The sequence below is a fragment of the Peromyscus californicus genome, unplaced genomic scaffold (genome assembly GCF_007827085.1).
Source record: "Peromyscus californicus insignis strain IS unplaced genomic scaffold, ASM782708v3 Scaffold_5__1_contigs__length_169319896, whole genome shotgun sequence".
In the NCBI taxonomy this organism is placed as follows: domain Eukaryota; kingdom Metazoa; phylum Chordata; class Mammalia; order Rodentia; family Cricetidae; genus Peromyscus; species Peromyscus californicus.
In genome coordinates this window covers 38,348,679-38,409,626 of record NW_026294573.1, presented here as the reverse complement: position 1 = coordinate 38,409,626, position 60,948 = coordinate 38,348,679, and the positions used below count along the sequence as shown (strand labels likewise).

General features: G+C 49.0%; 2 protein-coding genes and 1 pseudogene across 8 annotated transcripts; 2 read left to right on the top strand and 1 right to left on the bottom strand.

The window, feature by feature from the left end:
• Positions 1-1,690: 1,690 nt before the first annotated feature.
• Positions 1,691-17,293, top strand: Tal1 (TAL bHLH transcription factor 1, erythroid differentiation factor). 5 transcript variants are annotated; one of them, XM_052717796.1, is made up of 5 exons: positions 1,691-2,296; positions 4,938-5,087; positions 8,615-9,061; positions 10,085-10,179; positions 13,791-17,293. In XM_052717796.1, the coding sequence occupies exons 3-5, from the start codon at positions 8,616-8,618 to the stop codon at positions 14,237-14,239; spliced, it is 990 nt and encodes a 329-aa protein (XP_052573756.1). In that variant the 5' UTR covers positions 1,691-2,296; positions 4,938-5,087; position 8,615; the 3' UTR covers positions 14,240-17,293. The 5 variants fall into 5 exon arrangements, with proteins under 5 accessions (XP_052573756.1, XP_052573752.1, XP_052573753.1 ...); XM_052717792.1 differs by lacking the exon at positions 1,691-2,296 and adding an exon at positions 2,314-3,040; XM_052717793.1 differs by lacking the exon at positions 1,691-2,296 and adding an exon at positions 3,128-3,347.
• Positions 17,294-22,798: 5,505 nt separating this feature from the next.
• Pdzk1ip1 (PDZK1 interacting protein 1) lies at positions 22,799-43,703 on the top strand. Of its 3 annotated transcripts, XM_052718297.1 has the most exons (6): positions 23,553-23,658; positions 37,983-38,131; positions 38,390-38,561; positions 40,824-40,932; positions 42,495-42,590; positions 43,066-43,700. In XM_052718297.1, the coding sequence occupies exons 3-6, from the start codon at positions 38,495-38,497 to the stop codon at positions 43,136-43,138; spliced, it is 345 nt and encodes a 114-aa protein (XP_052574257.1). In that variant the 5' UTR covers positions 23,553-23,658; positions 37,983-38,131; positions 38,390-38,494; the 3' UTR covers positions 43,139-43,700. The 3 variants fall into 3 exon arrangements, with proteins under 3 accessions (XP_052574258.1, XP_052574257.1, XP_052574256.1); XM_052718298.1 differs by lacking the exons at positions 23,553-23,658; positions 37,983-38,131 and adding an exon at positions 22,799-23,054; XM_052718296.1 differs by lacking the exons at positions 23,553-23,658; positions 37,983-38,131 and having other exon boundaries at positions 38,431-38,561; positions 43,066-43,703.
• Positions 27,789-28,253, bottom strand: LOC128097646 (40S ribosomal protein S25-like; annotated as a pseudogene).
• Positions 43,704-60,948: the final 17,245 nt, after the last annotated feature.

The following is a 60,948-nucleotide window of genomic DNA, read 5'->3' as shown; positions in this document are numbered from 1 at the left end:
TTAAAGGCATGTGTCCTTTATTCTTTGAGAATCTCATAAAATATAATTTGGTCATATTCACACACACCCCAACTCCCCTACCTCCTCCCATCCTGGTGTCTTTTGTTGTTGTTGTTGTTGTTAACCTGTTAACCGAACTGAGAGTCTAGAGAGCTGGCTCAGGGGTTAAGAGCACCGGCTGCTCTTCCAGAGGACCGGGATTTAATTTCCAGTGTCTACATGTTGACTCACAAATACTTTTAACTCCTGTTCTCGGGAAGCCAAGCCCCTTTTCTGGTCTCTGGACACAGTACACGTCAGACATTCATACAGGCAAAACACTCATACACATACATTTTTTTTGTTAATCCAGAGACCCATTATCTCATGGGTGTGGGGCCATCTACTAGAGGATGGTCTATGCACCAGGGAACACACCCTTAAAAATGACTCCCCTCCTCCAGAAGTCATCAATTGCCAATAGCTCTTCAGTTAGGGGTGGGGCCTCATGCTCTGGTTCCGTCTTCATGCTAGAATCTGACTTGAACTTGTGCAGGTAACCACAGCTGTGAGTTCATCTGCAGGGGTCCTATCACAACCAGAAGATACTGTTTCACTTTGGCCCTCCCTTACTGGCTCTTACACTTTTCCTTTGTTTCTCGCCTCCTCATCAAGGCAAGTTCTCACCATGTACCTATGGCTGAGCTGGAACTCTATATGTAGACCAAGCTGTCCTTGAACTCATGGACACCCACCTGCCTCTGCATCCCAATTGCTAGGGTTAAAAGCATGCACTACCACAGCCAGCGTTCTTATTTTTTTGAGACAGGGTCTCATGTAGCCCAAGCTGGCCTAGGGTCCCATAAGTTGTTGAATGGACTTAAACTTCTGATTCATTGTCTTTACCTCCTGTGTACTAGGATTACAGCCTCCAGTTTCCACTACTATGAAAAGATAAGCCCAGATACTCTACAGCCCATCTGGGTTTCTACAACGAGCTGAGCCTATGCGCTTCAGTGCCAAACTTCCTTCAAATCAGGCTTCTGTCACTCACTGAAAATTTAACATTGAGTTACTTTGGTACTGCCCTGCCACCCGCTTCCCCCACTCAATTTTCTCACTTGTAAATTGGGAATAAAAAAAGTATCAGTTTAGGGGGTGAGCTAGACGAAGGGGAAGAAGTATTGCTAAAGCACGCTTTGTTCAAAGGTGCCATAATGATATCTAATTGCATGCTAATTTAAAAAATAAAAGCCTGGCGGTGGTGGCGCACGCCTTTAACCCCAGCACTGTGGAGGTAGAGCCAGGCGGATCTCTGAATCCGAGGCCAGCCTGGTCTACAGAGTGAGGTCTAGGACAGCCAGGGCTCCACAGAGAAACCCTGTCTTGAAAAACCAAAAGAAAAAGAAAAGAACCAACTTAGAGTTCACTAATTTGTGTACTTGGTTATTTTATTTTTTGCAGTGCTCAGAATCGAATCCTTGGTCTTGCAAAGTCCTCAGCCTCCAATGTATGTTAGGGGTGTTCAATGAAAACTAAATAATATCTGGAGAATGTTCGAAACAATGCTTCAGTACTAAGATTAAAGTGTGTGTTAAGCAACAGGGCGTCGGGGGGCGGGGGAGAGGGCCTTCGTGGGTTCTGCTTTCTTCCTGAAACCAAGCCGAAGGGACATTTTCATATCTCTATTGATATCTTTTCTGTTTCCCATAGAGCCCTCTTGGATTTGAGCAACCCCAGTTTAGAGTGGTCAGGGGCCAACGCTGACCATCATCGAGGAGCTGGGAGTGGGGTATGGGAATAAGAGAAACAGACCGTGCCTATTTGCTTTCGAAGACACAGGAGAAAGAATGAACGAAGAAGCGAAGGTTGGAGGTGATGGTTCGGGAGTCACGGTGGTCTTAAGAAGCTAAAGCAGCGGCCCAAGCCGCTGAAGGAGCATCTGGAAGGCGGAGAACCGAGTGCGGTTGTTTGTGGGGAGTGGGAATCCCGAGAGGCTGGGGATGGGAAATGGGGCTGGACCGGCCAGGTCCCAGCCTGCACGCTCAGCCCTCTCGGTTGCGCGTTCCTGGGCCATCCCAGCGCCGCAACCCGTCCCCGCCGCCTCTGGAGAAATTGCCAAATTAAAATGAATCATTTGGCCCATAATGGCCGAGGCGCTTATCTGGGGCGGGCGGGCCCGCGGCGGCGCCTTATCTCGGCTGCGCACACGGCCGGTGCTAACGAGGCCGCGGGCGGGAGCGGGATTAGAGCGCGCGGCTGGGCGCGGGCGGGGGAGGCCCAACATGGCCACGCGCGCACCCCAGGGCGCAAAAACGTGAGCATCCCGGCCTTCTTCCCGGGGACAAGCGACAGCCTCCTCCCGCGGAATTGCCCGTCCGTTTCTACGGTCCTTCCCCGTGCGCGCCGAAGCCTGGGCTCCCTCTCCCGGAGTTCTGCCCCCCCCCAAGTGGGGGGGACACTTTCCACGCCGCCCTCTGCCGCCCCTCCCGCTGGGGAGACTCTCTTCCTTCCTTCCCCCTTTCCCCTTGCGCAATAGACAGAAAAGCGCAAGGCGCTGGCGACTTCCATTGCTTCTGGGCTGTGTGTGCGGGGCGGCCGGGTTGAGAGTGTGTGCGTGAGCGGCGGGCGGCGGTGGCTGCTCTCCGCGTGGGCTTTTGGCGATAGGTCGTGTGCGGGAGTGTGAAGCCCGCACTGTTTGGGTGTGGGAATTCCGACCCTCCTCGGCCCTTCTGTGTTTTATTCGTTGTGTGTAAATTACCCCGTTTCTTTTCTCAACAAGGTCGGTCCTCGTGTCGTGGTGTGTGGCCTTGGACAAAGTGTTCGACTGGCTTCGTTATGCCGGGCGGGTGTGATCCTCACCCTGTGAGGTTGTGTGTCTGTGAGCGATTGCGTGTGACTGATGTCGCTGTGTCATGTTGGACAGTGTGCGGGTCTGCCTGTGCCGGCTTGTGGGATAGAGCAGGAGGCTTGTGCTCATCTGCTTCCCTCCTCTGGGGCTGGACCATGTGTGGTCCTGTCCACCGAGAGTCCTGTGCCTGTGTGCCTGTGTCCTTTAGAGGTGCGTTTGCAAATCGCTGGGGGCGGGAGTGGGGGGAGGGCGAGCGAGAGATCGTGGCGCTGGTGGGGGCGTCCGCATGGGGGCGGGGAGCGGCATTTCACATTTTATTCCAAATTATGATGTATTCGGGAGCCAGTGTTGGCTCTGGTGGGAGGACAGAGCCCAGTGAGCGACAGCTTTGTCCGGAGGCCCTCTGTGCCTCGGTGTTGGGGGGGTCCGCTGTTTTGAGGGGGGTATTTCACGCTGGAAGCTGAACAGCGCTCACCGAGGCCAGCGTCTTCCAGCGGCCAGGTTTCGCCTATTTCTGGTCAGTTTCGTGGGTGCATCTGCGGCGGTTGGGGGAGAGGCCGGGAAGGACAATGGGCGCACTGTCCAGGTCTGGTGCCACGGGTGGGGGTCCTCGGCATCACCCCGGGGACATTTTCTCAGTCCCTGCCCCATCTTGGCAGGGTCAGACCCCCAGCGTGCGGGTGGCTGCCCTCGGAGTCTGCTTTCCTTGGAAGGACCGCGTCAGTGCCGCCCTAACTGAACAAGAAAGGATTGCGTTTTCTTCTTTACTGTGATAATAACTTCGTTACCACCACCATCACTATTAACACCCCCATTTTAATTAAAACAAAAAAATCGAACAAAAAGCTCGCCAGCTCGTCCCTTCAGCTGCTTTGGAGGGCGAACAAAGCAAGCCCGTCGTCGCCCCTCCCTAGCTCTGTTTTCCAAGTTGCCAGGTTTGGGGTAGGGAAAGAAAATGGAGAGGTGCTCGGAACGGAGATTCAGCCATAAAGCAAACATTAACCTCAAGTAACACCGGGAACGGGTGGACTCCCCCTTCTTCCCTCCCCTCCTTCCTTTGGATTAGAAAGGAGAAAGAAAACCTCCCGCACCGAATTGATACCCAGGGAGGAGGTAGTCCTGCGCTTCCGCCAAAGCCACAGCAGAGAGAAGGAGCCTTTGCAATTAACCCAAGACTTCGACGTGCCATTGGAAGGTGGACGACTCAAGCAAAACGAATTTAAAAACCTGAGGGGGGCGGGGGGGGGGGACAAAAGCAAACCAAATCCAGCTACCTCACTTGGAAGCAGCGTCAGGTTTCTTTTGATCCGATTCCCTTTTGCCCTGTTTTTCTCTACAAAACATTATAAGCGTTTCTTCCACCTTCTGCCAATCAAAACCCTGAAAAATACAGAAAATCGTTTTGTGAAGGTGGTGGAGGCAACAGTGTAGAAATCCCCTCCTTTATACGCGCCCCCTCGCCAGTAGAAAGAAAACAAGGGACCCAACAGAATCAGCTACAACCCTCTCCCCTTCAACCCTACAGGGAAATAGGGCATTTGGAAGCGGGTTCTGCCTTCGTTTCTGGACAGGAGGTTGGTAGATGGGGGTCATGAAGGGAATGGCTGGGAGCTCCCAGGTTCTGACCCGGCGACCACAGCCTGAAGAGTCTTGTCTTTTCCACCAAGTCTCCCCCTCCCCTCGCGTCATATGGGGAATTACACCTTCGCGCTGTGGCGGCAGCAGGAGCCTGGGCTCAGTTTGCCGAGAAAACCGCATAGAGGAATCCATGCTTAGAAAACAAATTCGGCCATACTGAATCAGACAGATCCGTTAGAGGGTTCGAAAATGTTCTGGGCAGCCTGCCTGGAGAGGCTGTTGTTGTTGGACTAAGTAGTTATTCCTGATTGGTCAGGTGTAGGGTTCAATTTTTTTTTTTTTAATCGGGACTGTTTGGGGGAGGGGGGCTCCAAACACCTGCAAGTTGGAGGCGGAAAGACGTTTGCTATTCTTTGGGCTGGCGGGGCACACGAGGTAATTCCCAACCATTGACCCCCCATTTTCTCTCTCGCCCTCCCTCTTTCTCTCCACCCCCATCTTTCCTGGAAACTCGCTTTGGGCGCGGCAGACCGCGCAGGACCTCACCGCTAGCTAAGTAACTGCTGGCCTCTCAACAAGAGTGGGGGGAAAACACAGATCCGGGTTCCTACCTCGACCCTCTCCATCGGAGGAGTGGAGGTCCTAACCAGAAGGGCCGGTCTCTCTAAATATGCCCCAGGTGAGTTGCGGGCCGGGCCGGAGTCTTTGAGTTGGCGCGGGGCGGGGGGGGGGGGGGGCGCCAATGTCTGTGGAAACAGTGTTCAGGGTTGCGGACTGGGGTGGGGGAGGCTCAGAACTGAGAACATTGGCGGGCGGGAGTGGGGGACCAACCTAGGCTAAGAGCCCGGGATCTGACTGCCACTAGCTGCCTCAGGTCTCCAGTAGGGCCCTTTCCTTTTTCCGGCCTCGGATAAAACCAGCTGGTTGGATTATGTCCTCCAGGCCGCTCCCATGGTCCCGGTTCCGTGCACATTTCACTAGGACCGTAACTTTGTTGTGGCTACATCCGGGTGGCGCGGGCTGTGCTTGGAGCTCAAGCCGGAAAAAGGCCAAGGCCATCCCGGCTAAGGCCTGAGGCCTAGGAAGCTGTGGGGAACACATCTCCACTCCCGTGGTGGCAGAGAGAGTGCGTTGTTCACTGGCACGTTTGGTTGTGGTGCAGGCTTTGTGTTTCTCCACTGTGTCTTGCACCTATGAGTGCCGAAGGAGGGATGGGAGGCCAAGTCTAAGGCGGCGGCTTTCTTAAAAAAAAAAAAAAAAAAAAGTAAATAAAAAAATCCCGAGCTAGGATTCGGGATATTAGAAGTTGCTGGAGAGGATGCGGTGCGTGTCCCAGGAAGGAGCTGTCCCTTTTCCTTATTCAGGAACACCTTGTCACATGCTAGCTGGCGTTGGGGCAACTAGGAGGTGAAGATCGGGGTTGAGGCTGGAGCCTGGGTCTCTGAAACACAAAGAGTTGCAATGGTGGAATGCTCCATCAGTCTAGTACTGGTCTAGTCCCGAGCTTTCTCCCTTTCCATTCTCCCTTAATTAAAAACAAATGCATAAAACCTATTCAGTGTTATCTCTGGGCTGCTGGGGGTGATCCTCGTCTTAGAGTGGGCTAGGTTTACCCAAGGTCCAAGAGCTGAGCATGGAGAGTTCTACAGGAAACCTTGAAGATAGGGATACTTATATTATCTGGTGAGGCACTGGGGGCCAGGGTCACCTCATCTGGAATACGTGTTCCCTTTAGCTGTTAGGAACCAGCTTCTGTCGCCATTGCAGCAGAATTAATCAGGGAGTATAAATGTGCCATCGGGAAGCTGGAGCTCAGTTAGTGCAGTGCATAATGCTTGTCATTAGAAGCTGGAACTAAAGCACTGGTCATTGAAAGCACACAGATGATGGTGGCAGTGAGGCAGGGGGCTAGCACTTCTGGCTTGTATATTTCACCAGGGGCTGGTTTATTTCGGGTGCTCTTCACCAGAAGGGAGGGAAGCCAGGGTGGCTACTATCCTTCTGGTATTCTCTGTGTATAGACCTCTTGACTACACTGTAATTATGAGCTCAATTTCAGCGAAGCATCACAGGGCCATACTGGCTTTGCAACTTGTGTGTAGCAAGTCTTGGGGAATTTTGTTATTTCCAGACTGAACTAACCCCAAACAGCTTGTGTATCCAGAGTTGCAGTCCCTACGTTTTGGAGGAGGCTGAAGGAGGTTCAATTTCCTTTCCTTAATAAGAGGAATCAGTTCCCAAGATAACCCTGGTCCAGAGCATTGCAGTGGCCAAATGAGAGCTCCATGTATGCCACCACTGATTAGCTGGATTCTTGTTTGGAACTGGCTTGGACATTTTTGTATTTATTTTCTGTTTTAAAATGCCCCAGTTTGAGCCAGTGCGATAACTCAGTGGGTTAGGGCTTTGCTCTCAAGCCTAGGAGAGAACAGGCTCTTGAAAACTGTACTCTGAGTTCCACATTAGTGGCTGTGGCATGTGCACCCTCATACACAAATAAGTAAATGTAACAAAAATGAAAACGAAATAAACTTAGCCCAATTAGCTAATCCTGGGAGCAGAAATCTTAGTTTGAACAATTTATAAAGTCTGCCAAGGTGGTAATATACATGTTTTTGTCTGTATATGTGCATATGCACATATATCCATAAATGTACACATTGAGGAGATAGGCTCATGTGTAGCCTAGGCTAACCTCAAATTCAGGATTTTTTTGTTTTTGTTTTTTTGAGACAGGGTTTCTCCGTGTAGCTTTGGAACCTTTCCTGGAACTTGCTTTGTAGACCAGGCTGGCCTCGAACTCACAGAGATCCGCCTGCCTCTGCCTTCTGAGTGCTGGCATTAAAGGTGTGTGCCACCACTGCCCGGCGAAATTCAGGATTCTTTAGCACACTTCTTGATTCTGGGGCTTTAAGCATGTGCCACCACATCTGGTGAGTTCGTTGCATTTTTATTTGTAAAATTAAAGCAACCCACAAGTACCTCCAACTTTGGATCCTGAGTCTTAGAGATTTTGTGTCTGGTCTGTTGCTGGGCCAGGTGCCATCTGAATGAAGCTAGGTGATGCAAGAATCCTCACACTGTTGGGAAATGAGTGGCTGGGCTCATCTCAGAGGTGTGGTTGGAGACTAGGAAGTTTCTGGGCTCCAGAGTTTATATGCGAAGATCATGTACGGTGAGATCTGAGTTCCGTGTTATGGAAAACACCACGATGTGTGCACGTGGGGCTTCATTAGAAGAATTCAAGGGCCTTCTTGATCTGTTTCTCCATCAGGAGAGGAGCCCAGGTCCTACTGGCTTCAGGAGTATTTCCCCGTGTCTGGGCTCCTGGTGTCTCCGTCAGGTTTCCCTTCCAGACCTACCTTCATTTTTGAGTCCAGCTGAACAGAATGGGGTGGAGTGTGCAGGATGGTAGGGCTGGAATCAGGATCAGCTGGGGGTGATCCTGGTCTTAGAGTGGGCTAGGTTTACCTAAGGTCCAAGAGCTGAGCGTGGAGAGTTCTACTGGAATCCAGGATCAGCTCCGTTCCTTGACTTCTTTTCCCGTGGTAGGGTAGCTGCTTGCAGAGTACAGCGTGGATTTACTTAGTGTAGGCAACCTCTCTCTTGGCAGGGACTATTGGTGAAGGTGGCTGGCTTTTCTGGGGGTACTTCTGACATCTGTCGCTGAACAGAGCCCAGTTCTTGCAGCCTCCACACCCCCAGTCCATCACCATATTGTTTCTGGGTGTGTTTATGTGTGGTGCATGTGTGTAGCAGCAGATCGGGAGAGGTTGCTAAAGCACCTTGCTCGGGCCGGATAGATTCCCCGCCAAAACTAAAAGGGGGGCGGGAAGGATACGCTCGCGCAGGGGATTTGTCCCCTCCCCTTCCCCTGTGGCCTAAGAAGGAGGGACTGGGTGATCTTTCTTTCTCCGTGCATTTCCTTCCTCCTTTTCCCTTCGATTTTGTTTCGCTGGCTGTATTCCTTTTCTTCCAATGTTTCAGTCATCTTTCTCCAGCTCTGTTCCTACCCTTGGACCCTGGGCATCTCCCGCTTGCCCAACCGTCTTCTCCCAATTTAGAGACACCACCACCTTGCTCCAGCCCCAGGCCCGCAGGCCCTTCACGCCACCAGGGTGGGGGTGTGTGTCCACGTGGCGCTGAGTTTGCCCGCTTTTCACATCTCAGTACGTGATCTCCTCTCTGCCCCTTACCCTGTTACAGGATGACGGAGCGGCCGCCGAGCGAGGCGGCACGCAGTGACCCGCAGCTAGAGGGACAGGACGCGGCGGAGGCCCGCATGGCCCCCCCGCACCTAGTCCTGCTCAACGGCGTCGCCAAGGAGACAAGCCGCGCAGCCCCCGCGGAGCCCCCAGTCATCGAACTAGGCGCGCGCAGCAGCGCGGGGGGCGGCCCCGCCAGTGGGGGCGGTGCCGTGAGGGACTTAAAGAGCCGCGACGCCGTTGCAGCCGAAGCTCGTCATCGAGTGCCCACCACCGAGCTGTGCAGACCTCCGGGACCCGCCCCAGCGCCCGCGCCCGCCCCGGCCCCGGCAGAGCTGCCTGGAGACGGCCGCATGGTGCAGCTGAGCCCGCCCGCGTTGGCAGCCCCCGCCGGCCCTGGCCGAGCGCTGCTGTACAGCCTCAGCCAGCCGCTGGCCTCGCTCGGCAGGTGAGCGGCCTGGTCCTCTGCTGCGTTCCGGGTCCAGCCGGGGCTCAGGGAGAACGGAGGTGGCTAAAGACTCCGGGACGAAAGGGCGCAGTGGCTAGAGTTCCCCCAACCCCGGCACTAGTGGAAAAGGGGCCCCCAGTGAGACAGACTGGCCGGCAAGGACCGATGAGACATCAGGGAGCACACAGTTGTGTCTAAACCCGGGGTGCTTGCCTGCTCCTTTGAGGATTCAGGCGTGTGGGTGGGTGTGAGAAGCAGCAGAGGTTGCTGAGAACTGTGTTAGGCAGGAGGGATTCTTTGAGTATGAGTTCCAGGCCAGTGTGTGAATGCCCCTCTGCAGCAGAGGTGAGGTTTGCTGCAAAGGGTGACTTCTGGAAGCTGCAGCGAAGAATCTACGGGGGCGGTTGCTGAGGGCAGCTCTTCTCAACCTCTGCTAGGATGCGGTGAGCAGCACTGCCATCCGAGCCTAGCCCTTTTGCCCGTTAACTGCGTTGTTGGGGCCACCCGGGTATAATTGGTGTGAGAACACTGGCTTCCTTGCTGGGCCCCAGTGGTGAGGGCGGATGAGAGGCAGGCAGAACGTAAGACAGGCGAAGGGAAGGAATTCTAGGAGAAGGCGCAGAGGCAGAGCAGCAGGAGAGCGCTGTGGCACGTTAGTGAGCCAGTGTTTTCAATCTGTGCTCCATCCAGGAGGGATGGGGGGGTGATGGTGGAGTGAGATTGGTTGCAGGAGACACTATGAGAGCTGTGTGGTGTTGGAGCTGCCTATCTTCACTCCACCTGTGTGTGTGTGTGTGTGTGTGTGTGTGTGTGTGTGTGTGTGTGTGTGTGTGTGTCGCTCGCGGACACACACACTTCCAACATTCATGTTTTGTTCCATGTGTTCACCCGCTTTGCTTCTGTGTATGTTTGTAAGTGTGCAGGGAACACTTAGGAGGAGGGGGACTCAAGACATTCAGGGAGAATACATTAAGGAGCCTTTTTATCTTCAACCCCGTTGTTGTCCACCTGCTCTTTCCACAGTGGGTTCTTCGGGGAGCCCGATGCCTTCCCCATGTTTACCAACAACAACCGGGTGAAGAGGAGGCCCTCCCCATATGAGATGGAGATTACGGATGGTGAGTCTACACTCATCCCTCACCCTGGTTAGAGCCATCTGAGTAGGAGCATGGGGACAATGCAGATATCTCACAGAGGTGAGAAGGCCACCCTAGAACCCCAAACTGCCAGAACTCTGCACCCTGGAGCTGAGTTAGGACTAGCACTTAAACCAAATCTGTAGAGTCCAGTCACATGTAGTTCCCACTCTAGGCTTGATCCCTACACTTTGTCAAGGATCCAGGGAGGCTAGAAACACATCATGTCCCCAGCTCCAATTCCTAATCCGCAGGAAGTCCCTGAACTGCATGTCAAATCCACCTTGGAATCTCTGGCTGGAGTTGTGCCTTTTAAGAGTTTCTTCCCAGGTCTGTCTATTGTGGGACCCCTCTGTCTCTCTTCCACGTTCTGGGCTGAGACCAAGGATGGCTTACTGTGCTGTGGAATATAATATAACCAGAGGGACTCAGCACTGCTGGGGACTCTCTGAATACTCTTTGACCTGGAGTGGAGTGGAGATTTGGAGACCCACCCACTCCTCCCCAGGTTGACCTGATGGTACCAGGGCAGGAAAGTAGACTGAAGGACTCAGGCCAATGGTGGGATTCTCAGTGCTGCTGTCTGTCTGGAGCCCCTGTAGGAAGTGTGCTGAGGCTGGAGGAGAGCTGGGATGGAGGCTGGGAGCCTGTAGAGGATGTATGTGGTAGAACTTGAGCTTCTAGAGAAGGTTCTAGAAAGTGAAGGGCTAAAGTCTGACAATACAAAAGAGATACTAGAACCCAACAGCCCAGGATACTGACTTACAGAATAAAGAGGAAGCTTGTCTGATGGGTGCTTCTGTATGAGACAGAACCTGATGTAGGTGCTCCTGACTCCTCTTTCTCTGCTTGTCCAAAAGCTGTCAGGGGACTGTGAAGTTGTGTCCACCCAACACTGGGATCTCCTCAACACAGGAGTTCCGTGTGTCTCATCCCCAGCTTGACTCCCAGCACCAACATATTGCTAACAGCTATCAGTCACCCTAGGGATATGAAGTGAGGTGGTCACAACTATCATTCATTGCTTCCATTTGTTGGACACCTACTGCATGTCTCAGACTTTTTTGTATACTTGGTCTTCGTGTAATTCTCAACACAAATCCATGCAGTTAATTTTGCTTCTATTTCACAGATGAAGAAATTGAGTCTCAGAGAGGTTAAGCAGCTTGCTCAAAGCCATAGAGCCTAGACCTTAATTATAGCACTGACCTTCAACTTTGGAATAAGTTCTGGATTCATCCTCACCCTCTCGAGTCTGTCTGGCTCTCACTGTGATGACGCTTATAATGCCTCCTGTCTACCTAGGAGCTTCCACCATGATGCAAAAGACTGGTCCTCCTATGTCACAGCGGGGAGACCCCCTCTTTGGTCTCCAAATTGCTTTTCTGAGGCAGTTCAGTGTAGGTCTGCCCTGTAGGTTTGTGATGTTTTTTTCCAGTCTATATTTGACCCTTAAAAAGCTTCAGGGAACTGCAGGCCAGGCAAGGGCTGAGGAAACTTCTGGGGGAAAACAGAGTGGGGGTATAGGTACATGCAAATGAGATAAAGGGACCACCAAAAATCAGGCATCTACTTGGTCAAGCATGTCCCAGACTGAGCACTGCCTCCATCCTTAGCCCTAACGTGACCAGTGGATTCAGATGCTCTTATCCCTCCCTTTTTCCCTCTCCCCAAGTTTCTAATCTGAGCTCTGGACCGAGTGGTTACTGGAAGAGGATAAGTAGGATCCTCAGGCTGGGCTATCCCTTCTGTACACTGAACTTCCTGAAGATCGTCAGGGCCTATGGCTTGTGGTAGCAGGGAAGACTGCTACCACGCTGGTGGCACCGCATGTTTTCCCTGCTCTGAGAATCCCAGATCATGCTGGAATACTTGGCACACCTTAGGTATTGCACATACATATGTACATTGGTGTCAGCTGCTGTCTGGAAGTCTTCTTTTAAAATGTGTATTGGTGTTTTGCCTCATGTATGCTTGGGGAGGGTGTCGGGTCCCCTGGAACTGGAGTTACAGACAGCTGTGAGCCTCCATGTGGGTGCTGGGAATTGAACCCAGGTCCTCTGGAAGAGCAGTCAGTGCTCTTAGCCAGTGAGCCATCTCTTCAGCCCCCTACTGTCTGGCAGTCTTAGAATCAGCATGATAATGATGACTGGGGCCAGAGGCAGTCCTTCAGGCATGGCTGGCATGGTTGTCTTCTATTCCTTTCCTGGGGTTGAGGGCCTAGAGGTTTTTCCTTTTCCTTCTGCTCTCCCACCTCTCCCGAAATCTCCTACCTGCCACTGTGATATGCCACTTAGGAAACATATACTAAGCCTTCACTTGGTGCTCCTGTTCCCCCATAACTGAATTTACACCCTTCTTACTGTAGGGACTTAGGAAACAGGGACCTGCCTCCTCTTCTCTTATGCCTATTACTCCAGCCAGGCTGGCACCCGCCATGTTTCTACCTCAGTGCCTTTGCGCGTCTCATTCCATCTGCTCAGAGATTCTTCGTCCTTTCCTTTTTTTTTTTTTTTTTTTTGGTTTTTTCGAGACAGGGTTTCTCTGTGTAGCTTTGCGCCTTTCCTGGAACTCACTTTGTAGTCCAGGCTGGCCTCGAACTCACAGAGATCCGCCTGGCTCTGCCTCCCGAGTGCTGGGATTAAAGGCGTGCGCCACCACCGCCCGGCTCTTCGTCCTTTCCTATGTCTGGATGGCTTTGCTGCAACCTGGAGTTTTGTTTGCTTTTTAGAATAAATGCTTTGCTAGGCACCTTAGCTGAGTATAGTAGCTTCTTTGCATCTTTTACTGGCCCGGCTGCCCTTTTTTGTTGTGTTTTTAGTTTGTTTGTTCCTTGTTCTTCACCCTCCATCTTCATTAAATCGTAAACTCCTCAAGGGTAGAGCCCTGCCTGTCTCAATCCGCGCTACTTAAGGCCTACCGTGGTGCTGGTTGTTAGTGAAAACCTGGCGAACAGACAGTAAGAGCTATCTCTCACTAGAGCAGAAGCGGTTATTGTAGGGGCTTTACCTGTGTGATGATGTATCAGCCATGGAAACCATCTGTGATCTGAATTACCAGCAAGGTTCCCAATGGGCAGATGAGGAGGTTGTGGCAGTAAGTTCTGGTCAGGAATTGAACCCAGATAGTCTGGCTTCAATCATCTTCTTTTAGTGTCTAAGGTCTCTTGGCCTAAGTGACTGAATGAAATATGGCCCTCATCTAGCTGGGCATAGTGGTGCACACCTTTAATCCCAGCACATGGGAGGCAGAGGCAGGTGGATCTCTGTGAGTTTGAGGTCAGCCTGGTCTACAGAGTGAGTTTCAGGACAGCCAGGGATACATAGTGAGACCCTGTCCCAAAAACCAAAATGAAGAAAAAAAGAAAAGAAATATTAAATGCTACACAGCCCATAGGAGGGGCCCAGTACAGACAGATGTTCATGGAAGGTGATGGGGAGGAAGGGGATAGGATTGTGAGGTTAGTTAGATAGGGCTGGAGGGATGTAGATCTCAGAGATGATGTATCAACAGGGCTTCTAGGATGAGCTTCTCAGTAGAGGAGCCCTTTGAAGGTCTCTTCCTGCTTTTAACAAATGTCCTTCCATCTTCAGGTCCTCACACCAAAGTAGTGCGGCGCATCTTCACCAACAGCCGGGAGCGATGGCGGCAGCAGAATGTGAATGGGGCATTTGCCGAGCTCCGAAAGCTGATCCCCACCCACCCACCGGACAAGAAGCTAAGCAAGAATGAGATCCTTCGCCTCGCCATGAAGTACATAAATTTCCTGGCCAAGTTGCTCAATGACCAGGAGGAGGAAGGCACCCAGCGTGCCAAGCCTGGCAAGGACCCTGTGGTGGGAGCTGGTGGGGGTGGGGCAGGGGGTGGCATGCCCCCCGAAGACCTTCTACAGGATGTGCTTTCCCCCAACTCCAGCTGTGGCAGCTCTCTGGATGGAGCAGCCAGCCCAGACAGTTATACAGAAGAGCCAACACCCAAGCACACTGCCCGCAGCCTCCACCCTGCCCTGCTGCCTGCCACCGATGGGGCTGGCCCCCGGTGATGTGTCTGGGGCTGCCCAGGACCAGCAGACAGGGGCCCTTAGGCCCCTGGGTTGCTGGGCCTCAGGGCAGTTGGGATGAGAAGCAGGGCAATGTACTTGATGAACTTCCCTTATAGTCTGAACTTTGGGAAGTCCCAACTGATCCTGGGCTTATGTTTCTGTTTCCTGCCTGGAAACAGACGAGGAAAACGGAGTGAAGTAGTAGGTACTTTATCTGAAGATGGCACAGTCTTCTCCCTTTTCCAGTCCCCAAGACTTCCCACTTAGAGGCTCAAGTGTCACTGTTTTTGGTCTAGAGTTTGTGAGCCTTGTTTTGGACAAGATCCAGGGTTGTCACCCATTACCTGAGGCATCCAGCAGCCTCTGCCTTGCCTTTAGCCCATCCCGAGCTGGCTGGGGTGGCTTTTGTGGCAGCTTCTGTTCAAATATATAGGTACCCAAGAGCTGCCCATTTCCTGAGCCCCGTCTTCACCCAGGTCCGTGTTGATCCATCCAGCTTGCCAGCTGCTCCTGAGAGTCAAGCCTCGAGGTGCCTTCTTCAGGGCCTGGTTGGAAAAGATGGCCAGTGAACAGACAGCCTGCTCTCAACTAGCTGGGCCAGAAAACCCAACAGCCCTTCTTGCTCCGGGAAATCGGAGCTCTGCTTTCTCCCCACTGAGACTTGCCTTCCTATTCCGCAGCTGTGAGGACTGAGTCAGCAGCCTGGAGCATGCTCTGTTGGGCTGTGTGCAGGCACAGAAAGGGAAAGTGACATTAGAGTGAAGCAAAGCAAGAGTGTTTGGGGCATTGGGTTTCACCTCCTACACATCACTGTTCGTGCAGGGGAGTAAATGATAGTGTGCTGATGCATTGCATGTTGGTGCTGGGGTTATGCAGCCCATGGGCTGTTCCCTGGAAGCTTCCTGTTGCAAGATGTCTGTTGGCTGACGGTCTGGACTTCCAAATGGAGTACAAACTGTCCCATAAATACTCCATTTGGGATTCTGCCTAACAAGTTGTTGGTGGAAACTCTGGGCCACGATACAACCCAAGATGCAAGCTGCTGCTAGGGCAAGGAATCCAGTCAGAAGTGAGGCCCTGGCTTGAGACCTGAGCATGCCAATTTGCTCAGCCCAACTTTAGGGACGCTCCCATCACGCAACTGCAGGCCCCACGTGTGTGCATGGTAGGTTGGTTTAATGCAACGTGAGTGCCCCCTCTAAAAGCTGTACATGAAATTTCTGTAAAGCAAATCCTTCTCCTTCATCTTTTAAAGAAATAGCCCCTGCAAGTCATTTTGTAAAGTGGAGGATCCTTTTGTAGTATGGACAACTGCCCCATTGTTTCTTTCCTGTGTCAACCCTGGTGGTGGGACCGAGTTTTCTTAAAGCTAGGCCTGCCTATAATGAAGTTCAAGCCCATGAACAAACTGCACTGAAGTCCTGGGTATCTGCCATTGTACCAGCGTCACCTAGAGCGCTCTCTCTCTCTCTCTCTCTCTCTCTCTCTCTCTCTCTCTCTCTCTGTCTCTCCCTTTCTCCCCAGGTTTTGCCTTTGAGTCAGAGAAAATATCTGAAGGCCCCATCATGTAATGTAAGAGCCCATCACTTCTCTGTTTGAGTTTCAGTACCATGATGGGGCCTGAGTACAGACTTAGGCAGACAAAGATGGACCCTGCTTCCCTCCTTTTCCTATTAAGTACTGGAGTCCCCTTGGCCCTGGGACAATATGGTCAGCTACTAAGGCACTGGGATTCTTTGTCTCATATCACACTCTGCTGTCACATGTATTACCATGAACATTAAGGTTGGTTTCTTCCCCTGGCTTGGGAGTTAGTACAAGGAGTCTTACCCACGTGAAAAGGGAACAGCTGTCCTGAGCTCAAAGGCTGTGTTTGCTTCTCAGTGGGATGATGATTTGGGAATGAAAAATGTTGATCTGTAGGTGGATTTTTCTGAGAGAGATCACACATTTGTTGGGAGCTTAAGCTCCGGTTCCCTTTCTCAGCTGTGTAGCGTCACTGGAATGGATCCACTAGGTAGTGGGGTCTGTAAAGAGCTCTGCTGTGCACTAAGGGTGCAGTGCAGTGGGAGAGCAGCACACATGATGTTCGGGGTTTAATACCCAGTGCAGCCACACAAGCCTCATTACCCTTACAGCTGACCCCGCAGTGAGCTTCCAGCCGGAGTTCAGGCCCTGGCAGTTGACATTTGTGTAATTTAGGTTATAAAGTACTTTCCCTTGAACTCTCCAGATCCTCATTTCCCTAGATTAAACTTAATTACTCCCTGATTCCAAGGCAAGAGACAGGAGTGAGAAAGGGAGAGAGATTGGGGATATGGACAGCGCCTCCAGATTGCCGTACTCCCTAAGGAGCTGGAAAGGAAGGGCTAGGCTTTTGGTCTTTGTATGATCTAAGGAAGACCCCGAATTCTGTTTTTCATCTTCAATACCCCATGTCTTTCTTCCTTTGCCTCCTCCTCACCCTTGAAGAAATGGCAAGGTCCCAAGAATAATATCTGTACAAAAGGGGAAAACGTAAGCACAAGAAAACATTTGAGGAAAACAATGAACGTGAGGACTAGAGAGAATCCCATCTTCCAAGAATAATTCCTGTTTATTTGTGGTGGCAAGTGACAAGATGGTACAACCTTTTTCCTTTTCCAGAAACAAGAACAAAGGGCACAGCAACTGTAGTGAGCTGACAGCTATTTTGGCCTTTTGGGTGGGTCTAGCCATACTTGGGATCCCAGTGGTACATGACCCTCTGCAGAAGGCTTGCCCCAGCCTGTGTACATAGCACGCCATGTCTGTGGGCAGGCCCAGCACTTTCCGTCAGTGTCGTACTGTATGTGATGAACTGTGTTGGTCTCTGCATCTTTCTGCAGAAGAGGAGTAACTGCTCCGGTACCTTGATGTTTGTACAGCCTGGAGGCCAACACTGTGGGCGTGTGACTCTTTATTGGGGGGAAAAAAACAAAACAAAACAAAACTACCAGTGTGGTGATGATGGTGTGTGTAGATATATATAAGGTTATATGGGGAAAATTTCTAAATAAAAGTTTTACAAAGGGGCCTGGACTCTGCTTGCGCTTTGCACCCTAGAGCCTGAGAACAAGGACATTGACAGAAAAAGCCTGGCAAGGCTCAGTTCCACTGCTCTTAGGTAGTGGGATCCAGCTCTGACCCTCAGAACAAGCCTGTAGGGAGGAAGGAGGCTACCGTGGGAGGGGGTCCTTTTGTTTCTCCTGCAAGGCTTCCCAGGGCCTCAGGATCCTGTCCTTGTGTTTGTAGCCCTGAGCAGCCTGGCAAATAGACCTTCTTTCTTTCTTTCTTTCTTTCTTTCTTTCTTTCTTTCTTTCTTTCTTTCTTTCTTTCTTTCTTTCTTTCTTCCTTCCTTCCTTCCTTTTCTTTTTTTAATTTTTTTTGGTTTTTCGAGAGAGGGTTTCTCTGTGTAGCTTTGCGCCTTTCCTGGAACTCACTCTGTAGTCCAGGCTGGCCTCGAACTCACAGAGATCCACCTGTCTCTGCCTCCCGAGTGCTGGGATTAAAGGCGTGCGCCATCACCGCCCGGCCAGACCTTTCTGTTGGGATAGCTTCCTCCTTCCTGTTAGATCAGTTTCCCTGGTTGGGTCCATTGCTCACAGTGAGGGCTTAGGACAGACAAATAAGATGTTACCCACCATTGGTGTCCTCAGGTTTCCTGATGACTCAGTGGAGGCTGCAGCTTTTACACCTGGCCTTTTTTTTTCTTTTTAAGATATTTAAATTTTTTTATTTTATTTTATGTGTATGGGTGTTTTGCCTATATGCAGGTCTGCACCAAATGTGTGCAGTGCTCACAATGGCCAGGAGAGGGCGTGGATCCCCTGGAATTGGAGTTACAGACAGTTGTGAGCTGCCATGTAGGTGCTGGAGTTTCATGAATGGAATTTGAGACAAACTGTGGGTCTTGGGGAGGCCATTACATATGGACAGTTGACCCCCTTGGGAGTTTGTAGGGTGGGCACCTCCAACTAAGTATAGCTTCTGTTTTCTTACTTAATAAACATTTGCTGAGCACCTGCTCTGGGCAAATACTGTTCTGTTGGCAAGGGTTCCGCATTGAACAAAACAAACACAGGTGCTCTTCACTGCAGCTTGCATTCTAGAAGGGAAACAGGGAATGCACAAACACACACAACTGGAATTAAATAGTTAGAAAGTGCGTAGTATTAACCCGAAGTTTCAGGCCAGCCTGGGTTACATGAGACAGTCTAAAAAACCAAAACCAAAAGGTGTGGTAAGGAAAAAAAAAGGGGCAGATGAACAGGGATAGTTCAGGGAAGGCCCTAGGGTGCCATCTTTTCCATTCAGGGTCAGAGGGTTCCTGGCTTCAAGGGCAGTGTTGTCCTAGGGACAGGATTGGGTCTGTCTACCTGTTACAAGGGCTTTTTCTTTCTTTCTCTCTGGACCTCAGTACTCATCCCCAAATCTAGAGATGTGGACACTAGCTCAAATTGCCTCCAACAGGGAATTCAGTGGTCTCACAGTTGATTCCTATCATGCTTGTCTCACTTCCTTTTTGGCTTCTATTCACCTCCTAGAGGGAGAGGGTAGGATTCGGCCTGAGTGTCAAGATCTGACCCAGCCCATCGGGAAGCTCCTCAGATATGCCTCTGGCCCATAGCAAGGATAGAATGATTTGGTCTTGGGGTGGGGAGAAAAAAATAGATCTTAGGCTCATGGACTTGAGTGGCAGCATGAAGGGATTGCCATGATAGGAGAGCAGGAAAGAGGATAAGGAAGAAATAATAGTATTTGGGGTGGAGGAAGTAGCCAGTTATGTTCAGTACAACTGAGGAGTCATGCCAGGACCGGCTGAGCTAATCAGTTTGAGCAACACAGATGGCTGATGACTGGGAGAGGGGCAGAGACAGCAGTCTGAGGGTCCAGGGATACATACCCCCTCCCCATCTCAGAAGGATTTCCTCAGGAGGAGCAAGCCTTTCCATGTAATGGGGACAGAGAGAGCCCGTGAACTCTGGCCACCAAGAGAAAAAACAGGCTCCTGGAGTGTGGTGGTATTGTGTTCCCCAAAATATTGTGTACCCTAATAAACTTATCTGGGGTCAGAGAACAGAAAAGCCACTAGATACTTAGGATAGGTAGTGGTAGCCCACGCCTTTAATCCTAGCATTCCAGAGGCAGAAATCCATCTGTTCAAGGATACAGCCAAGCATGGTAACTCATGCCTTTAATCCCAGAAAGCGAGCCTTTAATCCCAGGGAGTGACGGCAGAAAGCAGAAAGGTATATAAGGCGTGAGGACCAGAAACTAGAAGCATTTGGCTGGTTAAGCATTTGGCTGGTTAAGCTTTTAGGTTTTGAGCAGCACAGTTCAGCTGAGAGCCATTCGGATATGAGGACACAGAGGCTTCCAGTCTGAGGAAACAAGATCAGCTGAGAAGTTGGCCAGGTGAGGTTAGCTGTGGCTTGTTCTGTCTCTCTAATCTTCCAGTGTTCACCCCAATAACTGGCCTCAGGTTTGATTTTATTAAGAACTTTTTAAGATTCCTGCTACATTCCTGGAGATCATCTGTGGAGAAAGAGACCCAGAGAGAAAATGTCTTTCTAGGCCTTGTATCCCATAGTGACTAGTAGGCAGGCCCAGGCCTCCTGTCCCCGAGACAGTGTTGTCCCTGATGCCCAGAATCCCTGACTCCACAAGCAAAGAAAAGTACCCTGAGACCTTGTCTGAAATAGTTTTGATCTGTTTCCTCTTATTACTTACCACTCTATTTTTGTTGTTGTTGTTGCATTTTTGTTTGTTTGTTTTTCTGAGACAGAATCTCATGTATCCCAGGCTGGCCTCAAACTCACTAAGTAGCTGAAGATAACCCTGAACTCCTGATCTTCGTGCCTTTATCTGGAGCGCTGAGATTACAGGTGCGCACTACCATACCAGGTCTATTCAGTAATAGGAGCTAAACCCAGGACTTTGTGCATACCAAGCAAACACTCTACCCACCGGACCACATCCCCACCCCAACCCTGCCTCATTCTTTCGCTCCCATTATATTATCTTCCTTTCTGTTCTAGACTATTTTATTGTTTTATGACATCCCAGTTTTTTCACTTTGGGCTGATTTTTCACAGATACTAGTATCAGCTTCTTTGCCCACTCTCCTTTCATTTGGTTGAATTGTCCTTGAAGTCCGGGAGGCTTTCCTGACTCCGTGGGGTTGGGTGTCTCCTTTGCATCCCCATGGGACTCCCTGTGTGTTGGCCCTTCCCACCCTAACATTCGCTATTAATGTGCTTCTGGACTGAAGCACAAGTTCCCCAGAGCTAGAATCAGGTCTGATTAGGTCCTCTGCCCCAGAACCTTAAGTTACAAAGATTCGGATTCCTTTCCTACGGACAATGAACAGTCTTCCTCCCCCTGAAGGCTCTCCTTTTCTCTCTGGGCCTCGTTTCTTTTTTCTTTTCTTTTTTTTTTTTTTTTTGGTTTTTCGAGACAGGGTTTCTCTGTGTAGCTTTGCGCCTTTCCTGGAACTCACTTGGTAGCCCAGGCTGGCCTCGAACTCACAGAGATCCGCCTGGCTCTGCCTCCTGAGTGCTGGGATTAAAGGCGTGCGCCACCACCGCCCGGCTCTTTTTTTTTTTTTTCTTTTCAAAGCAGGGTTTCTCTGTGTAGCTTTGCGCCTTTCCTGGATCTCGCGCTGTAGACCAGACTGGCCTCAAACTCACAGAGATCTGCCTGCCTCTGCCTCTCAAGTGCTGGGATTAAAGGCGTGCGCCACCAGTGCCCGGCTCTGGGCCTCACTTCTAACAGCAGTCAGAAAGTGAGGTCAGGGGAGTCTTTCCTACATAGACATCTGGCCCAGTGCTCCCTGGGTTGGTTAGGGGCTGGCGGGTGGCTCAGTCCTGGGATGGCCAGGGAGGAACAGGTGGTGGTAGCTCTGCTCTGGGAGGGCAATGGTGTTTGGTTCTTTCTTGTTGGAAGGAGCAGGGATGAGGACATGTGCTTCCCAGGGCTAGTCTGGGACAGGCTAGTTTTCAACATAGACTTGAAAGGTGACAGGGCATAGTAAAGATCAGGGGTGGGGGCTGTGTATCCAGTCTGTTCCCAGCTCTCTGGCCTCCTTATGTAGGTCCCCACCTACTTCTCTCTATATACAGCAAGTATGTGTTAGCCAGGATCATTCGCTGTGTCGACACCTCACTACCCACGTAAGCCAGGCACCAGGGGGGCTCAGTGATGGAAGTCAACTACCGTGAATCTGAGTAGAGGAAGATCAAACAGAGGAGGACATGAAGCCCAAGGTTGGAAGGGCCTTGAGCAGGGTGAACTAGATGTGAATTCAGGGTTACACCCAGAACTAGTGCTCCAGACCCCTGAGGAAGGTCAGAAAAACGAGGAGATGGCCGCAGCCGGAGTTCTTAGAGAAGATGGCTCCGCTTTCCCTATGGGCAAAATGGTTACAGGTTTCGGATCAGGACTTCTGGTTCACTTTATGACTGTGTGGAGGTGGTAAAGAGCTTGCTGGCTGGAGCATAGGCTCTGTGGATGACTGTGTGGACAGTGAGGAAGGACAGTTGATGTGACACAGTTCATGAAGGGAGGAACCAGGGCCTGGCTGGAAGTGAGCAGAAACAGCAGTAGGCCGCTGGAAGAGCTTGGCATGAGGTCAGAATCACTTGGGGGCCAGTGTGTGTGTGTGCGTGTGCGTGTGCGTGTGCGTGTGCGTGTGCGTGTGTGGTGTTTAAGACCTACTACTGCTACCGGGTGTGCTGGCTCGTGACTTCGGGTGAGTCACTTTATCACTCTGAGGTTTGGTTTCTTTGTCTGTTAAATGGAGATGTTAACACTCATCTTCAAGGTCTATCATGGGACTTCAAAATAATCTAGGCAAAGTGTCTGTGTTTCATTAAAAAAGATTATATAGAAAGGTTTATAGAAAGCACTGTTTTTTCCTGGAAATGGGACCAGGATGAGGCTGTCCTAACAGAAGAGATGAGGGAAAGAGTGTGTGTACAGTAATATTAATCACCCCTCAGAAGCAGGACTTTCTGTGGGCCTGCCCCTTGCTGGGTAAGGCTGGGTAGCCAGCAAGGCTCACCCACTTCAGTTCACAGGCTGAGTGGAAGTGGGTGCAGGAAGAACCCTAGAGGCAAGTGCTATGGGAGGGACTTAGGGGTATGGACAGCCTAGCTCTGACAATAGGGACCCTGAGCAAGTGTGTGCTCAACTAAAGGGTCCTGAGGGGAAGGTTGGGAGATATCTGGGAGGAGGTTCCACTTTCTGTCCCGAGCATTACCTATTTCTCTCAGTGGTAGAGTGGTCCAGGAATGCTGGCTTCCTCCTCGGTCCCATACTCTTGCCTGGGCTACCTAGAGTGAGGCATGCTCCTGGAGCTACCTACTTCACTGTGAAGTGCCTTCCAGCCTCTCCTTACTCTCTCCTCACTGGCTTGGTCTGAGCTCTGCCCCTCCCCAGCTCCTGGGCTTTTCTCTCCACACAATAACAGGATGTGATCAGTTCGAAGAGAGGAAGTGGGGGAGGATGCTATGCTGATAGCAGAGAAGGAGAGGGGGTTCTGACTCTTCCCTCTCTAGTCCTCCCCAGCTCTGTCAACCAGCCTCTGAGGCTCCTTTCCCCCTAAGTCCTACCCTAGGCTTCTGTCTGAGACCAGTAAGGATGAACTTGGGTCTTCAGGCCCATGCTTGCCTATGGAGAGACATGCCTTGACCACGCCTTCTGCAGAGCCTGCCTTCTGGAGAGGCTTGCTGGCCAAGCTTTAGATGCTGGGTTATTTCCTGCCCTGCAGCTGCTGGAGTCTAAGGAGAAGCAGGTAGGTCACTCAGCAGGCCTCCATCTGTCCAATGGCTTCCCAAGTCCATGTGAGCATGGTTCAATGCAATGGGTGTTAGAATCAATCAAAAAGTTCTTGTCAAATGCTGGTTTGGCATGGCCTTGTACAGTGTTTGGGCCAGGCTTCGAAAACAGAAAGTAAAGTTCAGAGTGATAAGTGTATTCGTCAAGGTTCTCTAGGGTCAAAGAATTTATGGAATGAATCTCTCTATCTCTCTGGAATGACTTACAGGCTGCGGTCCAACTAATCCAACAATGGTTGGCTGTGAAGGGAAACTCCAAGAATCTATAGTTTCTCAGTCCCACGAGGCTGGGGGTCTCAGCTGGTCTTCTGTATATGCTGGAATCCGGAAGAAGTAGGCTCCAATGCCAGTGAAGGACTGGATGTGCTGGCAAGGTGAGGGCAAGGAAGTAAAGAAGGAAGCTTTCCTTCTTCCATTGTCCTTTAGAGGTTTCCAACAGAAGGTGTGGCCCAGATTAAAAGTGTGTCTTCCTGCCTCAGCTCTGGATCAAAAGCCTGTGCCTTCCAGCCTCAAGATCCGGATCAAAGGCATATCTTCCTGCCTCAATGATCTGGCTCACAGGTTTGTCTCCTATTTCTGGATTGTAGTTTATTACAAATGTAGTCAAGCTGACAACCAAGAATAGCCATCACTGCAAGGGACATGGAGTAGGAGCTGATGGAGAACTTTTAGATGTGCCCTGTCCGTATGACAGCTATTAAACACATACAGCTCTTCAGTATTTGAAGGATGACTAACACACCAGTTTGTCATTGTGTTTAATTTGTATTAACTGCAAAGGGCCATGTGCAGATATTGGTTATTGACTAGTAAAGCTTTAGACCTTCATCCATTGGGTGACTGGTCCCTTACTATCTCCTATGCCGAACCAGGCCATGCTGGGGACACAGATCAGTCAGGTAGTTGAAACCATGCATAAGGACTGTCTTAGAGGCCAACCAGGAGAAGAGTGTGGCTCAGACAGGGGTCAAGGGAGGTTTCTCAGAGAATGCTGGCTCTGGAGGGATGAGTAGAAATTTATCAGGGATACAGAGAAGAACGGAAGTTGGGTGGCAGGTGTGAATAAAGGCACAGCACTGGGAGGAATGGGATGTGCTTTGGAAACTGTAGTCTTTGTTGATGGGGTCTTGGGGTCCAGTCACCAGAAATCTGAAGTTCCCTGAGAGGAACGGGAGCCACAGTGAGGCTTGTGAGCAGGTCAGAGGGTGGTCAGAGCATTTTGGGGACTTCGTAGGTAACCACAGTGGAGGGCAGCTGCAGGTAGGGGCACAAGCAAGGAGTCCGAGAGCCAGAGCATCCATAGCATCGCATGATGGTCTGCTGGACACAAGGCTGAGGTGAGCTTTCTGTTGTCACTGAGACCTGGACGTGACTGTGAGAAGGATACGATTGCAGAACCCTGGAACTTAGAACGGAACTTAGAATTCGGAACTAGAACCCAGAATCCCCTGGAACCAACCTCCAAGCAGCTTTTTTTAAAATTAATAATTTTTTTAACTCTTTTTGAGAGTATAATATAGTTACATCATTCTTCCCTTCCGTTTCCTCCCTCCAGCTCCTCCCTTGTACCCCCCTCCTTTGCTCTTTTTCAAATTCATGGCCTCTTTTTCTTTGTTATTACATATATATGTTATTACACACACACACACACACACACACACACACACACACACACACACACACACACTCTCTCTCCTAAATATATGAGTACAACCTGCTCAGTCCATATCATGTTACTTGCATGTGTGTTTCCAGGGCTGACCATTGGTATTGGAAATCGGTTGGTGTGCTAACCCCTGGGGAAAACTATCTGTCCCGCTCTCAGCGTTCTTTATTGCCCTTTAGTTCTTTGTCTAGGACTGAGGCCTTTAGAGCTTCCTCCTTCCACCTTAGCGTGTCTGTTGGTGGTGAATTTGTTTAGGTCTTGTTCAGCAAGTTCAGTGCGTTCTCCTCCAAGGTCTGTGACTTCACTAGCCCTGAGTCGCTGGCTAGGTTTCCAGTGCCAGGCATGATGTCCCTCTTGTTAAGTAGGCCTTAATTCCAACTAGGGAACTGTTGGCTCTTGCCAAGGTATGAGTGTCACTCCTACACCCTTAGGGTCATTGTGCCCTGCTGGTTGTTATTGTGGTTCATAGCTAGGTAGGACCAAGCTGCTCTTTCTTTATTCTGACATACTTCCCGGCACTGCCTATTCAAAATCCATTCTGTAGATATATCTGTCCCCCACAAGACAGCGACACCAGGGGCTAACGGGGCAGAGTGAGCTGCCTGGGAAGAACAGGTTTTGGCAGGGTCAAGATGAGACCCAAGACTCCAAGGCTGGGGAGCTCAGAAAGAGGATCGAAGTTCCTAAGGCTGCATGTCCTCTCAGGGACCGAGGACAGGGAAATGTGCCTCCATTTATAGAGGTCAGAGAGGCCAATGGTTCTGAGGGAAGCTGCTCAGAGCCAGCCTCTCATCTCACAGCAAACAAACCCCAGGTGGTGATGCGATTGCCACAGAGAGTCCTCCGAGGGGAAGTCAGAGGGTGGCCCCACATAATTGGGAAATACGCGTACAGATTATTTCATGATTTGGAGGAGACCCCATGTGTCCTCATTCAATTTCCATTATGCAGATGGTAGTCTGATAATAATATCACTTCCCCTGCCCACCCCTTTGCCACCCTGTGACAAAGTCTTCCAAGACCCTGCCCTTCTGAGAGCTACAGAGAGCTATGGGACCAGGCTAGAAAACCTTTTCCCACCCAATGCCTGTGACAACCTGGCCAGCTGAGCCCCGGCAGCTCAGGGTCCTCAGCTCTTCCCAGCTCATGGCTCACCCAGCTGCAGCCTGGGACCTTCGGTGCTCCTGGGTCCCAGGCTCCAGGGGATCTCAGGAGGCCCGAGCCTTCTGCCCTCTGGCAGTTCCCACACAGGCTAAGGGAGGCTTGTTTCTCAGAGCTCCCGCCCCTCTCTCCAGCAATCCCCAGGGCGCCACGCAATTCAATGGGCTATCAGGCTTGCCCATCACTCTTCCCCCCCCCACCACTCTGTTACCCCTGAATAGGTGGGATCCAGATAGTTACAGGCACTCCCATCCCCAAGCCCCCAGCCAATCTCTCCGAGGACCGTCTGGGACCTCGTAGTTCTGCCGAGTTACCTGCCTTACCACGCGGAGAACTGTGGGTACTTGCTTGGCTGGCGCTAAGCAGCCGGTTCTTTTGTCTGCCACTGCCCTAAAGCTGCGATCTCAGCTGGGCACCTGAACACTGAGCCTGCCTGGTCTGTGCTGCTGCGATTGTGCCCCGTGAGTCTAGACAGAGGTAACAGTTACAGTCTCCCGGTGTTTAGCTCCTGGAGACAGGTGTCTCCTTTTGGGGACTGTATGCCTCTCCCCTCTCTCTTGGCGTTGGCTGACAGTGTGACAATGCAAACAGGAATCCCGTGCAGGCAGACAGCAGGCAGGACAAGGCAGCGGCTGCTTGCCTTGCTTATTTCGGTGGTTGGGTGGGGGTGTTCGGGTTGGCTGTAGGCCCTTCAGGGTCCACATCTGCCGGGTTGGGACTGTGCCAAAGGCTCTGGCCTGTCCAGTTGCCTGGCTGCACTGCGCTGAGCTGCAGGAAGCATGGTGGCTGCTGGCAGGCTCCCATGATGCTAATGAGGGCAGTCTCAGGCCAGGGGGAGGGGAGCCTTTGTCCTGTTCTTGTCTTTGCTGGAGAGTCCTCAGAGAGAGACAAGGGGCCCTCCACAGACCCAAGTACACATGATTAGCCTGCCATCACTCACATTGATGGCACTCAGAGCTCTGGAGTGTGGACAGAAATGGGGGAAGAAGAGAAACAAACAGTCCTGGGCGGTCCCTGCACTTTCCAGGCAGTGGCCTAGAGAAACAGAGGGAAAACACTGCCTTATGCTCTCTCCTCTGTTTTTCTTCCCTTTCCAGGCTACCCCTTCACTGTACTCAAGATAACACCCTACCACCAGCAGCAATGTTAGTTAGGCTCTGGTTACAGTGTCTCTGATGATGTGTCCCCATGCTTCTTTCTGAACTCCCAGCATCTCCGTAAGCCATGCCCTGGGTGGCTGACACGAGTCCCTGTGTGTGTCCTGCCTCCTTTCCCTACTGTCAGTGATCGACTGAGGCTCAGGTCTCCAGTGGCCCCACCCTGCATAGAGTAGTGGTCCCACCTCATCTGAAAACTCTCACCAGCCTCCAGGGAGGGCGCATAACAGACCAGTGCCTTAGGGATGTGTGACAGATGTCAAGAGGTGAATGGTTTGATTACCTCCAGAGCAGCCCTCTCAAACTTGGGCCCATAGATACCCAAGATGTTGGGGAGAATTCACACAGAACACAGACTTGAAGGGGAAAAATGTTACATCTTACTTTCAGTGGCTTTGACTGAGACAGCTTTCCATCTTTGGTTGACACAGAGAGCACCATAGCAGGACTTTTGTCACCAATGGAATCATTCTCCAGTTGTGGTAGGTCACCTTGAGATGTGATTTATGATTATTTCCATCTTGAAACTATGGCAATTATTATTAATCATCATTATCACCATTATTATTATTATTGAGAGAGAGAGAGGGGAGAGAGAGAGAGAGAATCTTACTATGTAGCTTAGGCTAGGCTCAAACTTGTGACCTCCCACCTTGACTTTCTAAGTGCTGGGATTGTAGGTGTGTGCTATCTTGCCCAGCTACCATAACATAACATTTTTTTTTATTTAATCAAGTTTTATTTTTCCAAATGTACAGCTGATTGAACCTGTTCAAGCATCTTCGCCAGCAGCTGGGGCATCTCCACCCTTTGTGTTTCTGGTGTAAATTACTTGGGCTCTGTGCTTTGAAACCAGCTTGATAAGTCCTTTACTAAGTAGCTCCTGAAGGGCTGCCCTAGCCAAAGAATCTTCTGTCTCTGAGAGTCCACAGCTGGAGTGATGAGCTTGTGGTTGGGAACCTCCTTACAGAGTTTGTCAGACAGGACCAGATTGTTGAGCTTGTCCCGAACGTTGCCTTTGGACCACTTCTTCTTTTTGGCCTTGCCACCAGACTTATTTACTGGGTCTTTGTCTTTTTTGGCGGGTTTTCTGGCATCCTTCTTCTTCTTGTCATCCTTGGGCGGCATGATGAAGCTCGGAGAGTGGCGACGACCACTGCATCCTCCCTAAGATGTTGGGAAAAAAAGCTAACATGACATTTTAACATACCTTAAGAGTTGTATTTCTGTTTCATGGGTTTTTATGATAATTCTGTTTTTTTTTTATTTTATGTATTTAAGGCATTCATTTTAAAAGACTGCATAGACTACACCACACTGCCTGTGAGGCCCATGTTATACAAAGATTGAATCCCTGCGTGAAGGTATTCTCTTAGTAGGCTTTTCCTTAGCTCCATCTCTGTCAAGAAAGGGTCTGGTGTCTGTGCTCGGTACCTGTGTCCCTCTCCTTGATTTGGCTAAAGGATGGGGGAGAGATACATACATTTTGGTATGACTGGAAGGGCCACAGGTAGGGTTCACTGCTCCAATATCACCTTTGAGCTGCCACTTTTAAAATATGGTTCATATTGCCCAGTACCTCCCACATGCCAGGCCAGAAATAGAACAATGAAGAAGGCATTTTCCTGATAGAAAAATGGAGAATAGAAGATAAATTAAATAAATAGTGGATTCCAGGGGGAAAAATGCCAAGGAACAAAATAAAACCAGAAAAGGAAATGGGTGGGGTGTAGAGGGCTAAATTTGCCGAGTTTCAAAGGTCTGAACTGGAAAGTCTTAGGGATTAGATGACTTCAGAGTCAAGACCCAAGGGAGATAAGTAGAAAGCTATGGAGACCTCTGCGAGGGAGTACCACAGTGAGAGCACAGGCCGTGCAAAGGCCCTGAGGTCCAAGTGGCCTGCAGTGGCCGGGAAACAGCAGAAGGCAGGCATGGCTGGAGTAAGGGAAGAGGGAGCAGGGGACAGGTTAGAGAGACATCATGTAGAGAAGCTAGGCTGTCCAGACGGCTAGGGCTTCTGTGTTTTGACTAGGTCACAGATAGGGTTTAACTTGAATTTCTGTCTGCCATGCTGAGAACTGACTGAACGGAACATAGGCAGGAGTGAGGAGACCAGGCAGGCCATGGGAAGCCACAGGCTTACAACAGGCGACTTGGAGCAAGCCCGGAAAGGGAGGGGACAGGAGTCAGGGTGGATATGTTTAGAAAGAGCCAAGAGGATTTGCTGGCAGCTGGATGTGGACTGTGTCAGAGAGAGAAGTCAAAGGCAGCCTCAGGGAGGGTGGGATGCCATGCATCAAGAGAAATCTGTGGAGGGGACAAAGTTCAATGGTTTGAGCTCAGGAGCTCACTTTGTGAACATCTTACTTTTTCTTTCGAGATAGGTCTCACCATGTAGCTCAGTATGTAGCCCAGGCTGGCCTTGAACTCACAGAGACTCACTGGGATTAAAGGTACACACCACCAGGTGACATCTTACTTCTGAGATGCCATTTGGGAGAGTGGTCCAGGCTTGGAGGCATCACTTCTGGGTGAAATCTGACACAGTGAGACAAGCCTGCCCATCAGCAGCCCTCATACCTGTGCCCACTGGCACCAGTCAGATGCTTTTCATTAATCTCCCTCAGTATCTTTACAAGCTCCAGGGGAAGCAGCTAGTAACATCCCCACTGTACAGATGGATGAACTCACTCAAGAGGTAAGGGGCCTGCCGAAGTCACACCACCAGAGAAAAGCAAAGCTGCAGTTTCAGCTTACATTAGTTATTTCAGAACTCAAGCTTTGCAACCCATTAAAAAAAATTATATTTATATTTATTTATTTTTGGTTTTTCAAGACAGTTTTTTTTTTGCTTTTTTTTTTTTTTTTTTTTTTGTGTGTGTGTGTGTGTGTGTGTGTGTGTGTGTGTGTGTGTGTGTGTGTAACAGCCCTGGCTGTCCTGGAACTCACACTGTAGACCTGACTGGCCTCGAACTCACAGAGATCTGCCTGCCTCTGCCTCTGGAGTGCTGGGATTAAAGGGTATGCGACACCACCACCCAGCGATTTATTTTTATTTCATGTGTATGAGTGTTTAGCCTGTATGTCTGCATGTGGAACACATGGGCAGTACCTGTGGAGGTTAGAAGAAGGTGTTGGATCCCTTGGTACAGGAGTGACAGATGGTTATGAGCAGCCATGTCTGCTGGGAATTGAACCTAGATCCTTTTAACCAGTGCTCTTAGCTTTCTGAGCCATCTCTCTAGGCCTTCCTTAGCCCTTCAGCACTATTACAATGTCATCCGTAAGCTTTATAGGCCCCCTTCCCTCCTGCCTCTGGCTTCCTTCCCTCCCTCTCTCCTTTGTTTTTGTTTTCAAGATACTCATCCTCAGCTTCCCAGTATCTATAGAAGAGGCCAAACTATCCTTAAAGTTAATACTCGGAATCTTTGACAATTTTCTTAATTTACACACACACACACACACACACACACACACACACACACGTATATATATATGTGTATATATGTATATGTATATATATATATATATATATATATATATATATATATATGCTGTGGGGAGGGAGAGGGAGATAAAGAGGGAGAGGGAGGGAGGACATAGGATAAATAGAGATAAAGAAGGAGGAACCACACAGATCCAGGGAGACTACCTAGCAGGGAGGACCCTAGGATGACTGTGGCTTATAGTAAGTTTTGGTTTTGCCCAATCACTGGGCAAGCTTTAGTGAAACATTTCACTATTAAGATAAGAATTTGTACTGTATCAAGCTGATGAAAAAATATGCTGGCTGTACTTCCAGGAGGGGAGGCTAAAATCTTTTTAGACTATGGATTAGCCTATAGAAAAATGTCTGCTGTAAATCAAACAGTGAAGGGGAAGATGAATAGGAATCTTACTTACACAACTTAAGTAAAACGTAGCTCTCTGAACAGATGAAGAACTGTATCCCAGAATCTAATCAATATTTATATGTATAATTCAGCTATTATCTGGCTTAAAAGGGCTTATTGGGAGATGTTATCATTTTTATTATTTTTCTACAGAGAAAATATCTTCTAGTTTCAAATAACCCTGAACTTTTGAATTATAACCTGTTTTTATGTTTAAAAACAAGTTTGTATGAAAAAAAAAAAAGAAGGAGGGACCAGAGACAAGATGCATATTTTTCATAGGTGTGCTCCCAGAGATCTGCTTCATCCAAACAAGTCACATCTCTTCCTCCCTCCTCCAAAATGTTACCGTGAGTTCATGGAGGGACCAATCAGTCCACTGATTAGCTGAGACCTCTCCCCAAACCATCTCCCCAAAGTTCACTCGCTGTCACCAAACGAGCCCATAGGAGATGCTTCATAGTCAGACCTCAGCTCCATCGGACTTCGTATGCTTGTCTCCTGGCTGAACCTGTAAAGCATCAACTCCACAAGTGCAGAAAAATTGCTTTACTCATTATACTGAATGGTGCCATAGGAGGCTCTTGACAAATCTTCGTTGAATGAATGAACGTTACGCTTCCTGTTCTCTTTTCCTGATCTTCCAGGTTAGATGGTACACAATGCCCGCATGCCTGCTTTGAGACATTTAGTAAGACTGAAACTTTTTTTTTTCTGGAGCTGAAGACCAAACCCAGGGCCTTGCACTTGCTAGGCAAGCGCTCTATCACTGAGCTAAATCCCCAACCCTAAGACTGAAACTTTTAATAAAAGATTTTTAATTTCAGTATTGTATATGTGTGTGTCTGTGTGGATGTGCGTGCAGGTGCCTGCACAGGCTAAAAGAGGGTGTCAGATCTCATGAAGCTAGAGTGACAGGTGGTTGTGAACCACCTAATGTGGGTGCTAGGAACTAAACTCAGGTCTTTTCAAAAGTAGTATGCACTTTTAACCACTGAGCAGTCTTTCTCTTTTTTGGACATAAGGTCTCATTCTGTAGTTCAGACAGACATAGAATTCACTATGTAGCCTGAACTTGCAATGATCCTCTTGCCTCAATCTTCCATGTGCTGGACTATAGCATGTACTTACTGCCTTGTCCAGCTGGTGTGATGCAATTTCATAGCTGTACATAATAATCCTTATCTTACTTACTGTGGTATTTCCAGTCCCTTAGTAGGCAGCAAACATGTAGTGAGGGAATAAATGAAAGCATACTGTGGTGAAATTGGGCAAAGTGAGCAATAAGTCAGGGCTGGGGAGAGGGGCTGAACCCTGGGCTGTATGTAGAACTGCCTGGGATTAATCCTACCTCTCCTAATCGACTATGTGGCATTCGCTCAGAACCTTTCAGTGTCATACTTTCCCCAGCTGAAAAATGAGGAGCAAGATGGCCTCATTCAGAGAGAGCCTGTAGGCCAGGAGAGGCTAATTCTAGAAGCTTGTATTCCAGCTTGGTTCACTGCTGGCCTGGAGCCCTGATGGGCAGCAGAACTGTGCAGAAGCCACTGGGAAAGATTTGGCCCTGGGCCTTCTGCTGGCATGAGGATCCCGGTCTGGGACCTTCCTAACTTTCTTGGCTGGGTGAGGAGGCAGCAAGAGGATTTGATTGATCTTCTCTTCTGGGGGGTCCTAATCATAAATCTCCCTGGCCCACTAGGGTCTCCTAGGACCCAGGAGCAACAGCCAGTGCATTCCTTGGCTCTTACAGGCTCCGGGCTTAGTACCTTTTCCCTCTTTCAGTTCCTAGCTCTGGGACCACCTGTGAGGCTGAGTACTTGTCTGCCCTGATGGTAGCCCCTCTCTGAGTACCAGACAGCCTCTGTCCAGAGAGTCACCAGCCTTTCTCCAAGTCTGATCTTGAGATCACACAGCATGGCCTTGTGCAGACAGACCTGCCCCAGGCTCAACGAAGAGTCAGGAATCCTTAGCTCTTTTGTACCATCGACTCCTTGTTGGTTCAGTGAAGCCTACAGCTTTTTTCTTTCTTTTACAAATTATTATTTATTCTTGTTAGTGTGTGTGTGTGTGTGTGTGTGTGTGTGTGTGTGTGTGTGGTGTGCATGTGTATGATGTGTATTTGTAGGTGAGCAAACCAGAGTGCACATGTGGAGGTCAGAGGCCAACTTTGTGGAGTTGGTTCTTTCCTCCTACCTTTATGTGGGTCTCAGGCATGAAACTCAGGTCATCAGGCTTGTACAGCAAGTACAGCACCAGAGAAGCCATCTTGCTGGCCCCTGTGGACTCTTTCTCAATGAAATGTTTTCAGAAGCATAATAAAATGTACATTACTGGACAGCAAGCAAATTGTATTGAAACACAGTTATCAAATTATTAAAAGTATGTTTGTGATAAAGTAATTTAAGTGTATCTTTTTAATGTGCCAGACTGGATTTGTGGAAGCCTCAGTGACTACTATGGTTACCTACTGATAAACAAGAATAATACATCAAATATCCACAGCAGCTGTGGGGTGATAGGAAAGCATCAGAGGACCATAGTTTGCAGTCTTAATTCTGAATGGAAGAAATTTGCAAATTTCATTTACAGGTTCATGAAAAACAGATGATGGATCTCCTGCCCTGGAGGCAGCTGAGTTAGTGAAATTATGTGAGCCTAGAGCCCTCTGTAGATACCTTCATGGGTGACCATGGCTGATATGGTCTTTTGCCTTCCTTGGTACTCCTATAGGGATAGTTTGGTTCCCTCTCTGGAACAGTCTCCCCTAGGGCTGGACAGCTCCAAGGGCTCTCACTTATCTATAGAGATTCTGGGGACCCAGTCAGTGCCTGTCCCTGAGCTAGCAGTAGAGAAAGACAAAGGGCCTACCTGGAGCTAGTCACTTTATCCATCCACTCACTCTCTGACTTCCTACCCTCTGTCAGGCCAGGCAATGTATATCCTGAGATTTAACTTTATAAAATATAGCCAGGCGGTGGTGGCACACACTTTTAATCCCAGCACTCGGGAGGCAGAGGCAGGAGGATCTCTGTGAGTTTGAGGCCAGCCTGGTCTCCAGAGCGAGTTCCAGGACAGGCTCCAAAGCTACACAGAGAAACCCTGTATCTGAAAACAAAACAAAACAAAACTGTGTGTGTAGGCATTGTACTCAATAATGTGTGCTGGAGGTAAAACAAAAACAAACAAACAACAACAACAACAACAACCACAAAGGGCTGGAGAGATGGCTCAGAGGTTGGGAGCACTGGCTGCTCTTCCAGAATTCCTAAGTTCAATTCCTGCAACAACATGTTGGCTCACAACCATCTAGAATAAGATCTAGTGCCCTCTTCTGGAGTACAGGCACACATGCAGGCAGAACACTGTATACATAATAAATAAATCTTTAAATAAAAACAACAGTGTGTGTGTGTGTGTGTGTGTGTGTGTGTGTGTGTGAGAGAGAGAGAGAGAGAGAGAGAGAGAGAGAGAGAGAGAGAGAGGGAGAGAGAGAGAGAGAGAGCAAGCTGTCCTTAGAGGTTATAGCTACTAAATGAAATGCACAAACATCAATCATATGGCGTTGCAGTTTGTGAGAATAGCTGTGAACGCAGGAAAGTGAGGTGAAGGGACATCAAAGAAGTCTCCCTGGAGAAAGTGACCTTTAAGGCAAGACTTGGAAGGCCACTTTGCTAGGAGTGACTTGAAGAGAGCACTCCAGGCAGAGGGCTATGTCCTGTGTGGATCAGGTCAGGGGACAGGAGACCCTGAGCCAGGCGAGGCTGAAGAGGAGGGCTGACTGTCCTGCCCCTCAGGCACCTGGGCAAAAGTTTGAACATTATTTCATGCATCAGGAGTAGCCCAAATGAGACAGTCCCCAGGAATTTTCAGGCTTAGAGCAAAGACTAACAGGGAGGATATTACAAGAATGTGTGGAGAGGACTTTTCCTTTGTATGCTGGACATCCACCTTGAGGGCTGGGGATGTAGCTCAGTGGTAGAGTGCTTGCTTAGCATGAGCTAGGCCTTAGATTCGATTCTTAGTACTACAGGGGGGAAAACAACAAAATTGAAAGAAATTAAACACCCTTTTTGAATGTGTCGCTTGGCTTTTTCTCAGTCTGAGCTCTCTGTGTGCGTGACCTTCCCCATCATATCTTTTGTGCTATCTGACTACCACCTGAATAACCCCGCCACACACACACACACCCAGCATCACCAGCAGGAAGCCTCCCTTAATGACTCAATCATCTTCTTTTACATCAGAGCTCTGGGGACAACACAGGCCACTCTGCCATCACCACTGACTGGTTATATGCCACTGTTAATTTCCCCTTCCTGTAACCCACCCTGAAAACAGGGTGGGAGTCAGGCGGGGGGGGGGGGGGAGACAGAGAGAGACAGAGAGAGACAGAGAGACAGAGAGACAGAGAGAGGCTCTTAAATCTTCAGTTGTGAATTGTGGCCTGCATCCCAGCCTGGGATTGGAGCCACACAGTGCCACCTCCTGGCACTAGGTAGAATGGCAGGCAAGATGTTGGAGGGAGGGAAGGAGGGAGGGATGTGGGAAACTAGGCACTCTTGAGGATCAGCACACCAGTTCCAGTCTGCTGGAAGGTTTGTCTAGGGGCCAGATGATTACAGATGAGAGCTGGGCAAGAAACAGGAGGGAGGACCTGAGTGCAGGATGGAACAGCTGTCTGAGGTGAGAACCCCAGGATGAGCTGTAAGTGAGCCAGACAACCAGGGACCCCTTTGTTACCTTGGGGACAGGGATGTTGTTCATAAGGCTGGGGAGACAAGCCTTTCCCTGAGTGAGAACTTCCAGCAATCAGGGGCCTAGCTTAAAAGCCAAGTATCCACCCATACACCCCCCTCCACACGCCCCCCCTCTCCCTCCCACCCCACTTTCCGGAACAACTTGTTTTTGCTTTAAAGCCTGGAACTTTGACCTGGGAGCTGTTTCCTCCCCTTGGTCACCTGGTGTCCTTCCTACTCATCCTCCCTTACTGTGCCCAAAGTATAGTTCTTGGAGTCTCTGCTTCCTGCTGGGGTTTTAGGGAAGTTGGGGGTGCTTGGGGAAAGAGACTGGGTCTCCCTTGCTGGTGGCAAAGGTTGGGGTGTTCCCTAAGGGCATGAGCTAGTGAGTGGGTATCACCACCGGAGCTTCTCTGCACCCCTCTCTTTGGATCTCCCCACCCTTGGCTGCTGGAATATCCCACTATTCTGGGATTTCATTTTTCTGCTTCATCCTTCCTCCTCTTTCTTTGAAATACTTGTATGTTGGGCCTGTGTTTGATCCCTCAGTTCAAACTCTCTCTCTCTCTCTCTCTCTCTCTCTCTCTCTCTCTCTCTCTCTCTCTCTCTCCTGGGGAAGCCATGTGTCACACCCACGCAGTTGCCCGAGTCAGAAACTTAACCTGAGAGTCACCCACTCCTCATCCTCTCCAGCTAGTCATGTGCCCAGAAACCACAGCCTGGTTTTTCTACCTCCCAAGCACTGCTCAAAGCCTCCTCTAATGCAGCCCATCAGTGGCTGCAGGACTCGAATTCCCAAGTCGGCCTCTCCCATCTCTGATGACCATTTCATTTTCTCAAATGAGGATTTGACCTTGGTCCCCTGCCCCCTGCTTAAAACCAATGAGGGAGACAGGGTGGCTATTTGTTAAATTCCGCCCCATTCCTTTCATTCCAACCGGTGGCCATTCCCTGGCTGTTCATTAACGCCCTTTCATGCCTGCTCCTCAGTGCTCCTGAAGATTCTCTGCCCATGTTAAGAACGGGTTACACGTGTGTGGGTGGTATCACTCAGCCCCCTGAAGAGTTTCCCGACAGCTCCTTGGAGTATCACAGACCCACTGCACATGCATGAAAGCAGGCACACGCATGTGCACACACACAGGAAGCAGGCTCAGGGCTCTCACCCTGGCTCGGAACAGCAGTTTGGTCATCTCTGGACCTCTCTGGCTCTGCCAGCATTTCCTCTTCTTTCTGTCCTTTCCTTTGATTTCGACAGGAACTAGGGCATGTGGCAAATGTGACTCAGGACAAGCAGTCCTGGGGAAGCCCTCACACGGGCAGGCCCGTATCATCCACAGTGCCACCGTCAGTGTTTAATGCCACAGCCATCCACTCTTAGCCACCTTATTTCCAAACTCATCCTTTCTAAACCCGATCAAGCTGGGTTGATATTGGCTCTTCTGGAACTTAGCTTTGTGTGGGACCTGGATCACAGGCTCCATGTTTGTTCTGTACTCAGGGACAGAAGGACATGATGACCGTGCCCTGGGCTTTCCAAAGTTTCCTGACTACCTGCCTGGAGCCAAGAGAGCATGAGGTCTGCTACCTGAGTGTCCACTGGGAAGGGCTGTTTACAACGTCCTTTTAGCAACCCATACAAGCAACAAGAGACTGCCAGAGAATCCTTTCCCTTCCTTTCCTTAGGAAAGGGGTCTAGCCTGCTCTAACATCCCACCTCCTATATTCTGGAGTGACTGGGGCAAGGAGGCCCACAATGACCTTCAGCCCCAGACTTTAGTAGGCACTTGGGTCTTCTTAGTGTCTGGAAGGTCAGGTGGATATGATGTGTCCTGTGGAGTGGGATGTGGGCTTCTGTGGGGCCTGACTCTGTGGTGTCTGGGGACAGAAGAACTATTTCATAGCTACTCCTGGCTATAGATTGGGCCCTGGCCGTTGGAATCATCCTTCCTTTGCTCTGCTCAACCTCCTCTGATGAATAGAGGTAGATCTGAAGGCAGGCATTGAGGCTTCCCACCAAGTCAAATGTTGTCTGAGGCCTGCCAGCTTACCAGGGACCAGAAATGTGGAACTGGGCTATGAGAAAGGTGTAGGGGACCACTGGATTGGTCAGGGTTGGGGACTGTGAAGTGAGGCTGTGTCTCAGGGGTGGGGACCCAGGGTCTGGCTTGGTGGGGGCAGAAACGGGTGAGGGGAGAGCAGAATATAGGACAGCTCTGGGGAAAGCAGCCAGGTGAGCCTTCCCTGAGTTTTTTTTTTTTTTTGGCCACAGACCTTTTCCTCTGGCTCCTTGAGCCAGCCACCAAGTGTCTTAATCTCTTTGTCAGTCCTCCAAGAAGCCCCACCCACTGAGCCCTTTCAAGGCAGGACTGAAAATGTGTCACACCTTTCCCTGGGAGCCCAGCCCCATTGCCAGGAAAGGTGAGCTCAGAGGGAGACTTCTGAGGTAGTCTGGGTCTTGGAGGAGGCTGGGACTTCCCTCATTCACGGGCCCATCTCCTCACCTGGCTTCTGACGGGGTACCTTAAATGCCAATTTGTTGGGCTGGGCATCAGCCAGGCCTGGCAGCTCATTTCCATGGGAGGAAGGGCAGTTTCCCTCCACCAGCCTGCCAGCCAGCCCTTCCTCCCCGCCCTCCCTCCCTTTCTGCCTAACCCAATCCGGTGCCTCTCCTTCAAGGCCTGACTGCTCCCCAGCTGATCTCATAAAAACACTCCAGACCTCCAGCAGCTCCAGGAGTCCGAACACCAGCAGTGGACCAAGGCCTTACAGCTGCCTGCAGCCATGTTGGCCCTCAGCCTGCTCATACTGGGTCTGCTCTCTGCAGTGGCACCTGCCAGCTGTCAACAAGGTAGGTGGCATTGGACAGGAGTACCTGGGCTGTGGGGAGGAGAGGGCTGGTTGGAAAACAGTGACCAGGGTAGGATGGGGTGGTGATCTGAGATACCCTGTTTTGGAATGGAAGCAGGCACTGGGCCAACTACAGTCCTCTGACTTAGGCTCTGTGATTTGTTTGCCTCCAGTGAGAAGTGGGGCAGCAGGGAACACCTTGGCTCTGGGGTTTAGGGAAGAGACAGGAGTTGAGATCCAAACCTCACAGCAGAAATTGCCCCAGAAACGACTGGGTACTGAGGGCAAGGGCTAGGAACTTGAGGTTGGGAGTGGTCCCAAGGCACCCTCAAAAGCTTGCTCTGGGCAGGATGGGTGGTTGTGGTGTAGGAGCTGTTCTAAGTCCTTGGCTTTGACCTAAGTCCTTTTGTTTTGTGTTGTTTTGAGACAGCATCTTTCTATCGATCCTCAACTATTCTGGAAATCATAATATAGACTAGGCTGGCCTTGAACTGAGAGAGATAGGCTTGCCTCTGCCTCTCGTATGACCTAAATTCTCCTTTCCTCACTTTTTTCCAGGGTAGCCCTACCAAGGGTGTACTCTTCACCAAGCTCTTTCTGTTGTGCTGTGTGATCTTGAGGAAATTACTGCCCTGCTCTGAGACTTAGTGTTTTCATTCATCTTCAGTAAACCTCACCCGCCTGCCTCTCAGAGCTGCTGCCAGATTGGAGGTTTGGAAGGGCTTTGTACCCAGTAGTCTGGTGTCAGCGGGGAGAGGGGGCTGGCAAAGATGCTCATGTATATTTGCATACTTCTGAGTCCCATGTCTCAGAGGCCCTCTGAGAAACTGAAGTACCAGAGAGGTTCAGTAACTTACATGGGTCAAGAAGAAACAGGTCTCAGACCATTTTTTTTTTTCTGCCTTTGACTCTGCCACTTGCTCCCTAGAGTCACAAGATCAGGAACAGAGGTGGTCCCTGGTGTCTTGTGAGGAGTTAGCTGTAAGAGCCACAGGAGAAAGAAATGGGAGAGATGCCCTCTAGGGTTGTTCCCAATGCCTGATCATTATTGGCCAGAAAAAGTGATGGGCCTGAGCAGTGTTTCTTGGCCAGGGTAGGGAGGGATGTACCCAAAACAATGGCCCTGGCTGAGCAACGATACTGTGTATCTTCTGCTATCCAGGGTTGCTAACCTAGGGCTGCCATGGCTACAACCCAGAGAGTTCCAGGATCCTCCCTTTTCGGCCTCAGAGACAGTGCTAAGAAAAGGCAGAAGAGCATCGAGGTGGACTGAGTGGGAATGAGGCAAACAGATCTTTTGATTTCTAGCTTCTCATAATGTAGGATGACTCTAGTCATAAAGGCAGGACCCCTGCCTGTTCTCCTCTCTTTCCTCCCGAGGCTCTTAGCTGCTGGGTATCTTGTCTTTGGAGAGTGAGGGCCTCAGCCTAATGGGGAGAATGGTTTTTCTTGGGGCTGCTAGTGGCCTGAGGGCAGAGGCTTCTGAGAAGTTTTAGGGGTTGAGGCTGATGTCAAGGGTGAAAAAGTAGAAGAGGTACAAGGCTAGTCCTTAACCTAGTGTCTGACCTTTGTGTCCTGGCCATCCTGCTGGAGAGGATAAAGGGACTCCAATCTGGAACCCACCCTCCCCTGCCATCTTACCCCTCTTCCTTCCCTGCACCCCAGCTGAGCAGCCGGCCCTGAGCAGCCCCGGGCAGACCTCACCCTTCCTACTTTTCCCAGAGAAGCTTTCCGATCAAGAACTGGATCTGCTAGATGCCAGCCTTAACCTGGCAGCTCTGGGCCAGCGGGGGGGGGGGGGGGGGGGGGGAGGAGGAGGGGCCACTTCCAGCTGACAGGGCCTAGGTCAGCCACTGGGGCCACGCTTTGGTCCCTGTTTTCTTGCACTTCGAGGGGGGCCCTGCGCATGACTGTAGAGGGTGTGTGTGTGTGTGTGTATGTGTGTGTGTGTGTGTGTGTGTGTATGTGTGTGTGTGTGTGTGTGTGTGTGTGTGTGTGTGTGTGTGTGTGTGCAGGAGGGAGGCTCTGGGAGCCTGGACCTCAGAGCAAACCCTGAGGCGTCCCCTATTTGGCTGCTCAGGTTTTCTTCAGACTCTAGTAGGCTCTAAGCCCCCATCCTTCCCTCATACTTAGGAGAGTAGACAGGCCTTACTGCTTAGGTCCACTCTGGCCATTCAGATGCCTCCCAGGGCCCTGTCGAGGCTGTTGGCCTTTGACACGTACTCAGACTGCTGTGTGCCTGCAGCTCCTCTTCCTTTTGCAGGTCTGGGGAACCTTCAGCCCTGGATGCAGGGCCTTATTGCGGTGGCCGTGTTCCTGGTCCTTGTTGCGATCGTCTTTGCTGTCAACCACTTCTGGTGCCAGGAAGAGCCGTGAGTGCTGTGTGAAGACTTGGGGTTGGGCAGTCCCTGGTGGTCAGGGTGGCCCTAGAACCGTTGTTTTTACTCTAGTAGGGGATGACCTCAGGAGCTCTGGCTCAAGTCTTACCACTGTGAGGAAAGGAAATTGGTCCTCAAGTTCCCAGGAAGAGTTAGGGACAGAACCAGGCTCTGAGCCTTTCTGGCTCCCAGGCCTACAGTCTGCGGGCCTCATGGCTCTCTCATTCCCAACCATCCCCCCCGCAACCTCCCCCACCATGAACTTGGGAGAAATGTCTCTCTTCTTGGTGTCTCAGTTTTTGTTTCCACCTACGGAGTTGAGGTGGGAGCCTGGCCTTCCTCCTGAAATAGAAGACCTCAGCCTTTTGGAAGGTCAGCTTGCATGTGATGCAAAGGGCCTCACAGGCACACAGACTAGATAAACAACTTAAGTCGAATACAGTTGAAGGAAAGAAAGTTCAGAGTGCAGGACATAGCCTGAGCTGGCTTGGGGGTTGGGAGGGGGTTGGTTAGCACGCTTCACCGACTGCACATTCACTCCAAAACCTGACACACAAGGAGTCAAAGGACAGGATGGTGCGAGAAAAGTACACTTGAGTCCCAAGTTTGGAGCCTGGCACTGGTACCAGGCATGAATGTATGGAGATGAAGAGCCCCCTGGGTGAAGCTACATTTGCCTTAGGGGATCTTCCCCCAGGTCTCACCAAGGTGGCCTGGCAGCCAGGGACCCAGCAGCAGCCCTCCACAGCCTGCAGAGTATGTAAGGGGCGGAGAAGGGAGTTCCAGTATGAGGCTGATGAGGTCAGTAAGACCTGGCAGCACCAATGACCTGGACTGGGAGTTTTATGTCAACGCAGCTGGAATCAGTGGATGAGATGACCTTAACAGAGTCCTTGTGACTTTTTCATAGGGGTGCATAGTGCGTGAAGTCTGCAGGTTTAAAGACACATGAGAGGCTGAGTATGAGGCTGGATAGTCTGGACCTGGAAGGGACAGAGGCAGTTCAGAAAAGGATGAATGGATCTAAGAGCTGTTTGGGAGGGAACCTGGGAGTTGACAGTTGGAGGCAGTACGGGGCACTAGAGGAGGAAGTGCAGAGAGGACTCTAAAAGCCTCCCTGAGCAGAGGACACTGAAAACAACCTGAGTTGACCTGGTGGGACATGTCTGGTGTGACTTGCCTGTGGGATGTCCAAAGACAGCTGAGCAGGTTTAAGGGACCCTCACAAAAGCAGTCTGAGAAGTTGAAGGCGAGAGCCTTCTGTGACCACTAACCACATCTCCTAATTTGGGATGTACTCTGAGTCCTGTTGGGTCCATGATCTGAAGGCAATGGAAAGAGACCTGGGACTTAGAATAAGTGTCTTACAACTACCTGTGTTCCCCACTTTCCTCGTGGATCAGGCAGGAGGATGTGAGGCCTGAGGAGGAGGAGACTGGAAGCTGGTGTCTGCAGGGCCCAAAGGAAAGCTGGGGTGCTCTCTGTCTTGGACCTTGAGAATTGGATGGGGTGGAGTGGACAGTCATTGATGAGCTACTGATAAGCTTCATTTCCAGGGAACCTGGGAGCATGGTCATGATCGTTGGAAACAAGGCAGATGGGGTCCTGGTGGGAATGGACGGCAGATACTCCTCGATGGCGTCTGGTTTTAGGTGAGATGCTACCAGGGGAGCTGGGAAAGGTGTTACAAGCAAAGAGGAAGAGCAGGTGAGGTGAAGAGGGTTTGTGTCCCATGGGAAGACAAAGGTTCCATTTAGGGAGAAGGCTCAGACAGGGCAGGGTCTTTGTAGGATAATGGGCATCAAGGGGAGAAGGGACTCAGTGGGGGAAGGAAGTCAGTGAAAGAGGGAGTGAGTGGGGGGACTCTGTGGGAAGGGAGTTCTTGGGAGGCTCCCTGGGGAAACCTAGTAAAGGAGGAACATGGGATTTGGGTGGGGATATTTCTGAGGGGCCTCCAGTCCAGGCCCACAGGTCCAGATATGTTTAGGGGAAGGGCTCTCCTCCCCCTGCTCCTCTCTGGGAGCCAGATGCTAATTCTGGAGAGAAGTCCTGATGCAGGATGATGAAGAGGGAAAGAAATGGGGGAAGGGAAGCCAACGACCCAGTAAGCCCTACCTCCCTTTCCAGGTCCAGTGAGCACAAGAATGCCTTCGAGAATGTTCTGGAGGAAGAGGGCAGGGTCCGCAGCACACCCATGTGACAAGCTCATCGATGGCCCCAGTCCCCAGGCTATAGGGCACATAGAGTTGATGCCCACCACTTCACCCAGTCACTGTTCTTCAGGAATCGATTAACAGAAGCTGCCCCTCTCAGTTCTTCTGAATCACAGCCATCTCAGCCTAAGGCTCAGACCAAGCTGAGCTCAGGATGTGAAGTGGCCCCGGGGTCTTCCTGGGGTCTTCCACCCACTTCTGAGGAGCCTTATAAAGAAACACCCAGCTCAGCCCCTCCCCTTTCAACTCCCTCCTCCTGCAACCATGGAAGTGACTCTTATTTCTGGGAAATAAACACTTTTTATACTTTCGGGGCAAAGGCTCAGACCCAGTTTCCAGGCTCCAAGCAAGGCCTCCCCCATTTCTTTTTATAACTGCCTTCTAGGGTCCATTGCCATTGGACTTACGGATTACAGGAAGCCCTGGACCCATAGGGCAGCCAGGGACTTAGAGGCCTAATTGGAGAGGCTGAGGCTGTGTCTAGGAGGGAAAGAGAGAGAGAGAGAGAGAGAGAGAGAGAGAGAGAGAGAGAGAGAGAGAGAGAGAGAGAGAGAGACTCCTCTGGAGCCTGGGTATGTGTGGGGAACTCCCTATGAGTGTGGATATGTGTGGGAGAGTTGAACTCATCCCTGCCTGTGGGTGGCCCTTGTCTCTTCAGACTAAACCCCTTCTTTGCCTAGAGCAGGCAGGAGATCTTCTCAGGAGGAAGACCCTGCTGAGAGTTGGGTATCCTGGACATCCTCAACCCTGGTCCATTTCAAAATGTCTTTCATGTATGGATGGCAGGAAGAGACCTCTGAGCTGAGCTTTCCCACTCTGCCCTTGTTCAAGGCAGAGCCCTTCTGCAAGAACGCCCCTCCCCAACAGCTCACCCTTCCCAGATCTTCTGGATTTTTCCTATACTGCACACCACCCCCTCTGCCCAGCTCTCTCCCCTTCCCAGGGCTCCAGAGTGTTGGGCTAGCATATGGAAAAGAAAACTGTGGGGCAGAGACAGAGGAACCCAAATCTGTGTCCCCAGTCTCCGGTCACCCTACTGTGCGACCTTGGGAGAGGGACTGTCACTCCAAGCTCCCTGATCCTGTGTGGAGGATTTGGCTAGCCTCTGGCAGAGCTAGAGTAGAACCAAGTCCTCACCAGTGTCTGGGCTCTCAGCCCTGGGTGGGATGGGAGCCAGGGGAAGCCAGTCTAGAAGAGAAGAGACCAAGATCTCTGAGGCAAATGCCTGCCTGACCCAGCTCCTCTGTGTCCGTGTGTCTCACTGAACAGCATCTGTCCCCCTGTCTGTGGCAATAACCCCAAACAGACTCACTTCCAGAGCCAGTGGATTGTGTGGCGAGGCCGGCCAGATGTTTTCTGTCACCAGTCTCTCCTTTTCAGAGCGTCCCTGCTGCACACTCTACTTTGTGGTCTAAGGCTTGCCTGAACGCCTCAAGCAGTACCCACAAATCATCTCCCTGGGGTTTGGGGGCCAGCCTGCAACAGAGGTAGAGGTCGGAGCAGAGAAGGGAAGTAGTGTTTCTGCTCTAGGTCTCCCTGCCTTGCTGTGTGATCTAGGGTAAGTCTCCTTCCCTCTCTGGTCTTCAGCTTTAGGGACATTGATAGTTGCCCCTGTGATGATGCCTCTAGGCATTTGCCCTCTGTGGTTTTCTGTAACTCACACGGGTCTCACACATTGCTGCCACTTTAAAGTGTGCCTAGTCTTCTCCCTTTTCTTGATCAAAGCAGAAAGCAAAACCAGGGGGCCAGGCGGCCCAGCTTTTTCTCACTGAAGGAGAGACAGAGGATGGTAGAGGCTAGGTCTCCATTAAGGCACAAATATCCCTTCAAATATCCCTGGGATCTTTTGGCTGCAGATCGGATCCCCTTGCAGGTGACTACATTCCTTCCCACGTCTGCCCCCAAGTTGTGTGTGTGTGTGGTGTAAGTGGGTTCAATTCAGCCCCCTTTATGCCCCCAGTCTGCCAGGGCCAGGGCAGAGCCACTTGTGAGGTGTTGCCAGGAGAGACCTGCTTCCACCAAAGCAAGCCCTGCCGCCAGCTCCCCCACCTCCGAACTGCGGGGTACCCTGCCTTGACCTTAGAGCCTTGGTGATTGCCCCTGGAGGACCTAGGCTGACACTGACCTACAGCCCTCCTCCCCCACTCCATGTTCCGGTCCTGACCAGGGGGCTGGGAGTAAGGGAGCGCCCACCCCAGAACCGCCAAGACCCCCGTCCTTATCGCCAGTTCCCACCTGCCGGCCTGGTCGGATCAGGAGGGAAAGAGGCTGGGCCAGGGCCAGGCCGCTGCTTAATGACCCTCCCGGGGCCTAATCTCAGACTGTCAGCCGCTCGGTGCCTCGGGCCGGCTCCTGGAGGAGGCTGATAACACACCAGCTGGGCCTCCCACCATCTTCTGGGCCGCAGCACGGGTCCCTGGGGGCGGTCTCTGCGGGCCTGGGGCGGAGCTGGAGGCGAGAGTCCCACCCTTGCGGGGGAGGAGACGCGGAGCTCCCGAGAGAGAAGGGGCGGGGCCGCACCGACTCACTCCCCTGCCCACTCCCCATCCTTCGCTTTCCACGTAAGACCTCTCCGCCGCCGTCCAGGTTTCTCTTTGTCCCTTTCTAAGCCTCTTAGGACGTTTTTGTTATATTTTTTGTACCCGGTCCAGTCTCCCCCTGCTCCGCCTCCGCTCGAGCTCTAGGTCCCTCTCGCGTCCCTTCAGCTTCCAGCCGGTTCTCCCCAGTACTCCTTACTTCCAAGCTTCCCTAAGGTCTCTGCTTGGCTTATGCACCGGCGCCGGAACCTCTCGCTTCCATGGGTCGCCTCATCTCCAGCTGGCTGGTCGCTACCACCAACTCTGCCCATCGAGCTCTTCCGCTGTTTGGGGCAGTCTAATTCATTCTGATTCCTGGAATAGGACTTGTATCCTTCTTTCCCCTATTCCACCCCAAAGGTATGACTCTCACAGGGTGACACAGGTCCCACCAAAGTCAGGCAGGAAGGGAAACGTCCACTCAGACTGTGCGCAGGTGGAGAGTGTGAAGCAATGCCGACCAGTTAGTCTTGAAGGGGAACTTGCCTTCTGTGGCTGGTTTTGATAAAGGCTGTCTACCTACAGAGTGGTCCCTGGCGTGGGACGGAGTTTCAGGTTACCTCCCTCACACCCACTAATGTGAAATGGGTAATCTGCAAGAGATAGCTCATGCTTCAACGACGATTAAGTCTGGCAACTCTTGGGCAGAGCCTCCTCCCGCAGGCCAGGGGAAGGAGGAGTGTGGGGCCAAGTCACATGCTTCCTGGTCCTCCTAGACCACACTCAGAAGCAAGTCAAAGGACTGGAGACATCAGAACTTTCCTTGGTGCCTAGGCAGAAGGCACCTGCTTCCTGACAAACCAGGCTGGAAGTCTCGGCTCCATAGCTTGCCTAAGCTGCCGTCAGAGGACACGGGAGCCAAATCCCAGCTCTAAACTGCGGTCTGTGGAATCTCTACACGTCCCTGCCCAGTGAAACTGGTGCTGTAATAGCTTCCCTGTAGGCCTACTGGGAGGAAACAAGGGCAGCCTGTGTGTTGACATTGCTCTCAAGACTTGCCAGAAAGTAAGCCGCCTGAGAAGGTGCCTCTCCCTTCCATGCACCTCCCACACCCAGCCTCCAGGCAGCCCCAGCCCTGTGCTTCCTTGGTCTCTGCACACATCCTACCTGCTCCACTGTGCCGTGGGGTCACTTGTCTGTGTCCAGTTCTAGCTCCAGCTCTAGAAGCCCACCAGAGCAGGAAGGGAGCTACGCTCCCTACATCACTGTTGCAAGGATGGATAGGGTCAAGCAAGGGCAGCTGGGGGAAGGTGAAAACATACAAAGGAAGGGAACTAAACTCTAGCAGTCTGTTCACCTGTCTGTCTGTCTGTCTGTCTGTATCTTTCCACTCACATGGATGTGGATACATACGGGCATGCGTATCCCTCCCTCCACAGGGTTGAAGGTCAGTGACTGGCTTGCCTTAACATCCTTGGTCATCTGATAGTCAGTTTTGAAGTGGCCAGCTCTGCTGCCATCTGGTGGCTGTACATGCTGTGGGAAAGGCTGATCAGAGTTGTTGTTTTAATTTAAAAGTTTTGTGATCTTGTTCTGAAGTACAGGCTTGAACTTGATGTGGTCCTCCTCAGTCTCCTGAGTGCTAGTATTACAGGTGTGAGTCCCCCTGACTGGCTTCAGCAGAGCTTTTGAACATCCGGTAGGGATCTCCTTAAGTGCTCAGACTCAAACCTTGCCTGGCTGAGTTGTAGGAATCTCTCAGTTATGCCTATGTTTACTGCATCTCCTGCCATTTCTGAAGGGGGGCACCCTTTGTTAGCTTGGAGCAGGAGAAAGAATCACACAGACAGACAAATAGACAGACAGACAGACACACACACACACACAGAGAGAGAGAGAGAGAGAGAGAGAGAGAGAGAGAGAGAGAGAGAGAGAGAGAGAGAGTGAATATGAATCACAGCATCTGTCCTGAGCAAGTTGGAAGATGTTGGAATGTTGGAACCAGGACAGGGTGCAGAAGTCTCTGGTTCCTGCATGGACCAGCCTTGTACCCTGCAGCTTGGTGTGGGCTTGTGCCGCTTAGACAGAGAGGCATCTTTATCCAATTTTCACAGGCGTCATGGAAGTCAGTGGATGGTGCTGAGGATGGCAGAAATCAGAAACCAGTGGGGAGTGTGTGTGTGTGTGTGTGTGTGTGTGTGTGTGTGTGTGTGTGTGTGTGATGAAGTGGCATTTGCAACCATGGGGAGTTTAGTAGCCTGCAGAGGGACATGGACAGGGCCCCACACTTGAGGGGAGATTGGGAGTGTGGTTTTGGTCTGAGCCAGAGGTCTTGCTTTAGGTTGGGTGCTCCCTGCGTTGTTAGCCCAGGTTGGGGCTGGAGAGATGGCTCAGAGTTTAAGAGAGCTCATTGCTCTTCCAGGGAACCAGAATTCAGTTCCCAGCACTCACGTCAGGCAGCTCATAACTACCTGCAACTCTAGGGACCCAATGCCCTCTTGTTATCTGTTTAATAGGGATGATGTGAACAGTAGAAGAAACATTGTTGTGGGATGTCCACTGCTCGGACATGGGTTTAAGTCAATAGAAAGTATTAGCCAGCCAGCAACAAAACTGGGTTCTTGGGATCACAGTGTAGCCCGAAGCCTTTCTTAGGGTGAGCTTTTAAGCACAAAAATCATGTCCTCAGTTGACATACTTCAGTTACAAGAACAATTTTAGCCAGAAGCAAGGTTAGTACATTTAGAGACTTCCCCAAAACTATGGATTTTGGTGGATTGGGCCTTTGTTTTAGTTCTGGCAGGTGGTGCTGTCTATGTGCTGAGTTTTACAGCCTGAACGGTGCTTAAACTATGGAGTCAGTTGTGCTAAGGTCTGGGGGCCTGCTCCATTCCCCACTAATCTTAGTGGATGAGTCTAATCGTGGACTCATCCTGCTCTAAAGAGGTGCAGGTCCTAAGGACCATTAATTTTGCTGAACTGATACATATTTGGCCATATAGTTTAAGATTCAGGCCCTCACCGGTAATTCAATTGGAATGAGATTAAAGATCCAGTCAGTCGTGAGTTCGAGGCCATCCTGGTCTACAGAGTGAGTTCCAGGACAGTCTCCAAAGCTACACAGAGAAACCCTGTCTTGAAAAACAAAAAACAAAACAAAACAACAACAACAAAAATCCAGCCAGTAGAGTAGTTAGCCAGGAAGACTAAGAGAACAGAGACTGATACCAATGATCTGATTACTATCTTTCTTTCTCTCTCTATTTGAGGTTTTTTTTGTTTTACCAATGATGGTAAGATATTTTAAATTACTCCTGATCAATTAGCATAGAAACAACAGTTTTTCCCCAAAGCCAGACATGGCTTTCTTTATGTCATGAAAAGTAAGTCTAAGGCTCTTTAATTTTGTAGGATCATTTCTGCAGGGGAATCTAACTGTTGTTTCAATACCTCTAGGTCCTGGTCAACCTGTCTACCTAGTTTGGAAGGCATCAGAAGAGGTATATTTAGTCAAACCATTGGCACATGCTCACCAAGTAGTCTCGGGGCTCTGTAATATTGCTGTTACCCAGATCAGTTAACCTACAAGGCACACTAGCAGGCATCAGAATGAGGAGAAGTGCCTAGATTAAAGGTTTCGGATATTAGACAAGTTTTAGTCCCTTGTTTAAGTTCTTTAATACTAATTTGGGCTTCCCCCAGTCACAGTGAGTTTTGTCAGTCACTGGGTTGACAGTCTGGTTAGTTCCTCTTCCTATTCCTGCCAACTGCTGGTCTCTGAGCCTGGGAAGCAGTGAGGGAGATCTTTCAAACAATCTCAGAGGGGACAAATTCCTTCCTATATGGGGTCCTGAGGGCCTGAGCAAAACAAAGGAGGTCTATCCACCCTTCGCTGGACTCCAACGAGAGTTTTGTTAGTTTCTTTTAACTCCCTGTTTATCATTTTTACCTGGCCAGAACTCTGGGGTCTATATGCACAACGAAGTTTTCAATCTGTGTCTAAAGCTTTAGATATTAATTGAGAGGTTTTGGTTATGAAAACCAGGTTGTTGTTGAGCCCATTGCTATAGGGAGGCCAAACCAGTTCCTGGAGGAGGTTTTAAGCTACTATTCGAGCAGTTTCTCTTTAAATTTTCTAAATGCTAATGAGAAAGGAACGACAGCTGTGGAGAGACATTGGATTAAAAAAAAAAACTATGGAGTTAAATCAGCCTGTATACTTTAAAGATATGTTGACCTCAGAATGGAAACCAGGGTATGTGTTACATTGGGGATAAGGTTTTGCTTTTGCTTCCACAGGAGAAGAAAAGCTATGAATACCATCAAAATTGATAAAGATTAGATTTGAACAAGAGAGACCTATTGATTAGAGGAGGTGATAGTTCATCAACCAGTGTGACTATTCAATCTAAACTAACTTACAAAACTAACAAATGCTTTTCATTTGATCAGATATAACTTGCCAAAAGGGAAACTCCTCAAAGTTAGGGTTGGGGCAGGGTTTTGTTATTGTCTTTCCAGGAATCAGAAGACCACTGGACAAATGGGACATCTGAAGAAAAATGACGAATCATCCAGAGAAAATGTTCCAAGAAAAAAAGAGTAAATTGGCCGATTAGTATATCACATTTCAAACAGGATAAAATTTCACGAATCTTCCCAAATGTTTGTTTTTGCTGTTCTCCATAGACACATAATACAAACGGTCTTTTTGTAGTCCTAGTTTAATTAAAAATTAAAGCTGGCTTTAGAGTTGGAGCATGGCCCTCTCCCTCTCTAAACCCTAGCATACTTGTTAAAAGGAAAATCCAAAATCTCTGTCTCATGTTAGAAGAGCCACCTGATATGGGACAGAATAAAAACCAAATTAAGGGACTATTCTATTGCCAATAATCTCATAGTCCTTTGGTTTTGTTTTGAATCTTTAAAACTTTTCATAAGGTATAAATATTATCTCAAAATTTTTAAAATTAATATGTATATATTTTAAACTTTTTTGTCATGATATTAATGGTCATACAGAGTACTAATTCTAGAAAAAGATTTCATCTAGCTTCCTGCACATATTTTGGGTTTGAGCCCCTATGAGATAACTAGGAATTAAGTTTTTGTACTCTGGATGTACATAACAAATTATGGTCCTTTAACCTCTTCTAGATCTGTTGCATATGACATTCAAAATGTTTAAGTTTTCTGCAGTAAACAGTGATCATGCCTAACAGTGGCCTTTGACATCTCCAAAAGCAGGATGGGGTCCCACAACAGCAATTCCACCAGGACTATGGTAATGCCACTGAGCTGACAAACACCACCCAAAGATCGGCTTTGGACTACAAACTGCTCAGGACAATTTCAAGGTGGCTGGCTGAGATGATCCAGCCTCACAGACTACTCTAGTCAGGACTTGAGACAAGCCCCTGCACTTTCTCGTTATACAGAGACCAGACAACAAATGGTACAGCTAGCTCTCCCAGGACTTGAAAATTATCCCATTTTTGGGGGTCCCCTAAAGATACTGTCACCCCCAGACAGCAGGAAGTAATTTTAAGAACACAATGCCCACATTCCCAAGAGGTGGGGTGGGTGGTTTTTGGTCGTTCAGTGGTTTATGGATATTTGTCATTGTTTAGGGGGATTAGTTATAAGTTGTTATTGGTAATGGTCAGGAAAAAGGCTGAACAAAGGAGATTAGATTCAGAATCCCGTTCTAAAATGAAAAAGGGGGGATATAGAAATAGGATAAAAGGGTAGATTTTGAATCTACTTTTAAACCAAAAAAGCAACTACTAGTCTTAGATATTTTACATTGATATGGATTTTTGTATATTGATACCAATTTGAGGTTATTTTTGTTGTACTGTATATATGTTTCTACTCTTGTTTAAGATATTTTTGTATAATGATATAAATTTAAGGTTATTTTTGTTAGAACTTATTGTACATACATTTCTACTCTTATTCAAAGTATTGTGCTGCTACAGCTCATCTAACAATGTAATGTAAATTTCTGGTCCTTGAAAGTTATTACAAACTATTTTGGATAATAAAGAAATGCAGGTTAGTAGTTAGTCACCTATTACAATCAAACTTGTAGTCAGGTTTGATTTCAAGGTCAAATAGATATATTTTAGATAGACAGGTCATCTTCAAACACTTTAGAGACCTACAGAATATGGCATTTAAGATGTTTTAATAACATAAGGTTTCTCTCTCTCTCTCTCTCTCTCTCTCTCTCTCTCTCTCTCTCTCTCTCTCTGTCTCTCATGACAATGAGACATGTCTGCTCCTGGCAGCACCAACGTACTTTAGAGAAGATGATGGGCATTGAAGAAACTCCATATGGAGTTTACTTTCTTTGTGGTAAATGTTAGCCACTGGGCAAGAAACTGCCCTTGCCTTGACTGCTGACAGTATACTGTCTAAATTGGACAAGCAGGATACAAAAGAATGTGACTGCCAAACTTTGCCAAGACAAGGTGGGACAGTCCTTCAAAAATCCTGCCTTACAGAAAAATCTGTTAGATATTCTAAGTCTGTAGGCCAAAGACAGGTGCCCCAACGTTGCAGAGGAACCTTGGGTGACTGTCCAGGTAGCCAGTTGTTTCTGTCATTTCTTAGTTTTGGAAGTTGTTTGCTTTGCATTTTCTGTTTACTCAGATAATATTATATCCTCAGGTCTCTGATGGAGTTGAAGACTAGATAGTTATCATTTTCCTTGTTAACAAAATCAGAAAAGAAACTTAAAAAAGAGGTGTAAAGTGTATAAGGTTGAGAGACATAAAAAATTAGTTTTGAGTTGGTAATGCAGGTTAGGATAGAAAGTGAATTAGGTACAAGACTTTGGACTTACCAAGATAGGACAGATAATAGAGTATTTTCTCTGAATTTGTCAAAAGCTAATGGACTAGACATTGTTAATGTAATTATTGCCTGTATATATTTATATATAGTCATTATAGTTATTGTATATAATTTTTCTATGTTAGTTAAAACTTTTCCTTTTTATTTAGACAAAAAGGAGGAAATTTTGTGTGATATTTTGTTTGTGTTCTGACAAATAGAGCTTGCTTGGAGTCAGAGGGCAGAGCTAGCTACTAGTTAGCCATAGAGATCTGGAGTTCTGTACAGAAAGGAGACAGGAAATGATAAGGTGGGTCAGGATCTTGGCCCTTTTGGACTGGAGGAACAGAGGAGGAAGGAAGCGACTGTGGCTGCTTTCCTGATTCTCTGACATTTCAGGTTTCTACCCCGATTTGACTCTTGGTTTTTATTGATGAGATTAATTAGATTTACACATCACGACTGAGTTCATTTTGTGTTGACTAGTTACTGCTGGGCATGGAGCCTCCTTAAGTGTGGTTTGTACACCCAATGAGACTCCATTGGAGAAAACTGATTTTTTCTTTTTAAGTGGTTATCTATTAGAGATAGATCCTGGTTTAGGGATCGGGCTCATGTCTAGTTCTCCTCTCAATATTGGGACCCTATCTGGCTTGTATCTGTGTAGGTCCTGTGAATACCGCCACAGTCTCTGTGAGGTCATGTATTCATCATTCATACTGTTTTCTTGTGTCATCCATCCCCTCTGGCTCTTACAGTCTTTTGCTGTCTCCTCTTCTGCACAGCTCCCTGAGCTCTGGGGGCAGGGGTTGATGAAGATATCCCATTTAGGACTGAGTGTTCCAAGATCTCTCACTTTCATACACTGTTCAGTTGTGGGTCTCTGTATTAGTTCCCATCTACTTCAGGAGGAAATTTCTCTGAAGATCGCTAAGCAGCACCTGATCTGTGGGTGTAGCAGAATGCCATTAGGAGTCATTAAGTTGCTATGTTCCTGCAGCAGTACTAGTGTTTGTTTTTCCTCTAGGTTCATGGCCTATCTCAGATTCTTGGCCACTCAGGCAGTGTCAGGCATGGGGTCCACCTTATGAAGTAGGTCTTAAATCCAATCAGATCAAGTGGTTGGTTACTCCCACAACTTTAGGTGGCACACATTTTTAATCCTAGCATTCAGGAGGCAGAGGCAGGAGATCTCTTTCTGGTCCATATAGTAAGTTACATGCCAGACAGAACTACATAGTGGTTGCCCACCGCCCCCCCCCAAAAAAAAAAGAAAAGGAAAAGAAACATTGCATATGAAACCCAGAATAGGACCTAGCACATAGTGCACAGCATGTTAATTATTCAACAATTATTTCCACTGTTATATAATGAACTGGATTGGATACAAGACCTAGCTAGAGTCTTAGAATCACATGTGGCCCAGTTGATTAATATGACATCATGGAAGAGGCAGTACTTAGCCAAGGTCACATGTGGAGGTGTACGAGAGGCAGCTGGAGGATCTCACTACCCCCAACCATGGCAGGTGGGCATGTGGCATGCAGGGCCCTGATGCTTTCTGGAATCACACCTCCAGAGGCATGGACATTCTAGGCTGGTTCTGTGAATCGGTTCTACATCACCGAGGTGAGCACAGGTATGTAGTGGACTCTGTCAATAAATAAGCAGGCCTTTGGATTACTCCAGCAGTGGTCGGGGTAGTACAGGGTAAGGATGGTGGGGCTGGGGCTGGCATGAGGAAACGGGTAACAGAGCAGCAGGGAGAGGAAGGGAGAGGGTGGAGAAGGCTAGTGGAGGTATTTCAGGTCCCTAGGGCTAGTGAACTGAAGCAAGCATTTGAGAGCTCCTGTGTGTGTGTGTAGGACACTTTCTGACTGTCAGCTGGATCTCCCTGGGATGGCTCATGTTTAGAGGAGAAAATGCAGCTCAGAGAGAAGGAGGTACTTATTGAAGTTCCACAGCCAGCTAGGGACATTGAACCTTGGTGTTTCGACTTTAAATTCATTGTTACCTGTAACCTAGTCAAAGCCTCCCTGTAGGGCGTGCAGGTGAAGTGGAGAGCTGAAGAAGAAAGGCATTTACCATTGCAGGGCTTGTGGTCCCTCTGGGATGGCTTGTCTAGGAGGGTGGCTGGAACCCCTTCAAGAAGCTAAGAGGATACTGACTCTCACTTGCAGTTTCGACCTCCATCTCTCTCACTCATTCTTCTACCCATGGCATTTCTTGAGTCTGCTCTCACCGAGGATTTTCTAGTCCCTCCTTCTTGCTATAAGATAGAATGGTCTCAGAGTCTTGTGTGTTCAGGGACAGCAGTCATTTTCTTCTATGGACCTGTTCCTGATTACTTGCCTTGACTACTCAGTACCCCTACACATGAGGAGGTGCTGTTGTTTGGTCAAGATGACTAATTCGGAGCCCCAGGAGACAGCGAACACTTCTGTCTGTAACATTCAAATGTCCAACACAATCCTGTTAGACAGTTTGTTGAATGATTGACATGGGGGCCTTATCGATTCCATTCATTGACAGGAAGTGTCACCTTCAAATGAGCACCTTCATATCCCCTCACCTATGATGCTACAGGCACCTTAGGTCCCCAGAGGAATTCTTGAACTTCCTCAGCTGAGACCCTAGTTCTGTCAGTGGCATCCATTCACCCAGACCTGACACAGGGGCCACTCCAGTCCCGCCTCAGCTCCATCACTCTCTGACGTTCTCCCTCCCACCTCACAGCTTCCCTGATTCAGCCGATGATTTGCCTGGATGTTTGCAGCAACCTCCTCCCGCTTCTCCTCATCACTCTTCTGCACCCTCAGGCCTCTGCCATGCTGCAGTCAGAGAGACATTCCAAACGGCAGATTCAGCCAGGATCAGTCCTTTACCTAGAGGGTGATCAAGGCGTGTGTAGCCCAATGTCTCTTCTGTGCTTGGGTCTGGAGCCAAGCTTCCCTGGGCAAATCTCATCTCTCAATTTGACTTTAGTGTGATGTTGGTTAAATAATTGACCAAGGTACCTCAGTGCCCAAATACACAAATTAGAGCTAAATAATGCCCATCCCATGAGGCTGCGACAATCAATAAACGAGTTAGCTTATCTTCAGAAAGCCTACAGTCAACGCTTACTGAGTGTCAACAACTGCCCCTCCAACTTCTGCTTAGGGGTATTGTATGCAATGCCTATGGTGGCCACTAGATGGCCACACCGTGGTTCAGCCTTCTTCCTCGACAGCCACCTCCCTTCTCATCACGTTCTTTCATGCCTCATTGCCTGTGCTGTCCATGCTTTGGATTTCTGGTTTTCTTTCTGCAGGCTTCAGCTCCTGCAGGATGGCTCTCTGATATCTCTTTGCACACTACTCTCATCAGATGGGCCCAGCTCTGGTCTGTGAGCTTCTGGAGGACAGGGCATCCACAGAAGAGCAGGTGCAGTGTTTGCATAGGGGAAGTACTCCACGTTTGCTGAATGAATACCTGCGTGTTAGCCAGTCCCAGCTAGACATTTACATTGGCTGTTTGACTTTGAACAAGTCACTTAGCCTTTCTGGGTCTCAATTATCTTATTTCTAAATGGACATTAAAATGAGGATGCTCCTTAGTTTTGCTGTAACAGTCTGGTGTCAAGCTCTAGTGTGAGAATTGCCATGCTGTAGACCCAGGGCCACCATGTATAGATATAGCATCTGCCTGCCAACCACTGCCCATGCCCACTGCCACCCTATCCCAGCCATGTTACATGGCTCATTTGATAATATTAGAGTTTGTTTACCTCTCCATAAGGACCCTTTTAATGGAGGATAGGGGGAGCCTAAGCTTAGTCTGGAGCCCATCTGGATCAGCTGCACCGGGAGTCTCCCATGCCTGGAAAGCACAGCTTCAACATGTCCTTTGCTGAACACCTCAAGTCACCCGATCATTGTGCCCCTTTCCTCTTCCTGAGTCCTCAGAGCTTTGTCCAGGGTAGGGTCCTGGCTCCTCCCCATAGATCTCTCTGTTCTGACACTGTCTGTGTCAGCATGATCCTCCTATAATTATACAGCAGTGCCTTAGAGGGCATTATGGGTGTCATTAGGACCAATTCTCAGGAGTGGAGCTAACCAGTCAAAGACTGAGCCCTTCTGAGGCTTTTGCAAGGTGATGCTTTCTTTTTCTAAAGGGTTGAATCCATTGGCATTTAATCCTTAAGCAGTGGAAACAGTGTAGTATGGGATTCCAGCTTGCTTTGAGGGCAAATACTTCCAAAAGCTGTTTACAAAACAGGTGCTCTCTTTGCCAAGTACCTGTTTTTGTGGTGCTCCCCAACTAGCACTGCTTGAAGTATCTTCAACAGCAAGCAGAGGACATAGCTGTAAGAAAACGAAAGTGAGCTAGTAACTTCTACTTTTCTGGGGAAAGTCTGGGGTCTGAAGAGTGACCATTGATGGGCTCACTGAGGAGATGTGAGGATAGTTCTGACTGGAACTTCTGTTGAACAAAAGTAATGAAATAGATGTCTTTTCTTATTCTTGATCTAAGGAGAAAGTCTTTAGTCTTTCAGGATAGAGTATGATGTTTCCTGTGGGTTTTTTTTTTAAAGGCACAGGCTTAGTTTTTAATACCTTAGTTTTAAAGGTATTTCCATTTTTTTTTTTTTTTTTTTGGTTTTTCGAGACAGGGTTTCTCTGTGTAGCTTTGCGCCTTTCCTGGGACTCACTTGGTAGCCCAGGCTGGCCTCGAACTCACAGATATCCGCCTGGCTCTGCCTCCCGAGTGCTGGGATTAAAGGCGTGCGCTACCACCGCCCGGCTCGGTATTTCCGTTTCTAATAACAGTTTATAGAGTATTTTTTAAACTAGAAAAAATACTGCATTTTGTTAAAAGATTTTCTTGTACCAACTGAGACGACCATGTGATTTCACCTCTTTATTATGTTGATGCGGATTCCACTGACCAGTTTTGTTTGTTTGTTTGCTTGTCTCTTATACCATCTTTACATTTTAGAACTAAATTCCATTTGTTCATGGTGCACATGGTACCTTTTCTATTATAAAGTATTAATTGTAAGTATTGGGTCTCCCAGAGTTGGGGTTGCCCTTGTGGAAAGTTTTTATTCATTGATAGCATATGTCTGTGCTCTTCAGGGGAACATGCTTTTTTGCTTTTCTAGGCAGCTCTAGCTTGCCTGGAATTTGTGTAGACCAGGATGGTCTTGAACTCACAGAGATCTACCTGCTGCTGCCTCCTGAGTGCTGGAACTAAAGGCATGCACCACTACCCCTGGCTTGGGGAAATATTCTTAAGGGCATTTGACAATCTCTGGCTGATGTTCATCCACTCATTGTACACTGCCAGGTGGTAGTGTAGACAGTAAACATGGGATCCACCCATGGCTACAGTTATCAATGGTGTGTCGTTAGGTAGATAGATCTGGACTTCACAAATTAATGTTGCAAGTATTAAGCAAGAAAAAGGATGCTGTCTTAGTGGCTATCATCTCCTGTTTGAGATCTCAGAGCACTGTTCCACTAGTGACCTTTGAGCAATACCTGGTGGCCAGCAAAGTAATTAATAGAACAATGGGTGAGAGTCAGGGGAAGAAGGAAGGGAAAAAAAAAATCAATGTTCTTTTGAAAAAAATTTGTATTTTTGTTTTCAGTTCAGGGGACTGAACCCAGAGCCTTGTGCTTGTTAGGCAACTACTCTAACACTGAGCTACAGTCTCAACCCTCTTAATAGAAAATATTTTAGAAAAGATTGACAGAGATGCTTTACTGCTCCACTTATAAGGGGAATATTCACATTGTTTTCTATCATAATGGTAAAAGGACTCTGAAAACCATATATTACATATAAATTATATATAATTGATAACATTATTTGAACTGTACCAGTGAGTAAAAGTTATATGTATGTGTCCTGAGATTGTTCTGAGACAGATGTGACTGAGAGTGAAATGACTTGCCCTGCTAAACCGGTAGGGTCCATTACTAATTATGGCCATTTTCCATGCTTGTGAAGGACATTAAAGCTGAGAAGGACTCTCAGTGAGGTCTACCAACAGGCTCTTGGATTGGCCAATTAAATAATAGACAAACTGCATTTTTGTGTTTTGAGTATGCACAAGATTCCAAGAGGAAGATCCATGACTTCTTTAGATTTGTTAAACAACGCATGAAGCTGGGCGGTGGTGGCTCATGCCTTTAATCCCAGCACTCAGGAGGCAGAGGCAGGCGGATCTCTGTGAGTTCGAGGCCAGCCTGGTCTCCAAAGCGAGTTCCAGGAAAGGTGCAAAGCTACACAGAGAAACCTTGTCTCGAAAAACCAAAAAAAAAAAAAAAAAAAAAAAAAAAAAAAAAAAAAAAAAAAAAAAAAAAACCAAAAAAAAAAATGCATGATTTAAAAAAGAAAAACAATAAAAGATGACATTTGACATAATCTGCAGCTTGGCTGGACATTTCAATCCTCATGAGAAAACCAAGACCAGTTTCTGTGGGATGTTCTGTATGGAAAATGTGTTGCTAATTAGTCAATAAATAAAACACTGATTGGCCATTGGCTAGGCAGGAAGTGTAGGCGGGGCAAAGAGGAGAATAAAGCTGGGAAGTAGAAGGCTGAGTCAGAGAGACACTGCCAGCCACCATGATGAGAAACAGCATGTGAAGGTGCCGGTAAGCCACGAGCCATGTGGCAAGGCATAGATTTATAGAAATGGATTAATTTAAGCTGTAAGAACAGTTAGCAAGAAGCCTGCCACGGCCATACAGTTTGTAACCAATACAAGTCTCTGTGTTTACTTGGTTGGGTCTGAGTGGCTGTGGGACTGGCAGGTGAGAGAGATTTGTCCTGACTGTGGGCCAGGCAGGAAAACTCAAGCTACAACCAGTGCTTAAGAAATAGCATGTGGGGCTGGAGAGATGGCTCAGCGATTAAGAGCACTGACTGACCTTCCAAAGGACCTGGATACAATTCCCAGCACCCACATGGTAGCTTATATCCATCTGGAACTCCAGTCCTAGAGGATCTAACACCTTCCTCTGTGGGCACTACACACACATGGTGCATAGTCATACAGGCAGGCAAAACATCCATACATATAAAAATAAATAAATATTTATTATTTTAAACTGAGCATCGGTTTTTGCTTGTGTGTTATCTCCAGGTTGGGTGGCAGCTGGAGAGCAACGTGAACAAGTCACAGTATTTTGTTTAGGACTGTGTGGCTCCTTTAAGATGACTGCTCCCTTGTGCCATTGCTGGTTTGGGAGTGGCTGCTTGGTTATGGATGTCACCCCATCCTTTTCTAGCATTCATTTTTAACACCAAAGTTATGACAAATAGTTGGACATTTAAATAGTTTTGAAGCAAAGAGTAGCGATCTTGATTATTTGGAGAGAGATAAAGGAAAGCACTGTTCACCTAAATAATGGCCTCCTATAACAATAAGGTCTCAATGAGACAATTTAATTCTCTTTCACATTGAAGCCTTGAGGAGGCAGATGGCCTAGAGCTAGTGGGATGGTTTGCTCTATATGTCATCCAGACCTCTGTCTATCTTATTCTGTCATCGTCAACACACAACTTTCAGGAGTAATGTAAGTGTCAGTAGGTTCTGTCACCACATCTGTCTTCAGGTGAGGAAATAAATGGGTAATGGAGGTCATACACCTTTCCTTTTGAAGATATTAGCTGGAGACAGAACATGTCACTTCTGTTCATAGTCTGCCCCAAATTTAAAACCATGGTGTGTCTCACTGAAGGACTATAGGCTGGGGAGACAGCTCAGTTGGTAAAATGCTTGCTGCTGAGTTTGGATCCACAGCACCCTGTAAAAAACTAGGCATGGTAGTTTGTGCATCTGTAATCCCAGTGCTGCAGAGGCAGAGACAGGACAAACCCTGGGGCTTTCTGGTCAACCCAGCTGAATTGGTTAGCTTCAGGTTCAGTGAGAGACTCTGTCTCAAAAAATAAGAGTGGTTGAAAAAGATACTCATTGTTGGTCTTTGGCCTAAACACACACATGCACTTGCATGTGCATACACATGCAGAGAAAGAGAGAGAGAGAGGGAGGGAGAGAGAGAGAGAGAGAGAGAGAGAGAGAGAGAGAGAGAGAGAGAGACAGGCAGGCAGACAGAGACAGAAAACTCAGTAGCTGGCAACTGTGTGCCCAGCTAAGGATTCCATTTATGCAGGAGTGGATAGAGGATGTGGGAGGGATGCTGAGTCATCTCTGCTATAAGCAGACTGCAATGTAAGCGGGGACTGTGACAGATCCTTTAAAATAGAAACAGTATCTGGGACAGTGCTGTTCATGAATGAGTCACAACATGCAGAGCTCAATAATCAAGAACCATCCAAATTTCCACCAGGCTACAGGTTAACTTATAAAAGAAGATTCTGGGTTCTTCACAAATGTAACTACTGTTGTAAGTTATGGAGTAGCTCAAGCACTCCTGGCCATACTC

Excerpts from the sequence above, each read along its gene's own strand:
- Pdzk1ip1 (XM_052718296.1), top strand. The coding sequence starts at position 38,495 with ATGTTGGCCCTCAGCCTGCTCATACTGGGTCTGCTCTCTGCAGTGGCA. Across the intron at positions 40,933-42,494 it reads TTCTGGTGCCAGGAAGAGCC|GGAACCTGGGAGCATGGTCA; the intron begins GTGAGTGCTGTG and ends CTTCATTTCCAG. Across the intron at positions 42,591-43,065 it reads TCGATGGCGTCTGGTTTTAG|GTCCAGTGAGCACAAGAATG; the intron begins GTGAGATGCTAC and ends CTCCCTTTCCAG.
- Tal1 (XM_052717796.1), top strand. The coding sequence starts at position 8,616 with ATGACGGAGCGGCCGCCGAGCGAGGCGGCACGCAGTGACCCGCAGCTA. Across the intron at positions 9,062-10,084 it reads CCGCTGGCCTCGCTCGGCAG|TGGGTTCTTCGGGGAGCCCG; the intron begins GTGAGCGGCCTG and ends CTCTTTCCACAG. Across the intron at positions 10,180-13,790 it reads TGAGATGGAGATTACGGATG|GTCCTCACACCAAAGTAGTG; the intron begins GTGAGTCTACAC and ends TTCCATCTTCAG.